Source organism: Tachysurus vachellii, chromosome 6, assembly GCF_030014155.1.
Source record: "Tachysurus vachellii isolate PV-2020 chromosome 6, HZAU_Pvac_v1, whole genome shotgun sequence".
Taxonomy (NCBI): domain Eukaryota; kingdom Metazoa; phylum Chordata; class Actinopteri; order Siluriformes; family Bagridae; genus Tachysurus; species Tachysurus vachellii.
The window spans coordinates 32,304,162-32,376,250 of NC_083465.1; the positions used below are offsets into that span (position 1 = coordinate 32,304,162).

At 41.2% G+C, this 72,089-nt stretch overlaps 1 protein-coding gene across 1 annotated transcript; it reads right to left on the reverse strand.

The window, feature by feature from the left end:
* Positions 1-9,550: 9,550 nt before the first annotated feature.
* LOC132847772 (uncharacterized) lies at positions 9,551-28,034 on the reverse strand. Its single transcript, XM_060873310.1, is given in 19 exon segments — positions 9,551-9,646; positions 9,887-10,166; positions 11,120-11,181; positions 11,282-11,403; positions 11,495-11,673; positions 13,944-14,106; positions 14,211-14,422; positions 14,548-14,655; positions 14,755-14,816; positions 15,507-15,628; positions 19,202-19,356; positions 22,260-22,315; positions 23,584-23,705; positions 23,810-24,021; positions 24,147-24,254; positions 24,355-24,416; positions 25,104-25,225; positions 25,330-25,484; positions 28,006-28,034. Coding segments are annotated over 19 exon segments (2,427 nt in total).
* Positions 28,035-72,089: the final 44,055 nt, after the last annotated feature.

Genomic DNA, 72,089 nt, shown 5'->3' on the forward strand with positions numbered 1-72,089 from the left:
TGAGAAAATCTGTTAAGTTTCTTGGCCACATAATTTGTTAAGATAGTCGACTTGGTGGGCTCTGATGGAATCACACCATGTCATAAGAAAATCAGATCATTCTATGGTGTTATACTACCAACATTTCATAGAGTGATGTTCTGTTAAAGCCAAGCCTTAGTTTGATCCAAAACCGTCATAAGAAACTCTAGAGGCACGAGGAAGAAACTCAACCCAAAAGCCATGTGCATCAAGCTTTCATCAACAGACTGGACAGACAAATGCCAGAAAGCATTTGACACTTTGAAAGAGGACCTTCTTACAAGCGTAACATTAGCACAACCAAACTTTGAATGTGACTTCATACTAGCTGTAGATGCATCTTTTTAATGGACTAGGTGCTGTTTTCTCCCAGATCCCAGAGAGTGGCACTTTGGCTAGGCCAGTAGCATTTGCTAGTAAGAGACTTTCACTGTCTCAGATGAAGGTGGCTCAACTGGTTAAGGCTCTGGGTTGTTGATCAGAGGATTGGGGTTCAAGAAACAGCACAGCCAAGCTGCCACTGTTGGGCCCTTGAGCAAGGCCCTCAACCCTCCCTGCTCCAGGGGCGCTGTATCATAGCTGCCCCTGCACTCTGACCCCATCCTCCTCAGTTGGGGTATGTGAAGAAAAGAATTCCACTGTGCAGTAATGTATATGTGGCGATAATAAAGGCTTCTCTGCCCGTTCTATTCTTCTATTCTATGAATTACCTGGCTCATAGTCTGTAATTTCTCACACTTAAATGGGCTTGGTTGAAGGGTCATCATTTTGTAGCTTGGATGGATAATAATCCTTTAACCAACATACTTACCAAGCCATGACTCGATGCTTTCAAGCAATGCTGGGTTGCTAAGTTAGCTTCCTTTATCTTCGACCTGAAATACATACCTGGTTCTAAGAACATAGTCGCGGACACATTGAACAGGGCCATTTGTTCAGTCCAGTGTAAGTCATCGACTTGTTACAGAACCTTACCAGTCTTTGCTCAATCAGGTTGATGGAGTTGTTAATCAAGGCATCCAGATTCTTTCCAACTTACCACTAACTGTCAAGTAGTGAGCACTCCTGACCATTCCTCTGGAATAACTAGAGTTGGTGATCAGGGTCAAGGTGCCTTTCTCAGCCTTTGTAAGAAGCTGTGGAATATTCTGCAGATCACTAATAGTGCTGTAACCATGGTAAGCATGGCAAACGGAAAATTGCAGACAAGTGGGAGTCCAACCTCTACAAAGTGATGTTAGTGAGGTTACCCATTAATTAATGTCTATCGCATAAGAGACACTGAAACAGGCAGAGAAAAGTGTGTGCACAGAAATCTCTCCCTACCCGTTAACCGTCTATTAAAAGATGATGGAGTTGATTTATCATCCATGTCTTATTCAAGTAGTTCGGATAAGCGGTAGAAAATGAGTGAGTGAGAGAGTGAGAGATGAGTCTTATTCAAGTGATGTAAGACTGTCATTAGACTGTCACGAGTGTCACAAATTGCTGCATTAGCACCATCTACCCCAGATATGGGTACAACTCGACTACAACTATTCGTATTCTACCACCCTCTGTGCGGCTTGAAAATACATTTGAAGCACTAGTGAGTTTGGGTGAAACATCCCAAAATGTAATGATAGTGGGTGACTCTACTATCAGAAACATTGGAAGAAAGGCTACCCGTACATACTGTTTCCTCAGGCAACGGTTTCTGATGTTAACAAGGAACCTTGCAACATTCTGATGAAACATAAGTCTGTCAGTCAGATTGTCATACATGAGGGAAAGAATGATATCTGGAAAGAGCAGTCTGAGCTCCTCAAGAGGGATTTCATTGAACTTTTTGAAACACTTGCAAGACTGAAAGTTCAAGCATTCAATCAGTGGACCTCTCCCAGCCAGAGGAACAAATATGTTTTCTCGGCTACTAAGTTTAAATTCATGGCTGCAAAAAACCTGCACCATGAGAGGACTGAATTACATTGACAATTTTAATATCTTCTGGAATCAAAGGCAACTTTTTAACACAGATGGTATCCACCCAAACAAACTAGGTGCTAGGTTGCTTAAAGACAATATCTTTTTCTCCCTTCATCATTCATCAGCTGAGTGTGCCAGTCCACTCCTGAACGGCCTAAATGACCACAGGATTTCACACCAACACCTGGATGGACATTCAGTTGACAAGGATAAAACTCCGCAGCCACAACAACTACTATTCGCAGACACAGCTCAGGCTGAGCCCTGCCCACAGACCTCACTACAGCTGGATGGTGAATCAACACCCAAGGACGTTTCTGTGGATAACAACCAGGAAAAACAAGATAACACTCCCAACACTCCCCTTCTCTCCAAAATCACCACTTCTGTGCTTTTCAGAGAAAATTGAGAAACTGGTATCTGCTGGAACAAAGCTTTCCCACTCTATTGCTGCGAGTCCCCAAATATCAACCAAGAAACGGCGGGCTCCACAGTCACCAAAGCCTCCGGGCCCAGCCTGCCCTCCCCCTCCATCTGAGAGAGCACTCCGACCTCTGCCTCAACATCAGGGATCACACCAGCCCTCATCTGCAAACAGTACTGGTAACTGATATGTGTTGGGTCCCTGCTATGACAGCAGTAACAATCAGAAATGTTTTCAGAACGTGCAGGAGCCCAATGTCCCTTTAGCTTTCCCTATCTCTGTCCTGATATGTGATAGACAGACGAAGGCCCTCTCCAGCCGCACGACAATTCTGTCTAATCTACTGCCTATTAGACGTCATTCCACACCAAAACCAGTTACACACCAAAACCAGTTACTGTTAAATTAGCACTTCTGAACATCCGTTCATTAAAGAACAAATCATTTTTAGTTAATGATCTTATCACCACTAACAACCTGGACTTCATGTTTCTAAATGAAACCTGGTTAGATGACAGCTGCAGTGCTACAGTCCTCAATGAATCAGCCCCACCCAACTTTACTTTTATAAGTGTCTGTTAGAAGAGGTGGAGGAATAGCTGCTTTATTCAAAGATGCCTTTCAATGCAAGTAAGTGTTACTTGGTGATTACCAGTCTTTTGAATATTTGTGTATTGATCTAAAAGGTACACCACGCATTCTGTTTACAATTATTTATAGGCCTCCCAAATACACCCCAACTTTTGTTGATGAATTCTCAGAACTTTTATCAAAAATCTCCTCTGAATTTGATTATTTTGTTATTGCTGGAGATTTCAACATTCATATAGACAATGCAGAAAACAATACTGCAATTGAACTGTTAAATGTTTTAAACACTTTTGTGAACTTTTGCATGAAAAGAACATGCAGAAAAGCTGAACATATTTGGCGGAAAAAAAACTTGAAGTACATTATAGCATCTATAAGGACAGTCTTCGTGCTTTCAATGTAGAACTAGGCACAGCTAGACAGATCTTCTTCTCAAACATTATAACCAACAACATAAACAACACTCGCACTCTTTTTGCTACTGTAGAGAGACTAACAAACCCCCCAAATCAAGTTCCTAGTGAAATGCTTTCTGACAACAAATGCAATGAGTTTGCAACCTTTTTCTCTGAGAAAATCAGTAATATCAGAATGGCAATAAATACGGCCTCATATGGTAATGTGGTCAGTCAGACCTCATTACAACAACCTCAAAAATTTGTCATTTTCTCAGAATTTGACATAATTTATATAAAAACCTTGGAAGAAACAGTACAACATCTTAAAGCATCAACTTGCAGCCTTGACACCCTCCCCAAATCCTTTCTCAAAAAGGTACTTAACTGCTTAGAAACTGAACTCTTAAAAATAGTAAATACCTCTCTGCTCTCAGGCACTTTTCCAGAGTCCCTAAAAATGGCAGTTGTTAAGCCTCTCCTAAAAAAGAGTAACCTAGACAAAACCATACTTAGCAACTACAGACCAATCTCAAATCTTCCTTTTATAGGCATGCTCATTGAAAAGGTTGTTTTCAATCAGCTGAACAAATTCTTAAACTCAAACGGCTATCTGGACAATTTTCAATCTGGTTTCCGCCAGCATCACAGCACAGAGACAGTGCTCATAAAGATAATAAATGATATTCGCTTAAACTCTGATTCAGGTAAAATATCAGTGCTGGTGCTACTAGAGCTAATGCTGCCTTTGACACAGTAGATCACACCATACTTTTACATAGACTGGAAAATTGGGTAGGGCTTTCTGGGATGGTCCTCAAATGGTTTAAATCATACCTAAAAGGGAGAGGTTACTATGTGAACATAGGTAACCATAAATCTGAGTGGACATACATGGCATGTGGAGTCCCACAGGGCTCAATTCTTGCACCGCTTCTCTTTAATTTGTACATGCTCCCAATTGGTCAAATAATGAAAAAGAACCAAATTGCTTACCACAGCTATGCAGATGACACCCAGTTATACTTAGCCCTGTCCCCTAATGACTACAGCCCCATTGACTCTCTATGTAAGTGCATTGATGAAATTAACAGTTGGATGTGTCAAAACTTCCTCCAGTTAAACAAAGACAAAACCGAAGTCATTGTATTCGGAAATAAAGATGAAACACTCAAGGTTAACACACACCTTGACTCTAGGGGTTGTGTTGTACCGGGGATGTGGTAGCTCAGTGGTTAAGGTGTTGGGCTACTGATCGGAAGGTCATGGGTTCGAACCCCAGGTCCACCAAGCTGCCACTGCTGGGCCCCTGAGCAAGGCCCTTAACCCTCAGTTGCTCAGTTGTAAGTCACTCTGGATAAGGGTGTCTGCTAAATGCCGTAAATGTAAATGTAAATGTAGGGGTCTAAAGACACAAAATAAAGTCAGAAATCTTGGTGTAACTTTAGAGTCTGACCTTAATTTCAGTAGTCATGTGAAAGTGATAAGCAAATCAGCTTACTACCATCTCAGAAATATAGCCAGAATTAGATGTTTTGTCTCAAGACAGGACTTAGAGAAACTTGTTCATGTTTTCATCACTAGCAGGGTGGATTATTGCAATGGAAGGAGTGGGATCCCCACAAAGACCATTAAACAGCTGCAGCTCATACAGAACGCTGCTGCCAGAATTCTGACCAGAACCAAAAAGTCTGAGCACATCACTCTAGTCCTCAGGTCCTTACACTGGCTTCCAGTTACATTTAGAATAGATTTTAAAGTATTGTTACTCGTTTGTAAAATCACTTCATGGCTTAGGACCGAAATACATTACAGATATGCTAACTGAACATAAACCAAGCAGACTACTCAGATCATTAGGATCAGGTCAGTTAGAGATACCAAGGGTTCACTCAAAACAAGGTGCATCAGCATTTAGTTATTACACCACCTATAGCTGGAATCAGCTTCCAGAAGAGATCTGTCATGGTGCAGGACAAAGGCGAGTGAGGATCCAAGTGCAGTTTTAAACGTTTTAATAAAGTCAGTCAAGAAACAGATAACAGACAGGAAAAACTAGGCAACACACAGAGCTAACGGGAAACAAGAACACAAACATATAGACAACGACTATCAACAGGGAAGTGAGCAAAGAGTATATATAACTGACAGGAACCAATGACAAAGCAGAGACAACCAGAGACAAAGACAACACACCTGAAGGAGAGATGGAGTTCAATTAATGTCCGTGCTAACCAATGAGTGGGTGGAGCAAACAATTAACAGGGAAAGACAGCAGACAGAAACAGGGCAGAAACACAGACAGACTCATTACAGAACCCCCCGCAACGAGCGGCTTCCAGATGCTCACAAGGCCACAGAAAACCAGTCCAGGAGGACGGAGCGAATGCGCAACAGGGTGGAAGGGCGGGTCGAGGTCGCGTAGTGGTGAGGCTGACCGGGCAGGTGGCCAGGGCGGAGCTGGCAGAGCAGGAGGCCAGGGCGGAGCTGAAGGCCAGGGCGGAGCCGGCAGAGCAGGAGGCCAGGGCGGAGCTGAAGGCCAGGGCGGAGCCGGCAGAGCAGGATGCCAGGGCGGAGCTGAAGGCCAGGGCGGAGCCGGCAGAGCAGGAGGCCAGGGCGGAGCCGGCAGAGCAGGAGACCAGGGCGGAGCTGAAGGCCAGGGCAGAGCTGGCAGAGCAGAAGGCCAAAGCAGGACAGAAGACCAGGGTGGTGCCGCAGGCCGAGCCAGAGACCACAGCGGAGTTGGCGGCCAGGGTGGTGCTGCAGGCCGAGCCAGAGACCATAACGGCGTTGGCGGCCAGGGTGGTGCTGCAGGTGGAGACAGAGACCTGAGCAGAGCTGGAAGCCAGGGTGGTCCTACAGGTCAAGCCAGAGACCATAGCAGAGTTGGCGGCCAAGGTGGTGCTGGAGGTGCTCTGAACCTATAAGTGGGGACAGGAGAGGGAGAGACAGAACTAGGGACTGACAGAGCAGATAGGCAGAGCAGTTTGGTACCAAGCCCTTCAGGCAGGACAGAGAGTCTACGGGGCTTGGGCGCAACCATACTCGCTGGTTCCGTCGACCCGGTCGGTTCCGTTGACCCGGTCGGTCCGGCTGGTTTCGTCGACCCGATAGGTTCGGCTGGCTCCGTTGACCCGATAGGTTCCGTCGACCCGGTCGGTTCGGCTCGTTCCGTCAACCTAGTCAGCCCGGCTGGTTCCGTTGACCTGGTCGGTTCCGTCGACCCGGTCGGTTCAGTTGGCTCCGTCAGCCCGGTCAGTCCGGCCGGTTCTGTCGACCCGGTCAGTCAGGTCGGTTCCGGTGTCTCAGCGGGTTCGGGTGCGTCGGCGGGTTCGGGTGGCCCACGGACCCCGATGCCTACCGCTACCCCCAAAAAAAATATTTAGGACCAGTGTCCGTCTCTGCCCTGCTCACGCTCAGAGAGGATCCGCCCAAGAGCAGCGCTAGGTTGACGAGGTCTGTAAAGGACTCCATCTCTCGGCCCAATGGCATTAGATGGCGCAGCCCATCCTCCAATCCATGCCGGAACATGTCCTTAAGGGCCCTCTCCCCATTGCACAGGTCCAGGAACACCTCCACATATTCCTCAAGTGGGGAATTCCCCTGACATAAACAGAGCAAAATTTCTGCTGGATCCATTTGGCTAGTCGTTCTGTCACGGTGCAGGACAAAGGCGAGTGAGGATCCAAGTGCAGTTTTAAACATTTTAATAAACTAAGTCAAGAAACAGATAACAGACTGGAAAAACTAGGCAACACACAGCGCTAACAGGAAACAGGAACACAAACATATAGACAACGACTAGCAACAGGGAAGTGAGCAAACAGAGTATATATAACTGACAGGAACCAATGACAAAGCAGAGACAATCAGAGACAAAGACAACACACCTGAAGGAGAGATGGAGTTCAATTAATGTCCGTGGTAACCAATGAGTGGGCGGAGCAAACAATTAACAACAGGGAAAGACAGCAGACAGAAACAGGGCAGAAACACAGACTCATTACAAGATCAGATGTGCTTCAACAGTAGACACTTTTAAATCAAGATTAAAAACACATCTGTTTAACTCTGCATTTACTAAATGAGCACTGTGCTGCTTCACATTGACTGCACTTTTTATCCAAAACACTTTTACTCCTGTTTTATTCTTTTTAACACATTTTAAACTGTTTTTATTAAAATCACATTTATTTTCTTTAATTGTTCTTTGTTTTTATTATGATTTTATCGTATGTCTCTTATTTTTACATATATTCTTTTTCTCTCTTATGAATTGTTTTCTAATTTCTATGTAAAGCACTTTCAATGACCTCTGTGTATGAAATGTGCTATACAAATAAACTTGCCTTGCCTTGCCTTGCCACATATTCAATACAGCACTGTAACCTAGGTTTTGTGTTTGTCTTGTATTCTATGTCTTTTATTTTGATATGTTTTATGTGTCCTCCTGCCTTGTGTACAGTATGTGTCATGTTGGTTATGCAGTCATGTGTAATTCTGCTCCCGTATTCATTGCTTGGCCTTAGTCATGTGTTCTTGTTTATTTTTATATTTTTATTTTAGAGTCACCCTTGAGTCTACACCCTTGATATTGTAGCTCCACTTAAAAGGAAAGTAATTAGAGAGAAAAAACTCGCACCCTGGTATAATGACAACACACAAACTTTAAAACAATCTGCTAGGAAATTAGAACGTAAATGGTGACTTTGATAACTAAATTATCAGTATTTCAATTAGCATGGAAGGAAAGCCTTCATAGCTACAAAAAATTCTTTTTTTTGTACACTGGTTAAAGTTGTACAGTAAATGACCTGTTACTGCCCTCTGATCAGGGTTGTGTCTCTTTGCTAGTGTTACTTGATCGTATTGCAGCTTTTGATACCATTGACCATGCTATACTACTTGATAGGCTAGAACATGTTGTTGGTGTTAAAGGGACAGCCCTCTCCTGGATCTTATTTGACAGATCGATATCAGTTTGTAGATCTAAATGACGACCACTCGCATGCAGTGGCCACTCTGGATTTTTATTTAAGTTTTTTAGCCCGACTATTTCCAGTACATGGACACCAGAGACAGCGGTGTTCATGTATACAAATTCAAGAAACTAATAAAATACAGAAATCATGCAACAACCATCTTGCACGATGATGTCTTGGAAAGGCTTCAGAGCCTCGGCTTGCTGCGGGGACCAGGCCTCCAGTCCTCAGTGTCACCTGATACTGCAGATCAGGATAAGGGACGGCGAAAGCGGTGCACAAGGAAGCGGAAGCACGGAAAGCGGGTGGGTGTCCGTGCTGGGCTAAAAACAAACACTGTAATGGTGGTTGAGGCAGTATCTGTTAAGCACATTATTGAGAAGAAAAAAGTGGAGATACCTGACATTGATTAACAAATCAATTCAATTCAATTTATTAGTATAGCACATTTAACAATCCAGTATAATAATTTCAGAAAATAAGTAAGTAAAAAAATATTTTAAGTTAAAGATTAAGTGATATTTATCTCTAACATCTATCCCTAATGAGCAAGTCAAAGCCTATGGTGGCAAGGAAAAACTCCCTAAGATGAAATGAGGAAGAAACCTGAAATGAGGAAGGAACCAGACTAAAAAGGGAACCTAATACTCATTTGGGTGAACTGTGCAGGAAATAAAGTAAATTTAAACAATATCCTTTCTACAACAGTTTGTAGTTGCGTGAACTATTTTCTTTATTTAAACAAGTGAGTCAATTTAGAACCAGTTCTCATTTACAATGATGAGATGACCAAGAGGAAGCATAAAAACTAATACAGTACACATAAACACAGCTATAAACTACTGGGTCAGCGCAAAATCTGAGTTCAAATGATAAAAATAAAAAAATTATTTTTCTTTACAAAAAAAAATTTACAGACATAATATGATCAGCTTTATTATACATATTAATATCAGGCAAAATAAACATACTTATGCACATGCAAGAATGAAATTTATATATATATATATATATATATATACATTCTGTCGATTATTTCCTTTATAGTATGCAGCCTACATGCAGCTTGAAATTCAATAAATAAATAAATTAATTAATTAATAAATATTTCAATAAATAATAGATTCCAATAAATTCCAATGATACAAGACATTATTTTACACATAATGTTTTTAAAAGAGTCCATTTCTTGTTGCATATTGGACGTTGTAGGACCGTCTTCTGCTGTAGCGCCTCCTTAAACCAGCACAGCAGCCACAGAGCAGACACTGAGAGATACAGGGAGGAAGTTAAAAAATAAGAGACAAGGTGGAGTAGAGGAGAGATTCTGATTAGATATTTATGCTTATTTTTATTGTTGTAAAATAACATCTTTAATCAAAATAAACAAATAATCTTAGTCAGGTTCTGCAACAAATTATTGACATATAAAAATAAGAATATTTATATTTCATGTCAAAGAGCATCCGAAATTTATATGGTTTACAAGCGATTTTGGTGACACATACACAGAGTAGAATCCAGCAGGGTATGAGAATAATGACTATACTGCAGGGGATAATGATGTCCAGGATCCATGCAGAATTTCCACCAGTGGTGGTGTTCTGTGCTTGGACTGTGGGCCTCAGGACTACGTGTACAGTGGGGTCTGTTTGAGCAGCAGGAGTAGTGAGGGTCGACAGACCGCTAATGTTGAGTACTGCATATAGAAATCCACTCGGTGTCCACATGGTGTCACCTTCCACAAATACATATTCTGAATTAGCCACAATTTCTGTACCATTAAATCTGGAGGAAAAGAGAGATGGAAAAAAATAAATTCAGTGTATTACCTACCCTTAAAGAACACATGACAGATAATCATTTCATTGTAGAGCCCAAGAATGTGTTTTTAAAGCAGGTCTTTGGAAATAATTGTCCTTCATTTTATGTTGGTCTCATATATATATATATATATATATATATATATATATATATATATATATATATATATATATATATATAATGTTGAAAATATATATATCAAATGACTGCATTGTCATTGGCAAATGGTGCCGCAACATGTCAAGTATTCACCTGGAAATAGACATGAACAATTTCAGATCTCAAGTACTACATTTTTTTCTGTTTGTATTGTGTAAGAACATTCTAAGTTATCGTGTTATTTTTATTTGTTTGTGAAGTAAAATATAAAAAGTGAATTCTTATGACCTCAGTCAAGACGTTTGCCTGTAATTTAACAATAAATCTACAGTTACATCCAACATGTCTGAATCTTTCTATAATATTAAGGCAGTTCATATTTTAAATGAATTATTTCTATTAACACTATCGTGGTGCTTGTAGCCTAAGAAGAAGCAGCTTTTATGTTTCATGTATATATGAACAGGGTCAGCCAGTATACAGCGTCCCTGGAACAGTCTGAGGTAACGGTTGCAGCTTGGTAGGACTCGGGCTTGAATCTACAATCTTCCATCAGGAACCCATTGCCTTACCAATTGCTCTAATCGGTGCCCATCTGCACATGATCTTGATTCATTTCACCATTCATCAACCAATGATAAAAAATTGGCTTATATTACTCAATCTTTCAAAACCTTCCAGTTTACTATAATGGCTCCAGCACAGACATATTTCTTCAAAATGACAACTTTTATTTTATTCCTTAAAGATAATGTTTGAATTTTGAATCAGTTTTGTGAAGCAGCTCTCAAGATGAGATGTAAAAAGAAGACACTTGCGTGTAGTTTGCTTGTGGGAAGACAAATACAGGAGCATTTTTGATATTCAGAATATTGTTCAACTAAAAAAAGAGAGAAAAAAGTGGTCTTAGTATTTTTTAAAAAATTTTTTATTTTAGAGTGTAAAATAATTTCGGACGAAGAGAAGTTGCTAACACATACCAAGCTGTTGATGGTGTTTTGGATTAAAGAATATGTTCCATTCCTCAGCTGAGTGTCCTTGGAGATTGTCACATTGCTGATTTGGAATCCAAAGCTTATAATGTATGAGTTGTTGTCAATTTCTGAAAGGTAGATAATGAACAGAATTATATTCAACACATTACAGTTAATATATTTTAATTCTAATTTAGGGAGATTAATAAATAGACTCACTCTGATAAGTGACGTCCTGTATGCTCACAGGATCACTCAGTTTTTGTGTTACAAGATCTCGTGCTCTTCTGATCTTTGCATCCAGCAGAGCATTAGCAGCATTGAGAACATCAGCCTCACTAGGTACTTTGGTCAAATTCTTAAAAACTAGACTAATATATATCAGAACATTCCCCAATCTGTAATCGGAAAGCAAATATAACTTGTAAAGTACATGAAGAAAAAGTAAAACATAAAGAACAGTTATACACTCATTAAGTAAATAAGAGCTGATGAAAACTGGAAGGTGTAGAGTAGAATAACAACGTGAGTAACTAATTATAATTGAATGAGGGGGCATTTAACACATTTTGTTAGAACAACTAACTTTTGAAATTATATTTCAGGGCACTTACACAGGTGAAATATCATTCAGGAAAGATGCTGGTGTTTTAGTGTCTCCAACTTGAAAGTTGTACAACATGTCTCCTATAACCTGGGTTCCTGAAATCCTGTTACCATTAGAAATATATTCAAACATCGCCATATAATTTGGTTTACATTTCAAAATACAGAAAGTATTTTCTGTACAGAACACCACTGTGAACTCACGTGAAGAAAGAACTCTGTGGGTTGAATGGTTCTGCACCAGCTTTATTTAGAAGTGTGTTCAACTGGATAAGGAAAGATAATTTATCAGTTTGTATATGTCATCAAAGATGATAGATCATGTCACTAATACGCAAAGTGGTAAATTATATTGTGTTAAAATTAAATTTCAACACAAGAATTTAACAGTTGATACATTTCTCTCTCTTACTGACAACAGGAGGTCAGCCTAATCCTATATCTATCCCAGCACAGCCGATGCTAATTGCCTTCATTTATGTCCCTAATAATACTTGACCTGGTGTAGTAGAAAACGGGGTCTTTCAGCACATAAGAAAGGTATGAAGCCTTGGCACGTAACTCTAACCCTAAACCTACCCCTCCCTGGTGCCCTGAAACAGCGCACTGGCAGGTGCTAATCCAGGGAATAGATCTGTCCAAGGAAGAGGAGCGGGCATGGAGCTTTTTTACCACGTTATCCATAACCCACTGTGACACACCCGGCAGAAGCTTCCATGCTGCCAGGTGGTCTGAGAGAGGTGTTAGCCACTTGCTGTGCTCACCTTGCCTACAGCCCTGAAACAGCAAGCTGGCAGGGCTAACCCAGGAGGCCACAACACGTAACAAGCATGGGTGGTCACGGCTGAACCGCAAATCACGGTTGGGTGGTGGGGTAGACAGCATTGGACCTTAAAGGGCATCCTTGGAAACCTTAGCCCTCGGTGTTTGGATTCCTTCTGACCACAGATGAGCCTTAGCATGTCAGCCTGGTACACCTGCAAATCTGCGATTGTGTGCAGCACCACACCAGCTTATCCTACTAGATTGTAGGCCTTCCCTAAAAGGCAGACTAGAATAAACAAGCAGCATATGGGTCTTTCCACAGCCTCAACACCACAGTGTGCAGGTTTGTAAAAATGGGAGATGCCTGCATAGAGGTGGAAGCGAAAGCAATTGTCAAGCTCAGAGTGGACAATGCTAACCATTCATAGGACCAATGGAAGCTAAGCTTAGTAACAGCATGTGTGCTCAGTTCCAGGAGCTAATCGAACACCAGAGCATGTGGTGGCAATTTCACTGCTTCTTTCTCCTCATTGCTTACATTGACCTCCTCAGAGTCTGATGCAGAAAATACTTATAATTCCATATTTGATTCAGGAGAAATCAACCAAGTGAGCTCTCGAAGCCGAAGCAAAAGAATTAAAGCCAGGTGCTTGGCTGGAGTACAGCCAAACAAGTGTGGATTGAGCATAGCAACAATGTGTGATAATAGTCCTTCGTTAAGGTTGGGAGAAATCGCAAAGTGAGCTCACGGTGTCAAAGCAAAGACATTAGAGTCTGTGGAGAGGACGATAAATAGGGCTCATCCATCTCCAATTCATTTTCCACTAAATTAACCTGCAACCTTAATGACTGCAGCCAACGCACTGCCTGGACAGACACAGAACTCCAGCCTGGAATGCAGCAAGTGCAAAAAGGGATCACTCATAATGCCATAATGCCTGATCCCTTTAGAGTCGATGGCTCATTTTGTGATGAGGAAAAAAAAAGACCCTTGTAATTTTATCTTCTTTTGCACTAGTTCGTATACAATTAGACAGATAATAGACACCAATATACACAGAGCACTTCCTAAAGACAAAGAAGCTGGAGAAATGTGACATAAATGCCCTTATATGGACTTGTGCTTAATCACTTAATCACATGTCCTTCTGATGCCATATAATTGCTATCTGTGAACACAGAGCTTCGGACACCACTTCCTCAAAGTAGTGTTACCATAGTGTCAGCCCTGCCAAAGCATCACGTTCACTCAAAAGGGAACTAATGATCAAGTGATGTTCCAAAAAAGATCAGGAACCTCTGTAGAATGTCATTAAGCACATAGGGATGTACACTCACAACAGTGTTGATGATGCTCTCCACTTGGTTGTAGGTATCATTCCTGACATCAGGGTTCTGTGACATGCTGATGTTACTGATATTGAATGTGAATTTTACCGCATAGCAGGTGTCTGAAATTTCTGTGGAACAAATCAGATGACTTAGAAAGGCAGATAATGAAGTCATAGAGATGAAAGAATAATTTGTGTAGTACATATTTGTGTTATCAGTATAACAATCATACTCTCAAAGGTGAGGTTCAGCACTTTTACAGAGTCAGTGAGGTTCGCGAGTTGAGCACTCAGAAGACTCTGGATTACACTGAGGACCAAACTCTCACTGGGAACAGGAGAGGAGGAATTGAAGACCATCGTGGTCTGAACCACAGCTGAACCAGATCTGATGAAATAAAGCATTATGGTGATTATTTTTTACAGTCAGACTGCTGATTAAATTCTCTGTTAAATTCAAATGTTCAAAAGAATATTATTAATTACAGATAAATGAACAGACATCACATACAGAGGGTAAGTACACACTGACTGAATGAAATCTTCTTAAATTAATATCAGGACACTTACATAGGTGTGCTTTGTGCTTTAAGCTCATTCAGGAAAGATGCTGGTGTTATAGTGTCTCCATCTTGGAAGTGGTATGTCATGTCACCATTAACCTGGTTTCCTGAACTCCTGTTAGCAGTAGAAGACAAAAGTCACAATACAATTGACTGCACAATACAATTAACGCACTGTTCTTTGAGAGTGGAAAGAACACTGCCGTGATCTTACGTGAAGAAAGAGCTCTGGGGTTCGAACGGTTTGGCAGCAGGTTCATTTAGAAGTGTGTTTAACTGTAGAAAGAGAAATAATTAATCAATTTTATGTTTGACAAAAGAACATTCCTTTGTATTGTTTCTGTAACTATTTAATGTTTTAGATGATTTTTTTCCTGTTTGTTTTCAACTGAATATACACACATGATCTATCCATCCCTTCATTCCCTAAACTGCTTGATTCAGCACCAGAGTGAGCAGAGAGGCCAACACCTCCCTGTCTCTCTCAACATCATACACTTTTAACACAGAAAGGTTAGAGTCACTACCTGTACTTCTCCCACTGACCACAGGAGTCACTGTCACCTGAGTTCCGAACTGCTTTGCACCGATGAGGGAAATCACATCATTTATGTCCCTACTTATGGAATATGATTGATGTCTGCCATTGCAAAGTCTTTCTACTATTTCTGTGAGACATATCTGATGCTTTTAAATTCCCCCATTGCAATCCTCTATGCGATTATAGTTTATGATCCTGTTACAGATTTCTGCGTAGTTTTAACTATTGTATCTATGTTTTGTTGTGTTTTGACCTTTCCCTGATTTACCCCACTGTGAGTCTGTAATTCCTCAGATAACCATGGGTTGATCTGTTGACTTTTAGACTAACTTTTAAACTGTTTTTATTAATCTGTGCAACTGGATCCAATGTCATCTCCAGATATTTGTGAGAATATCATTAAGCACATAGTGATGTACACTCACAGCATTGTTGATGATGCTCTCCACTGGATTGTAGGTATCATTCCATAATTCAGGGTTCTGTGACATGCTGATGTTACTGATCTGGAATGTGAATTTTACCCCATAGCAGGTGTCTGAAGTTTCTGTGGAACAAATCAGTTGATTGTCCATGGTTTAGTGTGCTTTAACTCTCTTCATTTGAATATATTGTCTTCTGGTAAAGTAGGTTCCTGACTTTTGTATACTATCTGCTTAACTCACTTTGTTCTAGAGTAGTGTGATTTGAATTGTTATATTCTATACCATTGTTGATTTTTATAGTGTTGGTCCTTGTTGTTCTCTCAGCTGATTAATCAGGAGTAGTTTCAGTCTACCTTAAGGTGTGAATTGGGGGCAGGGCTTACCTATTTAAATCTGAAGGTTTGTAAGTATCTCTCTCTCTCTCTCTCTCTCTCATTGTAAACTTTGTGTCTAATACTGTTTTGCTATATTCTACCATACCTTAATTCTCACTCTTGACTGCAAATATGTGCCTTAAACCCATCTCTGTACTCAATTCCTACACTCGCAGACACTCTCGTCCACAGAGCAGAGGTCACAATCCCAGTAACCTCATCTACCCTCCTCTGTTGTGTAAGTCTCAAACAGTGGTGGTAGGTGGGCTCTGGAATTGCCAGTCTGCTGTGAAAAAAGCTGATTTTATCTCTGCTTTAACTTCCCATTACTCCTTTGATTTTCTTGCGCTAACAGAGACCTGGATATCCCCACAGAACACTGCTACACCAGCTGCTTTATCCTCTGCCTATGCTTTCTCTCACTCACCACGAGAAACAGGCAGTGGTGGTGGTACAGGATTATTGCTGTCAAAGAAATGGTGCTTTACACCTCTCCTCTTGTCTCATTTAACCATCTCCTCTTTTGAATTCCATGCCATTTCAGTTACCTCTCCAATTAAGCTTGTTATCATTGTTGTTTACCGCCCTCCTGGTCCCCTAGGTGACTTCCTGGAAGAAATGGACACACTGCTTAGTGCTTTCCCTTCTGATAGCTCCCCCTTGACAGTGCTTGGTGACTTCAACCTCCCCTCTGACAAGCTACATTCTTCTTCCCTCCTGTCTCTTCTTGACTCATTCACACTCACACTCAACAGCTACATCCCCACACACAAAGGAGGCAATGTGCTGGACCTGGTTTTCACCCGTCCTTCTCCAGCTACAGACGTGACTGCTACCCCACTACACGTCTCTGATCATCACCTGGTATCCTTTACCATCACTCTCCCTACCCTACCCAAAACTACCTCTCACCCCCTCGCTCTTACCCGCCGCAACCTTTACTCTGTCTCCCCTTCTTCTGTAGCTTCTGGCACTCTTTCTTCCCTTCCTGATCCTGAGTCTTTTTCCTCACTGCCCTTGGACACGGCCACAGATACTTTCCTCTCATCTCTTTCCTCAACTATGGACTTCCTCTGCCCTATGTCCACTAAACCCAAGAAAACTTCTTGTTCTGCTCCTTGGCTTTCAGATGTGCTGTGCAACAATCGAAGAGAGCTAAGATCATCAGCGAGAAAGTGGAAGAAATCACAACTTGATGCAGATCTTGATTCTTACCGAACACTCATGGCCAAGTTCTCCTCAGATGTGACTTCTGCCAAGACTTCCTTCTACAAGGAAAAGCTTGAAGCTTCCTCACATGACCCTCGGAAATTCCACAACATCATCTCTTCTCTGCTCAACCCCCCGGCTCCACCTTCTTCATCCTCCCTGACTGCAGAAGACTTTGCTTCTTTCTACCAGGAGAAGATTGAGGAAATCTGCCGGACCTTCACTTCAGCCCCGACTGCATTTACATCTCAGAGTATGGACTCCCCTACACCTTTGTTGTCACATTTCTCAACTGTAACAGCAGAAGAGATTCTAAAACTCATCCAGTCTTGCAATCCTACCACCTGCCCATTGGATCCACTCCCTTCCACTTTGCTCCAGACCATCTCGCAAGACCTTCTGCCCTTCATTACAACTATCACCAATAGATCCATAGCATCTGGTCAGGTACCAACTACCTTCAAGAGAGCAAGGGTTATTCCCATCCTGAAGAAACCTGCTCTGGATCCATCAGACATCAGTAACTACAGACCGGTATCACTTCTCTCGTTTCTTTCAAAAATTCTTGAACGCATTGTCTCTAATCAACTGTCTGTCTATCTCTCACAGAACAACCTCCAAGACACCAACCAGTCTGGCTATAAAGCAGCTCATTCCACAGAGACAGCCCTTTTAGATGTCTCTGAGAAACTACATGCTGCTAGATCAGACAATCTCTCATCCGTCCTTATCCTCCTTGACCTTTCAGCAGCGTTTGATACGGTCAACCATAAGACTCTCTTAGCCACCCTCAGGAGTCTTGGGATTTGCGGATCAGCTTGGGAATGGTTCGCTTCCTACCTGGAAGGACGCTCATATCAGGTAACATGGAGGGGAGTGACATCTGCTCCACGCAGACTCTCCACTGGCGTCCCACGAGGCTCAGTACTTGGTCCTCTTCTTTTCTCCCTGTATACTCACTCTCTTGGTGAAGTTATTTCCTCACATGGGTTCTCTTACCACTGCTATGCTGATGATACACAACTTATCTTCTCTTTCCCACCCGCAGATGCCACAGCTTCTGACCGGATCTCTGCATGTCTGGCAGAAATTTCATCATGGATGACTGCTCATCAGTTAAAGCTTAATCCTAGCAAAACTGAGCTGCTCTTCATCCCAGGTGATTCATCCTCAGGTCATGATCTTGCTATATCCTTGCACAACGATCTGATCTCCCCTTCAGCCACAGCTCGCAACCTTGGGGTAACCATGGACAATCAACTGTCTTTTTCCTCTCATGTTGCTAATGTGACTCGCTCATGTCGGTTTCTTCTCTACAACATTAGAAGGATTCGACCATTTCTGTCCACACAGGCTGCTTAGGTACTTGTTCAGTCTCTTGTCATTTCTAGACTGGATTACTGCAATGCACTGCTGGCAGGTCTACCTATGAACGCAATCCGTCCTCTGCAAATGATCCAAAATGCAGCTGCCCGGCTTGTTTTCAACCTGCCAAAGTTCTCGCATACCACCCCGCTGCTGCGATCCCTCCACTGGCTTCCGGTAGCTGCACGCATCAGATTCAAAACACTGATGCTGGCCTACAAAGCCAAAAATGGACCAGCTCCCTCTTACCTCAAAGCCCTCATCACTCCTCGCACTGCACCCCGCACCCTCCGATCTACCAGCACTGCTCGACTGGTTCCACCATCTCTCAGGGTAAGAGGCAAGTATACTACAAGACTCTTCTCTGTACTGGCACCAAGGTGGTGGAACGAACTTCCCCTAGAGGTCCGGACAGCTGAGTCACTGGCTATTTTCAAGCGGCGGTTGAAGACCTACTTATTCAGGAAACACTTCAACTAGCACTTCTTTCATTATCTTTTGCAACTGTAATTGTAACTTTGAACAAATGTTTTAAACTCATGGTATCTTAAGTATGTAACTTAGTGAGCCAGCATTAATGTATTCAATGTTAGAGATTTAAGCACTTATGTACGTCGCTCTGGATAAGGGCGTTTGCCAAATGCTGTAAATGTAAATCAGATGACCTTGACATGCTGATAAAGAAGTCATAGAGATGAAAGAATAATTTGTGTAATACGTATTTGTGCTTTAGTATAACAATCATACTCTCAAAGGTGAAGTTCAGCACTTTTACAGAGTCAGTGAGGTTCGCGAGTTGAGCACTCAGAAGAGTCTGGATTACACTGAGGACCAAACTCTCACTGGGAACAGGAGAGGAGGAATTGAAGAACATTGTGGTCTGAACCACAGCTGAACCAGATCTGAGGAAATAAAGCATTATGGTGATTATTTTTTTACAGTTAGACTGCTGATTTAATTCTCTGTTAAATTCAAATGTTTGTAAGAATATTTTTAATTATATATAAATGAACAGACGTCACAGACAGAGGGTAAGAACACACTGACTGAATGCAAACTTCTTAAATTAACATCAGGACACTTACATAGGTGTGCTTTGTGCTTTAAGCTCATTCAGGAAAGATGCTCGTGTTTTAGTGTCTCCATATTGGAAGTGGTATGTCATGTCACCATTAACCTGGTTTCCTGAACTCCTGCTAGCAGTAGAAGACAAAAGTCACAATACAATTGACTGTACAATACGAATTAACACACTGTTCTTTGAGAGTGGAAAGAACACTGCTGTGATCTTACGTGAAGAAAGAGCTCTGGGGTTCGAACAGTTCAGCAGCAGATTCATTTAGAAATGTGTTTAACTGTAGAAAGATAAATAATTAATTAGTTTTATGTTTGACGAAAGAACATTCCTTTGTATTGTGTGTGTAACCAGTTATTGTTTTAGATGAAAATTTTCCCTTTTTGATTTCAAATGAATATACAGACATGATCTATCCATCCCTTCATTCCCTAAACTGCTTGATCCAGCACCAGAGTGAGCAGAGAGGCCAACACCTCCCTGTCTCTTTCAACATCATACATTTTAAACACAGAAAGGTTAGAGTCACTACCTGTACTTCTCTCACTGTCCACAGGAGTCACTGTCACCTAAGATCTGAACTGCTTTTCATCCTTGAGGGAATTAACTTCATTTATGTCCCTACTTATGGAATATGTTTGATGTCTGCCATTGCAAAGTCTTTCGACTATTTCTGTGAGACATATCTGATGCTTTTAAATTCCCCCATTGCAGTCCTCTATTCGATTATTGTTTATGATCCTGTTGCAGATTTCTGCGCAGATTTAACTATTGTATCTATGTTTTGCTGTATTTTGACCTTTCCCTGATTTACCCCACTGTGATTCTGTACTTCCTCAGATAACCCTGGGTTGATCTGTTGACTTTTAGATTATTGCCTGCGTGAGCAAGATGGCGCTAGGTGGTGTTTTGGCGTGCCGTCGCTCCGAGTATAGACTGCTTACATTAAGTTTTTTGGTTTTATTATGCTTTTTAAATCATATGGACTGTCTATGGCTGATGTACGATCAGGTTACTCTGCTAAACCTTCTACTTATGGTATCAGATACCAACACTTGCGATTTCCTTATAAAACTGTTCGCTGAGCAAAGACGAATACCACACTCGCCTTTTAAATTGTGTGGTTCACCAGGCTGCGCATACTGGTTCACTAGACGTCAGAGGAAATGGGGGACGCGTGCGGGAATTATGGTAAAGCTTAAGAAACTTTGGGCGGGTTGTGGAGATATGGCCTTCTTTCTCTGTACCTGTGGTCCCTCCTGCATCTCGGCCACCTTTGATCCGGACTACGTGGATGAGGCGGTGGGAAAGCAGAGGGGTGGATTGTGCAAATCTGCGCCACTTGAAATGAGTCGGTTCTGGTGAGCTAAGTGCTCACTCCACAGGCACATGTCTTGATTCTATTACTGTGAACATGGGTTTAATAAATGCCCGTTCTATTGTAAACAAGACTTTTATTTTAAATGACTTTTATATAAGTCATTGCCTGGACTTTCTCTTCATTACTGAGACTTGGCTAAACAATAATGACATGAGTCCTGTAGCTGAGCTTTTACTGCCGGACTGGCAGTTTTTACATACCCCACGGATAAATCGTCGTGGGGAGGTCTAGCTGCTATTTTTAGTAATTTGTTTAAATGTAAGCAGCTCCCCACGGAGAATTTTAAATCCTTTGAAGTTCAAGTTATGAAGGTTGACATGTCTATGCCAGTGTATTGCGCATTAGTTTATAGGCCACCTGGTTACTGTGAGGATGTGCTGACAAGATTCTGATTATGGGGGATTTTAATATTCATGTCTGTTGCCCAGAAAAACCCATGTCTAAGGATTTTCTAATTTTGATTGACTTTTTTTTAATTTTTTTTTAATTTTTGATCTGATGTTATCTTTGGGTATAAGCATTGAGAGTATTTGCATTGGTGATATTCCTATTTCGGCTCATAAGCCTGTTAGGTTTAATTTGAACATGCCTCCTGTTGTACAGGATGCTTCTCGTCCTCCAAAAATGTCCAGAGTCATTACAGATCATACACTTGATGCTTTTGCTGCTGCTTTTATGGCTGCAGAGCTACCTTTTGTAAATGGTTCCTCTGAAGTGCCTGAAACAGCATCAGATGAAATGATACACTCTTTGTCTATGTAGTAAGATTCTTGATACTGTTGCACCTTTTAAGGTGAAGAGGCAAAAAGTGAATAAGCGACCATGGCTAAATGAGGTAACACAGGGTTTTAGGTGGGTCTGCAGGCAGGCTGAGCGTACGTGGGTTAAAAATAAATTACAAATTTCATATGACATTTTTAGAAATTTTATGACATCTTCAGAAATGGATGTAGTAGATTTTAAATGCAAGACAATGCCCTCCAACTGTTCCAAGGAAATCAACTTAAACCAACTCAAAACTGGGAGAGAAGGTCTCTCTATTATATTAAACACTGTGTGCCCTACTCCCGATATACTCGACCTGATCAGATCCACTTTGTCCACAAAAGATTTTTGTCACTTTGTCCTTTGTTCTCTTTATGAGTAAGATTTTAGAAAAAGTTGTCCACACTCAACTTATAGATTTTTTTTAACTGATAATAATATAATGGACATTTTCCAATCAGGTTTCAGGAGAAGAGTCGTAAATGACATTTTAATGGGAAAAGATTCTGGAAAATGTGTTTCTTTGATGATGCTGGATTTGAGCGCAGCTTTTGACACTGTTGATCACAGCATTTTATTAGCACGTCTTAGAGATGATGTTGGTATTAATGATGTGGCCTTGAAGTGGTTTGTTTCCTACCTAAGGGACAGAAAATGTTCAGTTAAGATTGGAGATTGTCTTTCTGACACTGTGGATGTTTTGTGGGGGGTCCCTCAGGGATCTATTCTTGGACCAACCCTGTTTTCTCTGTATTTGTTGCCTCTGGGGTCTATTTTCAGATGCCACAATATTAATTACCACATTTATGCAGATGATTTGCAATTAGATTTTTTTGTGGACAAGCGTGCTGCATGGGACAGTTTCAACATATGCTTAAATGAAGTGAAGGTATGGCTTGCAAGCAATTTTCTGCAATTAAATGAAAATAAAACAGATTTTGCTTTTTGGAAACAGTCTATGGGAAATCTGTTTGTGAGTGAGGATTTTGCTCCCACCGTAAATGGTTATGTTAGGAACCTGGGTGTCATTATTGACAAAGAACTTTGTTTTGACCGACAAGTAAATGCTGTCTTGAAATCATCCTTTTATCATTTAAAGAAGTTGTCCAAGCTGAAATCTATTCTTTCCAGAAAAGATTTGGAATCTTTTGTTCATGCTTTTATTTATACGAGGTTGGACTATTGTAATGCCCTATACCTGGGTTTGAATGAATCTCTTATAGCTCACCTTCAGTATGTTCAAAATGCTGCTGCTAGGCTTTTAACTGGCACTAAGAAGAGGGATCACATAACACCTGTGTTAATTTCTTTACATTGGCTTCCAGTGTTATATAGGATAGAATATAAGGTCCTGATCACTGTGTATAAGGCCTTACATCGACAGGCTCCTGACTACATCAAATAGTCCATATGAAACTTCTCGCTCTTTGAGATCTGATGAGCAAATGTTGTTGACTGTTACGCGAATACGGTTGAGGAGGAGTGGAGATCATGCATTCTCCGTGGCAGCTCCTGTGTTATGGAATGGGCTACCGCTGTCTTTGAAATTGGCTCCCGCTTTGGGTAGTTTTAAAGGACAATTAAAGACTTTCCTTTTTTTCTAAGGCTTTTGCTGTATGATTGGTATGTTTTCCCGAGATACTGTGTATGGCTATTTTTGTACCTTTATTTTATTGTTAGTTTGATGTGTTTTATGATTATACTTTTTATGTCTTATATAATGATTTTTACCATGTAAAGCACTTTGGTCCATTGTTATGGTGTTGAAAGTGCTATACAAATAAATTTTGATTGATTGATTGATTGATTTGATTTTGAAACTATTTTTATTCATTTTTGCAACTGGATCCAACGTCATCTCTGGATATTTGTGAGAATATCATTAAGCACATAGTGATATACACTCACAACATTGTTGATGATGCTCTTCACTTGGTTGTAGGTATCATTCCTGACATCAGAGTTCTGTGGCATGCTGATGTTACTGATCTGAAATGTGAATTTTACCACATAGCAGGTGTCTGAAATTTCTGTGGAACAAATCAGATGACATTGAAATACTTATAAAGAAGTCAAAGAGATGAAAGAATAATTTTTGTAGTATGTATTTGTTTTATCAGTAAAACAAACATACTCTCATAGGTGAAATTCAGCACTTTTACAGAGTCAGTGAGGTTTGTGAGTCGAGCACTCAAAAGAGTCTGGATTACACTGAGGACCAAACTCTCACTGGGTACAGGAGAGGAGGAATTGAAGACCATCGTGGTCTGAACCACAGCTGAACCAGATCTGATGAAATAAAACATTATGGTGATTATTTTTTACAGTCAGACTGCTGATTAAATTCTCTGTAAAATTCAAATGTTCGAAAGAATATTATTAATTATATATAAATAAACAGACATCACAAACAGAGGGTAAGAACACACTGACTGAATGAAATCTTCTGAAATTAATATCAGGACACTTACATAGGTGTGCTTTGTTCTTTAAGCTCATTCAGGAAAGATGCTGGTGTTTTAGTGTCCCCATCTTGGAACTGGTATGTCATGTCACCATTAAACTGGTTTCCTGAACTCCTGTTAGCAGTAGAAAACAAAAGTCACAATACAATTGACTGTACAATAAGAATTAACACACTGTTCTTTGTGAGTGGAAAGAACACTGCTGTGATCTTACGTGAAGAAAGAGCTCTGGGGTTCGAAAGGTTTGGCAGCAGGTTCATTTAGAAATGTGTTTAACTGTAGAAAGAGAAATAATTAATCAGTTTTTATGTTTGACGAAAGAACATTCCTTTGTATTGTTTCTGTAACCAGTTATTGTTTTAGATGAAAATTTTCCCTTTTTGATTTCAAATGAATATACACACATGATCTATCCATCCCTTCATTCCCTACACTGCTTGATCCAGCACCAGAGTGAGCAGAGAGGCCAACACCGCCCTGTCTCTTTCAACATCATACATTTTAAACACAGAAAGGTTAGAGTCACTACCTGTACTTCTCCCACTGACCACAGGTGTCACTGTCATCTGAACTGCTTTGCATCCCTGAGGGAATTCACTTCATTTATGTCCCTACTTATGGAATGTGTTTGATGTCTGCCATCGCAAAGTCTTTCTACTATTTCTGTGAGACATATCTGACCATCTTCAATTCCCACATTGCAGTCCTCTATTCGATTATTGTTTATGATCCTGTTTCAGATTTCTGCGCAGTTTTAACTATTGTACTGTATCTAAATTTTGCTGTATTTTGACCTTTCCCTGATTTATCCCACTGTGAGTCTGTACTTCCTCAGATAACCCTGGGTTGATCTGTTGACTTTTAGACTATTTGATTTTTAAACTATTTTTATTAATTATCGCAACTGGATCCATCATCATCTCTGGATATTTGTGAGAATATCATTAAGTGATGTACACTCACAACAATGTTGATGATGCTCTCCACTTGGTTGTAGGTATCATTCCTGACATCAGGGTTCTGTGGCATGCTGATGTTACTGATATTGAATGTGAATTTTACCGCATAGCAGGTGTCTGAAATTTCTGTGGAACAAATCAGATAACTTTGAAATGCTAATAAAGAAGACATAGAGATGAAATCATAATTTGTGTAGTACGTATTTGTGTTATTAGTAAAACAATCATACTCTCATAGGTGAAGTTCAGCACTTTTACAGAGTCAGTGAGGTTTGTGAGTCGAGCACTCAGAAGAGTCTGGATTACACTGAGGACCAAACTCTCACTGGGAACAGGAGAGGAGGAATTGAAGAACATCATGGTCTGAACCACAGCTGAACCAGATCTGAAGAAATAAAACATTATGGTGATTATTTTTTACAGTCAGACTGCTGATTAAATTCTCTGTAAAATTCAAATGTTTGAAAGAATATTATTAATTATATATAAATGAACAGATGTACGGTGGCCGAGAAGTGCAAAACACATTAACAAATCCGAAAACAAATTAACAAATCCCAAAACAAATTAACAAATCCCAAAACACATTAACAAATCCTAAAACACATTAACAAATCAGAAAACACTAACAAATCTGAAAACACATTAACAAATCCCAAAACAAATTAACAAATCCCAAAACAAATTACCAAATCCCAAAACACATTAACAAATCTGAAAACAAATTACCAAATCCTAAAACACATTAACAAATCTGAAAACACATTAACAAATCAGAAAACAAATTAACAAATCTGAAAACACTAACAAATCTGAAAACACATTAACAAATCCCAAAACAAATTAACAAATCCCAAAACAAATTAACAAATCCCAAACACATTAACAAATCAGAAAACAAATTAACAAATCCTAAAACAAATTAACAAATCCCAAAACAAATTAACAAATCCCAAAACAAATTAACAAATCCCAAACACATTACCATATCAGAAAATAAATTAACAAATCCAAAAACACATTAACAAATCCGAAAACATATTAACAAATCCGAAAACACATTAACAAATCAGAATACAAATTAACAAATCCGAAAACACATTAACAAGTCAGACAACCCAGAAACGGTAGTGTATCGTTTTTGAATGGAAACTTACCGATCATTGGACAAGACACCTGTCACTCAAGATATACAGGTATGGAATCTTATGTGTAATGTGTAAAGTTCTCCATTTAAATATAAGAAAATAACAGAATTAATCCACAGTAATCCATTCCATCCATTCCAACATTTCCCTGCGGCAGACTGTTGAACTTCATGTATACCTTGAGTGACAGGTGTCTTGTCCAATCACAAACTATACCAACCGCTTCCGGGTTGTCTGAAATGTCGTTGTGTTTTCTGATTTGTTAATGTGTTTTCTGATTTGTTAATGTGTTTCGTGCACCGATTCAGACAACCCGGAAGCGGTAGGTATACTTTGTGAATGGAAAATTTCCGATCATTGGACAAGATGACTGTCATTAAAGATATACAGGTGAATGAAAGGTGTCTCGTCCGATGATGGTAAGTTTCCATTCACAAACTATACCAACTGCTTCCGGGTTGTCTGATTTGTTAATGTGTTTTCGGATTTGTTAATGTGTTTTCGGATTTGTTAATGTGTTTTCGGATTTGTTAATTTGTTTTGGGATTTGTTTATTTGTTTTCAGATTTGTTAATTTGTTTTCGGATTTGTTAACGTGTTTTCGGATTTGTTAATTTGTTTTCGGATTTGTTAATTTGTTTTGCACTTCCTGGCCACCGTAGACATGACATACAGAGGGTAAGAACACACTGACTGAATGCAAACTTCTTAAATTAACATCAGGACACTTACATAGGTGTACTTTGTGCTTTAAGCTCATTCAGGAAAAATGCTGGTGTTTTAGTGTCTCCTTCTTGGAAGTGATATGTCATGTCACCATTAACCTGGTTTCCTGAACTCCTGTTAGCAGTAGAAGACAAAAGTCACAATACAATTGACTGTACAATAAGAATTAACACACTGTTCTTTGAGAGTGGAAAGAACACTGCTGTGATCTTACGTGAAGAAAGAGCTCTGGGGTTCGAACAGTTCAGCAGCAGATTCATTTAGAAATGTGTTTAACTGTAGAAAGAGAAATAATTAATTAGTTTTAATATTTGACAAAAGAACATTCCTTTGTATTGTTTCTGTAACCAGTTATTGTTTTAGATGCATTTTTTTATTCCTGTTTGTTCTCAACTGAATATACACACATGATCTATCTATCCCTTCATTCCCTAAACTGCTTGATCCAGCACCAGAATGAGCAGAGAGGCCAACACCTCCCTGTCTCTTTCAACATCATACATTTTAAACACAGAAAGGTTAGAGTCACTACCTGTACTTCTCCCACCAACCACAGGGGTCACTGTCACCTGAGATCTGAACTGCTTTGCATCGATGAGGGAATTCACTTCATTTATGTCCCTACTTATGGAATATGTTTGATGTCTGCAATTGCAAAGTCTCTCTACTATTTCCGTGAGACATCCCACTGTGAGTCCATACTTACTCAGATAATACTGGGATGATCTGTTGACTTTTAGACTATTTGATTTTTAAAATATTTTTATTAATTTTTGCAACTGGATCCAACATCATCTACAGTTCAGCGGACTACAGTTCAGCGTTTAACACCATAATTCCCTCCATGCTCACCTCTAAGTTGGAGGTCCTTGGACTCAGCCTGCTGCTGTGTCAGTGGATCTCCAACTTCCTGACAGACAGACCACAAGCCGTACGGGTGGGCAAACACACATCATCCACCCTCACCCTCAGCACTGGAACCCCCAGGGTTGGGTTCTGAGCGCCCTGCTGTACTCACTGTACACTTATGACTGTGTTGCCACTTCCATCTCCACCACCATCGTCAAGTTTGCTGACGACACTGTTGTGGTGGGCCTGATGTCCAACAAGGACGAGACGGCCTACCTACAGGAAACTAGATCACCTGGAGAGATGGTGCCAGGAGAACAATCTTCTCCTGAACATCAGCAAGACTAAAGAGTTGATAGTGGACTTCAGCACAAAGCAGGAGCAGTCATACCATCCTCTAAACATCAACGGGACTCCAATAGAAAGAGTGGACACATTCCGGTACCTAGGTGTTCACATCACACAGGACCTGTCTTGGTCCTGTCACATTAACACCCTGGTGAAGAAGGCCCAGCAGCGTCTGTACTATCTAAAAGGCTTGAGGGACTTCAGACTACCCTATCAGGTGCTAAAGACCTTCTACACCTGCGCCATTGAGAGCGTCCTGATGGGTAGCATCACTTCCTGGTTCGGGAACAGCACCATGCAGGACAGGCGAGCCCTCCAGAGCCCACCAGGTTTTGCGGTCAGCTGAACGTACCATCTACACTGAGCTCCCTGACCTGCAGGACATCTACAGCATGCGGTGCCGGACCAGAGCCAGGAAGATTGTAAAGGATCTCAGCATCCCAACAATGGACTCTTTTCTTTCTTGCGTTCAGGGAAATGCTTTCGCTCCCTGAAAGCAAACACAGAGAGGATGAGGAGGAGCTTCTTCCCGCAGGTCATTCGGATCTTAAACCAGAAGACACCCAGGATCTAGCACTGGACTTCTCTCTCCATCCCCATTGCTCTATGCACCCCCCCCCCCCCCACCCCCTTTTTTTTTTGCAATGACACTTTCATTCTGGACTGTCACTGTCACTTTAACTCTGGACTTGCACAGCACAGTGCCACTTTATACACTCCACATACTATTTACACACCATACTTCACCTGAACATTCTAAGGACACTCTAACTCTGGACTTGAACAGCACAGTGCCACTTTATACACTATTTACACGCCATACTGCACCTGGACACTTTAAGGACAATCTTTAAATACCATACACATTTATGTATATGTATATTTATGCATATGTATATACATTATTTCATCATCTATATTTTCATATTTTTATATAGTTTTCTTATATAGTTTTCTTATATAGTTTATACTTTTTTATTATTTTATTCTTATTTTATTTCTTGCTTTTTTTATACTTTTTATATATTTTTTATTCTTATACCGGTCAGTTGAATAAAGCATTTCACTGCACATCGTTCCCTGTATGTATATCCATCCATCTTCTACCGCTTATCCGGGGCCGGGTCGCGGGGGCAGCAGTCTGAGCAGGGACACCCAGACTTCCCTCTCCCCAGACACTTCCTCCAGCTCCTCCGGGGGAATACCGAGGCGTTCCCAGGCCAGCCGAGAGACATAGTCCCTCCAGCGTGTCCTAGGTCTTCCCTGGGGCCTCCTCCCGGTTGGACATGCCCGGAACACCTCCCCAGGGAGGCGTCCAGGAGGCATCCGGAACAGATGCCCGAGCCACCTCAGCTGACTCCTCTCGATGTGGAGGAGCAGCGGCTCTACTCTGAGCTCCTCCCGAGTGACCGAGCTCCTCACCCTATCTCTAAGGGAGCGCCCAGCCACCCTGCGGAGGAAACTCATTTCGGCCGCCTGTATCCGGGATCTTGTCCTTTCGGTCATGACCCAAAGCTCATGACCATAGGTAAGGGTAGGAACGTAGATCGACTGGTAAATAGAGAGCTTCGCCTTGCGGCTCAGCTCTTTCTTCACCACAACAGACCGGTATATCGACCGCATCACTGCAGAAGACACACCGATCCGCCTGTCGATCTCCCGCTCCATCCTTCCCTCACTCGTGAACAAGACCCCAAGATACTTAAACTCCTCCACTTGAGGCAGGAGCTTTCCACCAACCCGAAGGGGACAAGCCACCCTTTTCCGGCTGAGAACCATGGCCTCGGACTTGGAGGTGCTGATTCTCATCCCTGCCGCTTCACACTCGGCTGCAAACCGTCCCAGTGCACGCTGAAGGTCCTGATTTGAAGAAGCCAACAGGACAACATCATCTGCAAAAAGCAGAGACGAAATCCCGTGGTCCCCAAACCGGACTCCCTCCGGCCCCTGACTGCGCCTAGAAATCCTGTCCATATAAATAATGAACAGGACCGGTGACAAAGGGCAGCCCTGCCGGAGTCCAACATGCACCGGGAACAAGTCTGACTTACTGCCGGCAATGCGAACCAAACTCCTGCTCCGGTCATATAGGGACCGAACAGCCCTTAGCAGAGGGCCCCGGACCCCATACTCCCAGAGCACCCCCCACAGATCACCACGAGGGACACAGTCGAATGCCTTCTCCAGATCCACAAAGCACATGTGGACTGGTTGGGCAAACTCCCATGAACCCTCCAGCAACCTGGTGAGGGTATAGAGATGGTCCAGTGTTCCACGACCGGGACGAAACCCACATTGTTCCTCCTGAATCCGAGGTTCGACTATCGGCCGAATTCTCCTCTTCAGTACCCTGGCATAGACTTTTCCGGGGAGGCTGAGGAGTGTGATCCCCCTGTAGTTGGAACACACCCTCCGGTCCCCCTTCTTAAACAGAGGGACCACCACCCCAGTCTGCCAGTCCAGAGGCACTGTCCCCAGCCGCCACGCGATGTTGCAGAGGCGTGTCAACCAAGACAGCCCCACAACATCCAGAGACTTGAGGTACTCAGGGCGGATCTCATCCACCCCCGGTGCCTTGCCACTGAGGAGCTTCTCAACCACCTCAGTGACCTCACCTTGGGGATCGATGAGTCCTCAACTGAGCCCTCTGCCTCTGCTTCCTCAGTGGAAGACATGTCGGTGGGGTTGAGGAGATCCTCGAAGTACTCCTTCCACCGTCCGCACAGTCAGCAGATTCCCACTCTCACTGTAAACAGTGTGAGCAGGGCACTGCTTCCCCTTCCTGAGGCGCCGGACGGTTTGCCAGAATTTCTTCGAGGCCAACCTATAGTCCTTCTCCATGGCCTCACCGAACTCTTCCCAGACCCGAGTTTTTGCCTCTGCAACCACCCGGGCTGAAGCTCGCTTGGCCCTCCGGTACCTATCAGCTGCCTCCGGAGTCCCCCGAGCCAACCAGGCTTGATAGGACTCCTTCTTCAGCTTGACGGCATCCCTTACTTCCGGTGTCCACCACCGGGTTCGGGGATTGCCGCCACGACAGGCACCAGAGACCTTACGGCCACAGCTCCGCGCGGCCGCGTCGACAATGGAGGTGGAGAACATGGTCCACTCAGACTCAACGTCTCCAACCTCCCTCGGGATCTGGTTGAAGCTCTGCCGGAGGTGGGAGTTGAAGATCTCTCTGACCGGAGACTCTGCCAAACGTTCCCAGCGGACCCTCACAGTACGTTTGGGTCTGCCAAGTCTGTCCAACTTCCTCCCCGGCCATCGGATCCAACTCACCACCAGGTGGTGATCAGTTGACAGCTCCGCCCCTCTCTTTACCCGAGTGTCCAAGACATACGGCCGGAGGTCAGATGAAACAACCACAAAGTCGATCATCGACCTCCGACCTAGGGTGTCCTGATGCCATGTGTACTGATGGACACCCTTATGCTTGAACATGGTGTTCATTATGGACAAACTGTGACTAGCACAGAAGTCCAATAACAGAACACCACTCGGGTTCAGTTCGGGGGGGCCGTTCCTCCCAATCACGCCCCTCCAGGTGTCACTGTCGCTGCCCACGTGAGCGTTGAAGTCCCCCAGTAGAATGACGGAGTCCCCGGTCGGAGCACTTTCCAGCACCCCTCCCAGAGACTCCAAGAAGGTCGGGTACTCTACACTGCCATTTGGCCCGTAAGCACAAATAACAGTGAGAGACCTCTCCCCGACCCGAAGGCGTAGGGAAACGACCCTCTCGTTCACCGGGGTGAACTCCAACACATGGCTGCTGAGCTGGGGGGCTATGAGCAAGCCCACACCAGCCCGCCGCCTCTCACCGCGGGCAACTCCAGAGTAGTAGAGAGCCCAGCCTCTCTCAAGGAGTTGGGTTCCAGAGCCCAAGCCGTGCGTGGAGGTGAGCCCAACTATATCTAGTCGGTATCTCTCGACCTCCCGCACCAGCTCAGGCTCCTTCCCCCCCAGCGAGGTGACATTCCATGTCCCTAGAGCCAGATTCCGTGTCCGGGGATTGGGTCGCCGAGGCTCCCGCCTTCGACTGCCACCCAATCCACATTGCACCAGCCCCTTACGGTTTCTCCTGCAGGTGGTGGGCCCACAGGAGATCGGCCCCACGTCACTCTTTCGGGCTGTGCCCGGCCAGGCCCCATGGGGTAAGACCCGGCCACCAGGCGCTCGCATGCGAGCCCCAACCCCGGGCCTGGCTCCAGGGTGGGGCCCCGGTTGCGCCATACCGGGCGACGTCACGGACCTTGTTTTATTGTTCTTCATAAAGGGCTCTTGAACCGCTCTTTGTCTGGCCTGTCACCCAGGACCTGTTTGCCTTGGGAGACCCTACCAGGGGCAAAAAAGCCCCAGACAACATAGCTCCTAGGATCATTCAGGCACGCAAACCCCTCCACCACAATAAGGTGGCGGTTCAAGGAGGGGCGGTACAAGGATGTATGTATATGTATGTGACAAATAAAATTTGATTTGATCTCTGGATATTTGTGAGAATATCATTAAGCACATAGTGATGTACACTCACAACAACGTTGGTGATGCTCTCCACTTGGTTGTAGGTATCATTCCTGACATCAGGGTTCTGTGGCATGCTGATGTTACTGATATTGAATGTGAATTTTATCACATAGCAGGTGTCTGAAATTTCTGTGGGACAAATCAAGTGACTTAGAAAGGCAGATAAAGAAGTCATAGAGATGAAAGAATAATTTGTGTAGTACGTATTTGTCTTATCAATAAAACAAACATACTCTCATAGGTGAAGTTCAGCACTTTTACAGAGTCAGTGAGGTTTGCGAGTTGAGCACTCAGAAGAGTCTGGATTACACTGAGGACCAAAATCTCACTGGGAACAGGAGAGGAGGAATTGAAGAACATCGTGGTCTGAACCACAGCTGAACCAGATCTGAAGAAATAAAACATTATGGTGATTATTTTTTACAGTCAGACTGCTAATTTATTTCTTTGTTAAATTCAAATGTCATATTAATAAAAAAAAAGTAATATTCATTTATAACATTTAATTTACATAATAAATAAAAATATAGATAAAAATATATATTAAATACTATGTGGCAGAAATTTCAAGGTCAAATTAGAGTTTACGATTTCAATCAATGGAAACACATCAAATATATACTAATGGAGTTTCTATTGATTGAAAACAAACTCTAATTTGACCTTTAAATTAAATAGTAACCCTACTTCATATACTTTTGCCATTCAAATAGATCTAATATTGGAACAATTTACTGTATAAAACATTACCACACTATTTTTCTGATTATAATATTATTTTTACTGATTTGTTTGATTGGGTTAATTCAAACAAATTTGATTTGATTGGGTTACACAAGCTTTTAGAACTTGTGTAACATTCTGGTGATGTTTTGTAAAATTTACTGTATAGAAACATTACCACAAATTTGTTTGATTTGGTTAATTTTGTCTGCTTTTAGAACTTGTGTTGATGTTAGAACTGGTGATATATTTATGCAGAAATATAGAAATTTCCAAAAGGGTTCAAATTTTCGAGTAACATTGTATATAATACATAGCATATATACCTATTGAAAGTACATCAACATACATTACTGTGGGAGCTGCTTGTGTAGTTGGTTCTTTGATGGTTGTAGCATTTGTATTGGATAAAATGACAGTGGTTTCTTCTTTAGCTGTTGTGGGTAGTTTTGTAGTTGTTTTCTCATTTGTAGGTTCTGTAGTTATTATAGATTGTATTGTGTATTCAATCCCAGAATTCAGCTCTGTTGCATGTGTTGTAGTTAATGGTACAGCTGTAGTAGTGGTTGTTTCCTTTGTTGTTGTTCTTTCTTGAATTGCACTTATTTGATCAGTAGTCAGTGTAGATTTAGTGATTTTTGCTGTGGTTGCTTTACCATTTTGTATTGTGAATATTGTGGCTTTGGCAAATTCTGTTGTTATTGTAGTGTATTGTACAGTTGTAGCTTTTGTTCTTTTTTCCGTAATTGTTCTATTTTCAACTGCATTAACTGTAAAAGGAATACTTGTATAGTTTTCTGCAGATGCTTCTGCGGTTATTATAGCCAGTCTTGTAGATAAATTATTAGTTGTCAGTTTTGATGTTGCAGCTGATGATACATTCGAGGCTTTGGTGATTTCCTCTAATTTTGGCCCCTGAAATGTTGTTGGTTCTGTGGTTGATGTTGCTTGTGTTGTGCACTCTCTAGTGGTAAATTCTTTTTTGGGGTCTGTGGTCGATTGTACAGTCGTATGTATGTTAATTTCCTCTGTTGGTGTTGTTCCTTTAATTATTCTTGTTGTATTAGTGGTAGTTTCCACTGTTAATGTGGGCTTTAGAATGTTACTTGATTGAGTGGTAGTAGTTGTCACTGTAGTTGATTTTGCTGTTATTGGTGTTATGCTAGTTGTAGCTTGTGTAGTGTATACATTTGTACTGGTATATGATGCTGTTCTCGGTAAAGTTGTTGATGTCAATGTTGTAACAGTGCTTGTTTGTGAAATTGCACTTGTTGGAGTGCTAGTAGATGTCAATCCAGTTGATTCTGATGTTGTTGGTGGTTTGGTTTGTGTAGCTTGTGTTGTGTATAAGGTTGTGGTCAAAAATTCTTTTATTGGTGTTGTAGAAGCAGATGTTTCTGAAATTGTACTTTCTTGTGTGTTAATAGATGTCAGTGGAGTTGTTTCTGTTATTCTTGGTGCTGTGGCTGTTGTAACATGTGTTGTGTATATATGTGTACTGGTATATCTTGCTGGGAATGTTGTTGATGGCATAGTTATAACGGTTGTTGCTTCTTTTGTAGTAGTTGTTTCAGGATTTGTACTTGTCAGGGTAGTAGTTGTTAATGCAGTGGGTGGTGCTGTAGTTGTTGAAACTTGTTTTGTGTACAAAGTTGTGGTGGTAAATACTGTTGGTGGTGTTATAGTGGATGGCACAGTGGTAGCAGTTGTTGTTTCAGAAATTGTACTTGTTGTAGTGTTAGTCAAAGTCACTCTAGTGGTTTCTGCTGTTGTTGTTGCTGTGGTTGTTGTAGATTGTGCTGTGTATAATGTGGTGTCAAAACTTGTTCTTGGTGTTGTATGAAATAATACAGTTAAAGCAGTGATTGTAGTTTTTGGGGTGCTAGTAGATGTCACTCTGGTTGTTTCTGGTGTTGTTGGTCTTGTCGATGTTATAGCTTGTGTTGTGTATAAAATTCTCATGTAATATTCTGTTGTTAGTGTTGTAGTGGATGGCACAGTTGTAGCAGTTGGTGTTCCTGAAATTGTAATTTTTGGGGTGGTAGTAGTTGTCATTCCAGTTGTTACTGCTGTTGTTGTTGCTGGGGTTGTTGTAGATTGTGTTGTGTATAACGTGGTGTCAAAATCTGTTCTTTGTGTTGTATTGGATGGTACAGTTCTAGGAGTGGTTGTTCCTGAAATTGTAATTGTTGGGGTGGTTGTAGGTGTCATTTCAGTTGTTTCTGCTGTGGTTGTTGCTGTAGTCCTTGTATCTTGTGTTGTGTGCAAAGCTGTGGTGATAAATTCTGTTGTTCGTTTTGTATTGTATGGCACAGTTGTAGCAGTGGTTGTTTCATAAATTGTAATTGTTGGGGATTTAGTCGATGTCAATCCATTCGTTTCCGCTGTTGTTGGTTTTGTGGTTGTATAAGCTTGTGTTGTGTACAAAGATGTGTTAAATTCTTTTGTTGAATTACTGATTTGTACAGTTTTAGCAGTTGTTGTTTCAGAAATTGTACTTGTAGGAGTGCTAGTAGTTGCCATTCCAGTTTTTGATATTGTTGTTGCTGTGTTTGTTGTAGATTGTGTTGTGTACAAAGTTGTTGTGTTAAATATTGTTGTTGATCTACTGGGTGGTAGAGTGGTAGCAGTGGTTGTTTCTGTTATCATACTGGTTGGGATGTTAGTCGAAGTCACTCCAGTTGTTTCTGCTCTTGTTGGTGTTGTGGTTGTTGAAGCTTGTGTTTTGTACAATGATGTGTTGTTAAATCCTGTTGTTGATCTACTGTATGATGGTACAGTTGTAGAAATGATGGTTTCATAATTTTTACTTGTCTGGGTGTTATTCATTGTTACTCCAGTGGTTTCTGCTGATGTTGTTCTTGTGATTGTTGTTGAGTGTGTTCTGTACAAAGATGTGGTGGTAAATTCTGTTGTTGGTGTTGTAGTGAATGGCACAGTTGTAGCAGCAGTTGTTTGATAAATTGTTCTTGTTGGGGTGTTAGTACTTGTGACTCCAGTTGTTTCTGGTTTTGTTGGTGTTGTTATAGCTTCTGGTGTGTACAAAGTTGTGGTGGTAAATACTGTTGTTGGTGTTGTATTGGATGGCACATTTGTATCAGTGGTTGTTTCAACAATTTGACTTGTTGGGGTGGTATTAGTTCTAACTCTAGTTGTTTCTGGTGTTGTTGTTGCTGTGGATGTTGTAGCTTGTCTTGTGTACAACGATGTGGTGTTAAATCCTGCTGTTGAAGTACTGGATGGGACAGATGTAGCAGTGTTTTTTTCAGAAATTGTACTTGTGGTGTTGGTTGATGTCACTCCAGTTGTTTCTGCAGTTGTTGTTGCTGTGGTTGTTGTACCTTTTGTTGTGTACAAAGATATGTTTGAAAATTCTGTTGGTTGTGTTTTAGTGGATGTTAAATTTGTAGTATTGGTTGTCCCATAAATTGTACTTGTTGGGGTGATGGTTGTTGTCACTCCAGTTGTTTCTGCTGTTGTTGTTGGTGCCATTCTAGACTGTGTTGTGTACAAAGATGTGGTGGTAGTCGTGATGTTAGTCGATGTCACTCTAGTTGTTTCTGCTGTAGTTGTTGCTGTGGATGTTGTAGCTTGTCTTGTGGAAAAAGATGTTGTGTTAAATTCTGTTTTTGGTGTTGTAGTGAATGGCACAGTTGTAACAGAGGTTGTTTCAGAAATTGTACTTGGTAGGGTGCTAGTAATTGTCACTCCAGTTGTTTCTGATGTTGTTGATGGTGTGGTTGTTGTAGCTTGTGTTGTGTACAATGTTGGGGTGGTGTATTCTTTTGTTGGTGTTGTAGTGAATGGCACAGTTGCAGCAGAGTTTTTTTCAGAAATAGTACTTGTGGTGTTAGTTGACGTCACTCCAGGTGTTTCTGCACTTGTTGCTATCGTTGTTGAAGCTTGTGTTGTGTAAACAGATATTGTTGAAAATTTTGTTGTTGGTCTTGTAGTCGATGTTAAATTTGTAATATTGATTGTATCATAAATTGTACTTGTTCGGTTGGTGGCAGTTGTCACTACAGTTGTTTCTGGTGTTGTTGTTGCTGTGGATGTTGTAGCTTGTCTTGTGTACCACGAGGTGGTGGTAAATCCTGCTGTTGAAGTACTGGATGGGACAGATGTAGCAGTGTTTTTTTCAGAAATTGTACTTGTGGTGCTAGTTGATGTCACTCCAGTTGTTTCTGCAGTTGTTGTTGCTGTGGTTGTTGTAGCTTTTGTTGTGTACAAAGATATGTTTGAAAATTCTGTTGGTTGTGTTTTAGTGGATGTTAAATTTGTAGTATTGGTTGTCCCATAAATTGTACTTGTTGGGGTGATGGTAGTTGTCACTCCAGTTGTTTCTGCTGTTGTTGGTGGTGTCGTTCTAGATTGTGTTGTGTACAAAGATGTGGTGGTAGTCGTGATGTTAGTCGATGTCACTCTAGTTGTTTCTGCTGTAATTGTTGCTGTGGATGTTGTAGCTTGTCTTGTGGAAAAAAATGTTGTGTTAAATACTGTTTTTGGTTTTGTAGTGAATGGCACAGTTGTAACAGAGGTTGTTTCAGAAATTGTACTTGGTAGGGTGCTAGTAATTGTCACTCTAGTTGTTTCTGGTGTTGTTGATGGTGTGGTTGTTGTAGCTTGTGTTGTGTACAATGTTGGGGTGGTGTATTCTTTTGTTGGTGTTGTAGTGAATGGTACAGTTGTAGCAGAGGTTTTTTCAGAAATTGTACTTGTGGTTATAGTTGACATCACTCCAGTTGTTTCTGCAGTTGTTGTTGCTGTGGTTGTTGTACCTTTTGTTGTGTACAAAGATATGTTTGAAAATTCTGTTGGTTGTGTTTTAGTGGATGTTAAATTTGTAGTATTGGTTGTCCCATAAATTGTACTTGTTGGGGTGATGGTAGTTGTCACTCCAGTTGTTTCTGCTGTTGTTGGTGGTGTCATTCTAGATTGTATTGTGTACAAAGATGTGGTGGTAGTCGTGATGTTAGTCGATGTCACTCTAGTTGTTTCTGCTGTAGTTGTTGCTGTGGATGTTGTAGCTTGTCTTGTGGAAAAAGATGTTGTGTTAAATTCTGTTTTTGGTGTTGTAGTGAATGGCACAGTTGTAACAGAGGTTGTTTCAGAAATTGTACTTGGTAGGGTGCTAGTAATTGTCACTCTAGTTGTTTCTGATGTTGTTGATGGTGTGGTTGTTGTAGCTTGTGTTGTGTACAATGTTGGGGTGGTGTATTCTTTTGTTGGTGTTGTAGTGAATGGCACAGTTGTAGCAGAGTTTTTTTCAGAAATTGTACTTGTGGTTATAATTGACGTCACTCCAGTTGTTTCTGCACTTGTTGCTGTCATTGTTGAAGCTTGTGCTGTGTACACAGATATAGTTGAAAATGTTGTTGTTGGTGTTGTATTGGATGTTAAATTTGTAATATTGATTGTATCATAAATTGTACTTGTTCGGTTGGTGGCAGTTGTCACTACAGTTGTTTCTGGTGTTGTTGCTGTGGATGTTGTAGCTTGTCTTGTGTAAAAAAGTGTGGTGTTAAATTCTGTTGTTGGTGTTGTAGTGAATGGCACAGTTGTAGCAGAGGTTTTTTCAGAATTAGTACTTGTGGTGTTAGGTGATGTCACTCCAGTTGTTTCTGCACTTGTTGAAACTTGTGTTGTGTACACAGATCTAGTTGAAAATTCTGTTGTTGGTGTTGTAGTGGATGTTAAATTTGAAGTATTTGTTGTATCATAAATTGTACTTCTTGGTGTGGTGGTAGTTGTCACTCCAGTTGTTCCTGCTGTTGTTGTTGGTGTCGTTATAGATTGTGCTGTGTACAAAGATGTGGTGGTAAACCCTGTTGTCGATGTTGTGGATGGGACAGTTTTAGCAGTGGTGGTTTCAGAAATTGTACTTGGTAGGGTGCTAGTAATTGTTATGCCAGTTGTTCCTGGTGTTGTTGATGGTGTGGTTGTTGTAGCTTGTGTTGTGTACAATGTTGAGTTGGTGTATTCTTTTGTTGGTGTTGTAGTGAATGGCACAGTTGTAACAGAGGTTGTTTCAGAAATTGTACTTGGTAGGGTGCTAGTAATTGTCCTGCCAGTTGTTTCTGTTGTTGTTGTAGCTTGTGTTGTGTAAAATGTTGGGGTGGTGTATTCTTTTGTTGGTGTTGTAGTGAATGGCACAGTTGTAGCAGTATTTGTTTCAGAAACTGAACTTGTAGTGGTGTTAGTCAATGTCACTCCAGTTGTTTCTGCTGTTGTTGTTGCTGTGGATGTTGAAGCTTGTGTTGTGTACAAAGATGTGGTGGTAAATCCTATTGTTGATATACTGGATGGGACAGATGTAACAGAGGTTGTTTCAGAAATTGTACTTGGTAGGTTGTTAGTAATTGTCACTCCAGTTGTTTCTGGTGTTGTTGATGGTGTGGTTGTTGTAGCTTGTGTTGTGTACAATGTTGGGGTGGTGTATTCTTTTTTTGGTGTTGTAGTGAATGGCACAGTTGTAGCAGAGGTTTTTTCAGGAATAGTACTTGTGGGGTTAGTTGACTTCACTCCAGTTGTTTCTGCACTTCTTGTTGCTGTCATTGTTGAAGCTTGTGTTGTGTACACAGATATAGTTGAAAATTCTGTTGGTGTTGTAGTGGATGCTAAATTTGTATTAGTATTGGTTGTCTCATAAATTGTACTTGTTGGGGTGATGGTAGTTGTCACTCTAGTTGTTTCTCTTGTTGTTGCTGTGGATGTTGTAGCTTGTGTTGTGTTCATAGATATGGTGCTTGGTGTTGTACTGGATGGTACAGTTGTGGCAATTTTTGTTTCAGAATTTGTTCCTGGGGTGGTAGTCAACGTCACTCCAGTTGATTCCAGTGTTGTTCTTGCTGTGGTTCTTGTTGCCAGTGTTGTGTACAAAGTTGTGGTGGTAAACTCTGTTGTTGGGGTTGTAGCGAATGGCACAGTTGTTGCAGTGGTTGTTTCAGAAATTGTACTTCTTGTGGTGTTAGTCGATGTCACCCCAGTTGTGTCTGCAGTTGTTGTTGCTGTCGTTGTTGAAGCTTGTTTTGTGTACAAATATGTGGTGGTAAATCCTGTTGCTGATGTATTGGATGGGGCAGTTGTAGCAGTGAATGTTTGAGAAATTGTACTTGGTATGGTGCTATTAATTGTCGCTCCAGTTGTTTCTTGTGTTGTTGTTGGTGTGGTTGTTGTAGATTGTGTTGTGTACAAAGTTGTGATGTCAGATTCTGTTGTTGGTGTTGTAGTGGATGGCACAGTTGTAGTATTTGTTGTTTCCAAAATAGCACTTGTTGGGGTGGTTATAGTTGTCACTGCAGTTGTTTCTGCTGTTGTTGTTGCTGTGGATGTTGAAGCTTGTGTTGTGTACAAAAATGTGGTGGTAAATCGTCTTGTTGATGTACTGAATGGCACAGTTGTAGCAGTGGTGGTTTCAGAAATTGTACTTGGTAGGGTGCTAGTAATTGTCACTCCAGTTGTTTCGGGTGTTGTTGATGGTGTGGTTGTTGTAGATTGTGTTGTGTAAAATGTTGGGGTGGTGTATTCTTTTGTTGGTGTTGTAGTGAATGGCACAGTTGTAGCAGAGGTTTTTTCAGAAACAGTACTTGTGGTGTTAGTTGACTTCACTTTTGTTGTTTCTGCACTTGTTGCTGTCGTTGTTGAAGCTAGTGTTGTTGGTGTTGTAGTGGATGTTAAATTTGTAGTATTGGTTGTATCATAAATTAAACTTCTTGGTGTGGTGGTAGTTGTAATTCCAGTTGTTCCTGCTGTTGTTGTTGGTGTCCTTGTAAATTGTGTTGTGTATAAAAATGTGGTGTTAAATTCTGTTTTTGGTGTTGTGTTGAATGGCACAGTTGTTGCAGAGGTTGTTTCAGAAATAGTACTTGTGTTGTTAGTTGATGTCAGTCCAGTTGTTTCTGCAGTTGTTGTTGCTGTCGTTGTTGAAACTTGTGTTGTGTACACAGATATTGTTGAAAATTCTGTTGTTGGTGTTGTAGTGGATGTTAAATTCATAATATTGGTTGTATCATAAATTGTACTTGTTGGGGTGATGGTAGTTGTCACTCTAGTTGTTTCTGTTGTTGTTGCTGTGGATGTTGTACCTTGTGTTGTGTTCATAGATATGGTGGTTGGTGTTGTACTGGATGGTACAGTTGTAACAATTGTTTCAGAATTTGTACTTGGGGTGGTAGTCAATGACACTCCAGTTGTTTCCTGTGTTGTTCTTGCTGTGGTTCTTGTTGCCTGTGTTGTGTACAATGTTGTGGTGGTAAACTCTGTTGTTGGTGTTGTAGCGAATGTCACAGTTGTTGCAGTGGTTGTTTCAGAAATTGTACTTGTTGGAGTGTTAGTCAATGTCACTCCAGTTGTTTCTGTAGTTGTTGTTGCTGTCGTTGTTGAAGCTTGTTTTGTGTACAAATATGTGGTGGTAAATCCTGTTGTTGATATATTGGATGGGGCAGTTGTAGCAGTGAATGTTTGAGAAATTGTACTTGGTATGGTGCTATTAATTGTTGCTCCAGTTGTTTCTTGTGTTGTTGTTGGTGTGGTTGTTGTAGCTTGTGTTGTGTATAAAGTTGTGGAGTCAAATTCTGTTTTCTGTGTTGTAGTGGATGGCATAGTTGTAGTTTTTTTTGTTTCCAAAATAGTACTTGTTGGGGTGGTTATAGTTGTCGATTCAATTGTTTCTGCTGTTGTTATTGGTGTGGTTGTTGTAGCTTGTGTTGTGTACAATTTTGTGCTGGTAAATTCTGTGTTTGGCGGTGTAGTGAATGGAACAGTTGTTGCAGTGGTTGTTTCAAAAATTGTACTTGTTGCGGTGGTAGTCAATGTCACTCCTTGTGTTGTGTATAAAGTTGTGGTGTTGAATTCTGTTGTTGGTGTTGTACTGTATAGCACAATTGTAGCGGTGTTTGTTTTAGAATTTGTACTTGGCATGTTAGTTGTTACTGTGGTTGTTGTAGCTTGTGTTGTGTACACAGATATGGTTGAAAGTTCTGTTGTTGGTGTTGTAGTGAATGGCACACTTGTAGCATTGTTTGTTTCAGAAATTGAACTTGTGGTGGTAGTAGTTGTCACTCCAGTTGTTTCTGGTGTTGTTGCTGTGGTGGTTGTAGCTTGGGGTGTGTACACAGATATGATTGAAAGTTCTGTTGTTGGTGTTGTAGTGGATGTTAAAGTTGTAGTATTGATTGTTTCTGAAATTGTACTTGGTGGAGTGGTAGTTGATGTCACTCCAGTTGTTTCTGGTGTTGTTATTGATGAGGTTATTGTAAATTCTGTTGTTGGTATTGTAGTGGATGGCACAGTTGTAGCAGTGGTTGTTTCAGAAATTGTACTTGTTGGGGTGGTAGTCATTGTCAATCCAGTTGTTTTTGGTGATTTTGTAGCTTGTTTTGTGTACAACGTTGTCATTGCAATTTCTGTTGTTGGTGTTGTAGTGGATAATATAGTTGTTTCTTCTGTAGTAGCTGTTTCCTGAATTGTACTTGTTGGAGTGTTAGTAGTTGTCATGCTAGTTGTTTCTGCTATGCTTGTTGCAGCTTTTGTTATATACAAAGTTGTGGGGGTAAATTCTGTTGTTGGTGTTATAGTAGAGTTCAATGTTGTAGCAGTGGTCATTTCTTCTGTAGTTGTTGTTTCCTGAACTGTACTTTTTGGGGTAACAGTAGATGTTGTTGCTGTGCTTGTTGTAGCTAGTGTCATGTATAACGTTGTGGTTTCAAAATCGATTGTTGGTGTTGTAGTGAATGGTGCAGTTGTAGTAGTGGTTGTTTCTTCTGTAGTTGTTCTTTCAGGATTTGTACTTTTTGGGATGTTAATAGTAGAAGCAGTTATAATTGTTTCTTCTTTTATTGGTTTCATGATCGTAGTCTGTGTTGTGTATTCAGTGGTCAGTCTTTTTTCTGTTGTCATTTCTTCTGTAATTCTTGTTTCCTCATATTTTGTTGTTGGATATATATTACTTGAAGGCAGAATTGTTTTTGTAATTGTTGTTTCCTTGTTTGTTGTATCTTGCATTGTCATATTTGAATTTGTAAATCCTGTTGATGTAGTGGACGGTACATTTGTAGGGCTTGTTGTATCCACTATAGTTGTTGAATCCTGAATTGTACTTGTTGGATCATTATTTAACATAGATGTAGTTGTTTCTGCTGTTGTTTGTGCTTGTGCTGTATATGCACTGAGCCCCAGCCATAGACATACTGTTACAAGTGTAGAATATAATTATTTAATCTACTGAAATAGTTTCAGTCACTTAATTTTGCTTAATTATAAACTTAATTGATTAATCTCTTACATTCTGGCATTCAATGGATCATGTGACAGTTAATGCATGAAGTAAATTTGAGACATAGTTTTCAATTTAATTACTGTTTTATGTCCTACACATATGTTCTACCATTACATGTATTATTTTTATGACAAATATGATTTATTGTAAAAAATATATATCTATTATATTATAATAATACCTTCAGGCACGTTTTGTATTTATTTTGTAAATATTTAATAGACATTCAATTTTAAAATATCAGGTCTACTTACGTATAGTGAGATGAGCATAACTGATCTTGTTATATTTAGACAAATCAAACCTGTTGATATTGAATGAGACAAAATCAGAGTTTTTGTTGTATTATATGTGTCAAATAGTATTTAGCAACTAAAATATTAACAATTAATAATAATTAAATCATGAACTGTAGTACAATAAAAATATTAATTATAAATCAATTCGTCCATTTTTGTTTACATTTACTGTTACAAGTCTGTTTCCATGAACCAAATAAAATGAATGAAATAATAAAAAAGAGCTATATTACCTTGTTTTATTCTTGAAACTCATGGCTGTCAAATTTCAACACTGAAAATTTGTCCTTGTAACTCTGTCAGTAATAGCCTTAATGACAACAGGGTCTGTCATGAAAAATGGTTCACCCAATGTGTAAGCAGGCTTTATTAGGAGTGGTTAGAGGTGTAGCTCAGCAGGCTCTTCACCTTTTCATGACAAAAGTCTATTTTCATGCATGGGTGTGTTTCATAATGCAGAGATTATTATCAGAAATAAAACTGAGTAAATCTGTTAATCACATAAATCAGGAAATTTACTACAGTATCAGTGACCTTAAGACAATCAAATTTATGCATTATAATTGTTGTCCTTTGGTAGCTGTTCAGAGCCACAGCACTGGATCATGCGATCTGCATATCTGATGTGAAACAGCTTTTTTCTGGATTCCCTTCCTCCCATTTCATCCGGCTTTGGGACCAGCATTAGATGCACTTTTAAAGTACAATTTTCTGCTAGAAAAGCTGTTAGAAATGTGCATATTGGACTACCTACTGTATTATTTATTCTGTCAAGATCTGATTGTATATATATTTTTTTAAAATAAAGATTACATTGTATATTTATGAAATACATTCGGGTTTATTCATGTCTTGTTTCTGTTGTGTTGTTAATGGTTAATCCACTATGATCTACACTTCATTCATAAACACTTGTTCACAATTAGGGATCTGATTATTACAAGCTAATACAATGACAATAACATAAATCATTAAAAGCAATAATTATGCAAATTACACAATTCTTTTTTAAATATTTTGAAAGATTTCTGATTTTATTGTGTTTGATTTGATTAAATTAGAAAATTCTACAAGAAATGTAGAAAACAAACAAAGACACTGCAGCCTCTTGATGTACAGTAAAACCCTTTGTTACACCCAAGCGTATTTCTCCTTGTGCTGCGTCAAATTTTACATTATAATACTCACAATACAAAGGTCAAACAATTGCATTTTATTTGAAAAAAGAGTCACTGGTAGTGGAATTTTGTTAGAGTGTTCCATGACCCAATGTTTTGTTTGTAGATTCAGTTGAAGTTACACCTTTTTTCTGTGGTTTAGGCAAAAACACTAAAGTGAAAAAAATCATAGACACAAACACACAAATATATATTTGAGGGTAGGCCTATAGGGTAGGCCTCAAACCAGCTTCAATCATTTTTGTCATTGAGAAGATATTTGTGGAAATACCTTGGAACCTTGGAAATTGGGGTTGGCTGGATATATCCTGTTGTGGTGTCACCAGTGCTATATGGCAACTAAAAAAGGTAATCTTTATATGAATACATTTTATTTTTTATATAAAACTATCATTGTTAAGTCATATTTTATCAGTGCAGGAGTATCAGATGCAATTGCAGTTTAACATTTATTTAGAGATGCAGGCAGACAAATTTAATACATGAGTCAAACATGTAAAACAAGAAGCAGACAGATGATCAACAAATGGTGCAGCTAACTAAGACAAACAAGGGAGACAATATGAGAGGACATGGGTGGAGACAAGACATGAATCAAAACAAAATATATGTGGTAAACAGTGAATGACAACAATGAAAGCACATGCAGTAGCACTACAGGCTGCTCTGTGCACTGAGCTGCTTTTGCTTTATCTCCAAGATCATCATTTTAATATTCAGTTTGATAACCTTAACGATATTCTGATAACAGCAGTTTTGTCCATCCTAGATTCAGTTGGGTTTAATCAGAATATAACAGGAGGCACTTTGGTGATCACTTTGGAATCTAAATCTCATTCTAACATATTGATTAAATGCAGAAAATTTACAAAGCTGTCTCAAATGTTACCTCATCTCATTTAAAATATGTCTGAGACATCACATATACACTTTGCTACATTACTCTGAGAAACATGCGCAGTCCACAGCAGTCCCATCTATCCCCAGGTAGTCCATGTGAGGCCATCTTCAGCAGTGAAATTTTCCAAGCAATGAGCAAGCATAGAAGTAGGGAATCAGGATGGATCAGGCAATTCCAGTGAGAATAAGCAGTCTTGGACACTGGGAGCTCGGGAGTAGCATGTGTAGCTTAGCAAATAGAAAGGGAATATTATGTATTATTTTGATCATATAATGGTTAATGGCAATGAACATGCAGGAAATCCAGCAAGACGAAAAGGGAGAGACAGAAGGTGACACAATGAGGGCTTTCTGTGACTTCTTGTGTTAGAATTGTTTGCCACATGCAGGTCGCATTTGTTTGCTTGGCTGAGTATTTTAATTAAATTTTGAGTTATCTTGAGTTTATACTTTAACTCCTTACTTTTTACAAAGGGTGAACACATTGGCAATAGCATCTTAAAAGTAGAGTAATCGCTCAAAATACTTCTTGATATCACTAACATTTTATTTGTTTTCCTAGCGTCCACTTCTAGCTGGTTAGCATCACTAGCCTGTTAGCCCAGTTACCGCTAGTACACCTTCTCACACCAATTATCTCTGTTGTACTTGCCCTACAACACCATGTCGCTTGTGTCTCTGCCTTTGAGTGCAGGTGAGGACAAGTTCGAGCTGCACCCAGTGGAACTGGAGCTGGAGGCCATGGAGAAGCAGATCCGTGACCTACAGGTGAAGCAGGCCGAGCTGCAGGAGCGGAAAGCCACGCTGGAAACTTCCCGGTTGGTCGCTCACCTGTCTCAGGTAAATTCCAGGCGTAAAATTACTACTCCCTCCACCTCTACTCCATGTGTTTCTCTGTCCAGGCCCAGCACACCCAGGAAGTGGCCTGCCCAATGGCTGTTCACTCCGGCACCAGGGTACCGCAGACCATGGATGCAGCAATGAAAGACACGAGCCAGGCCCCGGTCGAGGACCTCTCCCTCTCCGCCGCCACCAGTCTTCGAGATCCCCACCCAGAACCGCTTCACCCCCCTTCGCGAGACGGACCACGAGGCTGTGGTCATCGGAGACTCCATTGTCCGCCACGTCCGTGCTACTGTAGCTAAAGGTATGGCTCGCACTCACTGCTTACCTGGTGCTCGTGTTCTTTATGTCGCTGCACAGGTACCTGGGGTCATAAGCAGGAACACCGGGTCTGTGGTTCTTAATGCCAGCATGACCGACACTAGCCTGAGGCAGTCAGAGATCCTGAAGAGGGAATTCAACATCCTGGTGGAGACGGTTCGCAGTACAGCACCCATGTCGAGGATCATCGTGTCTGGACTGCTTCCCATGTACCAGCGATTAATCGAAAGGTTCAGTAGACTTTTTGCTTCAAATGAATGGTTACAGCCATGGTGTCAGGCTCAGAATTTACTCTTTATTGATAACTGGAATGTGTTCTGGGAGCATCCTAGGCTGTTCCGTGCTGATGGCCTGCACCCCAGCAGAGTTGGAGCAGAGATCCTCTCAGACCACATCTCCAGGGCGCTGCACACCTACTGACTGGTAAACTACAATTTAAACCTAAATTTCAATAGCCATCCTTCACCTCATCACATTGACACAAATGGACACATCGCTCATCCTATAGAAACTGTGTCTTCCTGTGCCTGTGCGAGCCATGCACCCCTACCTGCTATCTTAATCATTTTAATTGCGTCATCAACGGTTGCGTAAAACAGAGAAAATGGAGCCAGAGGAATAAGACTGTTAATACTCTGAGCAGCATCATTATGGGGTGCAGACAAGTCAAAAATTAAGCGCTTCTTCCCCGAATATTTGTGAGTAGCTTCCCAATAGGATTAATCCGACAAATTGAGAAAGGAGATTTTTTAAAAGGCCCAATAAGAAATCCTTTCGTTGAAATTATAGCACAATGGAGTAGTAAGTGGTGTCACCTTAGAGTCAACAGTTTGAAAACCAGGCTTAAATGGAGGAGATGCAGATTTTGGGCATAGATTGGGAGTGTGAGAAGAGTTTATGACCAGTGAAATGTCTTCTTATGAGGGTTAAGTCCACTACAGACCATTTCAATCTTTGATTAAAACATTGAATGAACAGCTTTTGCAGAGAATGATTTGTGATATTCGTAGAAGAGAGTTCCTCCATAAAGCCAGGTCAGAAATGATTGCTAGATACGTGTCCAGCTCGGTTCTATGAAACAGATAAATTTCGCAGATGATGTCTCTGTAAACCCCAAATGCCACATTAAATTTAGCTAGTGTTAACATTTCTGAAAGTCGGGGGTCGCTCTCTTTAAGCATAACAGACACATCGCCGCAATCAACAACGCACTTTTCACTCATTTCTGAGCACAGCAATATTTTTACCAGGTTTACATCATTACCTGCTATGATTTGGCTTCTTAAGTGATGAGAAATCGCAGCAGTGGCGGAAAGAATGGAGAGCCTGTAGTCACGGGAACTGCACTTCCCATAGTTCTTCGTGGTATAATCACTGAATTGCTGACATCATCATTCTGCATTGGAGTAAACACGGGCAGCCGCGCCATGGCCGGTGAGGAGTTATCGTGAGACGGGCCAGGGATGGGAAAGTTTGCCGAGGACCTAGATGTTGGACCGGACTCAAGAGCTTGAATTCTGGAGTTCATGTCGGAAAGCGAAAACTGAATACAGGACAGGGCTGACAACACGGGGTCGTCGTGTAGCAGACTTCAAATGTCACCTCTCAGACACCCAGATACACACCGACACACCAGATGCAGATTTATCTTGAACTAAATTTATTTCTCCTTTAACAGAGTAGAATAGGGCATAATTAGTCACACACCCAGAAACACACTCTCTCATCCCGCTTCCTTGCTCACTCGCGGTGCCTCTAAGCACAAGCTAAACACGAGCTGCATACTCTTAGTATAATTACAGGTCAGTAGTGCAGAATAAACTATCTGTAATTTAAATTGTGTTAATGTTAATAATAAATGTATATAAAGTATAATAATATGTTAATACTTAAATGTAATAACCTCAAAATTACATACAATACATAACATATTCAAATAAGACTATTAAAACTTGTGCATAATGCTGTATCAAATGCATCAACTTATTTGTTTCCAACGTCCTATATACTATAAAAATGTATATTTTACACAAACAAATCATGTACTGGAGCTGGCTTTACACAGATATACACACTGTGTACAATAAAGTTTCATACACGTGACCACAACACATGAGAAAACGCCACACAGGCATTAACATTCTCAATACGCTCAAAATGAACACAGGTGGCACATTTAAACAATTAAACAGAAAATAAACAAGATAACAACGTACCTTTAACAGAGTAGAATAGGGCATAATTAGGCACACACCCGGAAACACACTCTCTCATCCCTATATTGGGAAACACGTGCGAACCAAACACACATTAACTCACCCAAAACAAATGCCATCTTCAAATAAAACATTACTACATTGATAAATATTTTAGAAATAAACCTTGAGACAGTGTTTTCATCAGAAACACAAAGGGTTTATCACAAATGACGTTTAAATAAATAAAAAATACGAGAGAGCGAAATGACCTACCACTTCCTTGCTCACTCGCGGTGCCTCTGAACACGTGCTAAACACAAGCGGCATACTTCCTCCCAATGTGTCACACTAAAAATGGCCCCACCTACAACAATGGTAGGAACCCCAAATAATGTGACTAAAATGTAACACAGCAAGTTTTGCTGAAGTTAACACAAAAATGAATAAGTCTTAATACTATAACAGAACTTTGTTGACATTTTAAAATTAACTTGCTACATACTCCCCTCTTAACTTCACAAAACTTGTGCTCATACACCTTTGGTGCAATTAACAGAGTAATTAAGGCATGACACTTGTCATGACCACATTGATACATCACGCAACATTCATGTTACCCACACATCATGGGAAAAAGAACAGAGGAGAGTTGATCAGGCTCTCGGATATTCTTTTGCATAAAGGGTGCCTTATACACCTCTCGATATGATACAAATGCCTATTTACCCGTTACCTCAAAATTCTATAATTAGACCATATGTCTTTAAACTTCCTAAAGGGGAAGGGGCATGGTGATATCTCTGACTGTTCCATGGGCAGTTTTCTGAGACATATTGTGAATCAGTCTATTCACTGGTTTGATTAACCTGCCGACGGGGGTTCGCATCTGAGTCACTAATTCGGGCACTCTAGGGGGCATACCGGAGATGGACAACATACTAGTTGACCTTGACCGCCCTCTCGCACTGAACACGGTATCATCTTCATGCCTTTTGTACTGAGCATCTGCTGATTTGGAGGAAACAACACTGGATTCAACCCGAGCGTTATCACTATCTGGCCCTAGGCTTGGATTGTTCACAGTACTGTCAGGTTGTAACAGGTCTAGCCTGCTACTAGTTGTTCCATTCCTTACCTATAGGGGGCAACCTTCAGGGTGTTGAAGGTATATAAGGTAGTAGACTTGTAGAAGAAAAGAAAAATGGCTTCCACCTGAGATTGTGGTTTACCAGGGTTTGTGCTGGATTCAAAGAAAGGCCTCTTGATGGGAAACTGTTGTTTCTATTGCCATTGTGAGTATTTCTACTGTAATGCTTTGACCTTATATGAAAGACTGTTATATTTCTGGCACTGTTTGTTGTGTACTATTAACGAATGCAAACTTGTAATTGAGTTCATTTTGTATTTATAGAAGGGCCTTTTGTGTCAGTCCCATTGCATGCTTAAAGCGTAATACGGACAATGGATTAAAACAGTGATTGGATGAATGCAGTTACCTTATTTGAGGAGATGGCGATGGAGATGCTGTAAAGCACTCTGAAGACTCAACACAATATGCATAAACTCATCAATTCCTTGCAAGAACATTTTTGCTTTTGCCATCAGTGTTGCTGGCCTTCTTAAAACTGGACATCTACCCAGATAAGACTATTTCTGTTTCACAGTTGGAATTCCCTAAACTATGTTGTTCAATGACTTGTCACATTGTAATGCTGAATATCACTGTGGTATCATAGGTAATGAGGGTAAAAGTAGGTGAGAGTCTCATATAAATAACTCTAAGCAAAGAGATTTTCTGGCTGCCTTATTTTACTGAGTGGTCTGGATCATCACTTATGTGGAATTGCACTGGCATTCACTTGGGCTAGGTTAAGAGCCTCCTTGAGATCATCTCTCATCTTTGCAACATAGCTGCTATAATCTGTGATGTCATCCTCTCTCCCAACCGTGTGAAACATTACATCTATGGGCAGACGGGGAATCCTTCCATACATTAGGTAGAATGGTGCGTAACCAGTAGATTCGTGAGCAGTGCAGTTGTAGGTGAATGTTAGTCTGTAACATCTGGGGCCACTTTTGCTTATCTCTCGGGGGTAGGGCTCGTAACATGCTACCCAACTTGCAGTTAAACCGCTTGGTATGACCATTCCCCATTGGATATAAGCCATGGTCCTCGACTTCTTGACTCCCGCAATCTGCAACAGCTCCTGAATGAAAGTTCGCACCTTGATCCGAATGGATCCTCTCTGGAAACCCATAAATCCAAAAGTACCTGTCCCACAACTGGCGAGCTACCTGCTTGGCTGATTGGTCAAAAGGCGTGGGCCATCTTGGTGAAGTGATCTGTTATTACCAATACGTCAACACTTCCACCCTTCTTGTTCTCTGCTCACCAAAAATCCAGACAGACGAGCTCCAAAGGTCTTGTTGACTTCACGCTTTCAAGGGGTGCCCTTGCTTCTGGCTCTGGTGTCTTGCTTACCACACAGTGTCTACAGCACTTTACATATCTCCTGACGTCCCGCTCCATGCCTACCCAGAAGAATCTTTCCCTTGCCAAGTAGAGTGTTCTGGCTTGGCCCTGATGACCGGCGTCATCATGTACTCCCTGCAAGATCTGTTCAGTCAGCGATGCAGGTACAACATACTGACAACGTTTCTTTCCTGTAAGCTGATCTCTGGACATACGATACAGAATCCAATCTAGCGTTTTTAACTTTTCCCACTGTCTTCAGGGTCTTCAGTGTCTCTTTTGTCCTCTCTCGTCTTGATGGCCTTGTGCCACAAGCGACATATGAAAGAACTCGAGCTAAGACGGTGTCTTCCAACTGTTTTTTTTTAAATTTATTTAACCTTTTATTTGACCAGATTAGTCTCATTGAGATATAATATCTCTTTTTCAAGAGAGACCTGGCCAGAATAGCAGAACAAATTAAATCACACAATCACAAAACAAACAAAAAGGCAAAAGACAACTCAAGTGCATTTCAATTTAAATAAAAGTGCCATTAATTAAAACATTTGCAAGTGTGAATGGACTCATGTTCTATAGATTTAACATAATGTTTAAAATCATTTAAGGAAATTAGACACTGTAGCGTTAGTGATTTCTGTAGGTCATTCCAAGTTGAAGGTGCAAAAAACATAAAAGAATTTTTGAACAACTCTGTCCTAGCTTGAGGAACATTTAGTGAAATAATTTTCTGGGACCGTATCCTGAAGCTCTCCCAGTGTAAATACTGGCAGCACACTTTGACCAGCTGGGACCAGCTGGTCTTTGGCCCTGCATTCCACTTTAGCTGGTTCATCAAAATGGCTGACACATTGTCTGATGAAAGGGAGAACTCACTCGGCTCTTGTCCCAGGGATGGTGACTGGGCATTCTGACACTTAGCACTTCGTCAAAAAGCATGCTGTACTGTGTCTCCCTGGAAATGTTTGGCCTCTTTCAGCTGACTCTCGTAGGGTTCAGTCACTAACCTCTGACTTGCACGTCCCTGGACAAAGGGCTGTCTGCTCATTGCGTCCGCTACTATGTTCTTGTTCCTGGGGATGTATTGAATATTAAAGTTGTATGGTGCAAGCTTGGCGACCCACCTCTGCTCACACGCATCAAGCTTTGGCTTTGTTAAGATGTAAGTCAGGGGGTTGTTATCTGTCCAGACAGTAAATGGATACCCCTTCAGCCAATGGCTGAACTTATCACAGACGGACCACTTCAATGGCAGAAATTCTAAATGGTGAGCAGGGTAGTTTCTTTGAGCTCGTGTGAGGGCCTTACTTGCAAAAGCGTCAGGGCGAGCTCTGGTTTCACCTTCAGGGACTTGCGATAATACCGCGCCCAATACATCCAATGACGCCTCGGTCGACAGAACGAATGGACGGTTGAAATCTGGCTGCGCAAGCACTACGGACTTCAAGAGAGCAGACTTCAGCTGGTTGAAGGAGTCACGGTGTTCTCTTCCCCAGTCACTTGGACTCAACTTCCTAAAGGTGGGTGACTTTGTCTCTTTATTTCGCTGACATTTTGGTGCAGCAGTCAGTGTAAATAGTGGCTTTGCTAGGATTTTAACTTTTTTTGAGAAGGCGTAACCCCATCTTCCATCATAAGATCTTGCTCAGTTATTGCTGTGATGGCTCGGACCTTGTCAGGATCTGCTGTTACTCCATTCTCATCAATCACGTGACCGAGGAAATGAACGCTCCGCCATAACAGATGACACTTTTTGGGGTTTTGGGTTTTAAACCATGATCTTTCAGACGGCCGAATACCATCTCAAGCCTTTCCAATGCCAAACTTTCTTTTGACGCAAAGACCAAGAGGTCATCTAGGTAACAGAGTATGGTCAGAAAGTTCTCAAACAATCCTTGAGGGAGCCTGTTGAACTCATATAGCCCCATGGGCGTTGTAAATGCAGTAAGTTTCTTATCTTCCTCGGCCATTGCTATGTTATAGAATCCCGAGGTGAGATCCATTGTATTAAATATGCCATTGCCTCCGAGCGCAGCTAGACAGTCTGTTTTTTGTGGCAAGGGGTGCGAGTCCTTACTGATGCGGGCATTCAGCCACCGATAGTCGACACATATGCGTAGATCCCCGCTTTTCTTCGGTGAGGCCCACTCACTAGAGGATTTCTTCGGTGAGGCCCACTCACTAGAGGATTTCTTCGGTGAGGCCCACCCACTAGAGGATTTGCGGATAATCTCACGCTCTTCCATTTTTGAAAGGACCTGTCTGAGCTTGTGATAGTGCGCTGGTGGTACGCGTCTGTAGGGAACCCTGAAGGGGCAACTATCTGCCATAGGTATCTTGTGGATGAAATCCTTCGCTTTGCCACAGTCTAGTTTATTCCTTCAGAACACATCCTCGTATTTGCATACTAGCTTGATAAGCTGCTCCTTCCAGTGTTGTGACACCTCACAAGATTCGACATCGAGATTGCTTAGTCCCAAGTCAGCCAATTTACTGCAGAGACTTGTATCGTGGGGCGTATTTCCTGAGCTTTCGGGATAACTCAAGACACACCAATATCCCTGTGTATTCTTCATTTGACTGATGACGTACTTAACATTTGTGCCTAGAATCATTTCATCCCATTGACCAGGAACGACTAGAGTTGGGACACTAACTCCATCTCAAGCTGGTGGATATTCTTGGGCTGAATACTGACACCACCACAACCAATGAGAACAATATCTGGGTGCATTTTGCTGGGTGTGAGCGTGACTCCCGCGCTCTCCAGTTTGCGTTCAGCCTCCTCGTTTATGGTACAGGCCATGGACCTGCAAGTAGTGCATGAAGAGTGACTGAGCCCCAGCAATGACAACGTCAGTATAAAACAAACTGTCAGCTCTTCCTAGCTTCATCGCATTTTGATATAGAATGTCTTTATAAAGGATTGCCTTGCAACTTTCTTCATATAACAGAAGATCATCTTCGAAGATCATATAACAGAAGATCATGCTGAGGGTTTCACTTCTCCAGCTCACACCGTCCCCTCCCCGATGCAAGCAAGCTAGTTTTCCTGAGAATCTGATGCAACATTTGGCTGGGAAGGAGAACTGACAACATTCGGACATTCTTTTCGCTGATGTCCTATTCTCATGCAGGTAAGGCACCGTTTTTCTCACATGCATTGTGAATGAGTGGAGTGGGTAGCATCTCCGCAGACACGACAAGACAGATTATGGGCTCCATGTGTTTGAAAAGGCCCTGTGGGGTTTGGTGTTGCCTGACTGGTTCGTTCTAGCACTCTCTCTAACATGCTAAGGACACGCTCCAATACATCAGAATTGGCCGAGTTAAAGCAGATGTCTTTGGGTGGTTAACTGGAACGCATGCAGCAACATTGACAGCAGAGGTCTCACTTTCTGTGACTGCAACATTTGAAGCTGTGGTAGCTGTTGATACTTGTGAGGTACGGGGTCTAACTATACTGGACAGCCTAATAATATATTTATATTATTATATTATATTATTATTATTATATTATATATTATTAACCAGAAGTCAGAGGGTGAATAAAAGAGGCACTCTTTATTATAGTAACTCAGCAGACAGGAGAAGAAAGAGTGTAAACAGGGCCATAGAATAGAACTGTTCCAGACACGTAATGAGCTCATGAAGTAGCTGGAAGCGGCGATAGCTCACCATGACATCAGCGGGCACTGGCCTTGGGTAGGGAGAAGGACGAGGATGGTGAGGTAAGGACCTGATGGGGCGACTAGGATGAGCTGGCTGACCTCGAGGCGAAGGATCTGAGGAGAGATAAGGGGAGATAGGGGAACGGGAGCTTGAGATAAGTGTAAACAAGCCCAGCCTGAGCAAGGACAGGCTGAGATCATAACATGAGATCATATCAAAATTCAAGCAGTTAGCAGATTAGGGGAGTCATCAAAGAACTCCATTGGTTTTTTTGTACACAAGTAACATTATAGCAGCAATAGCTTAACAATAATGACAACAGTATAGCAGCAAGAGTTTAGCAATAGTGACAATATAAGATGACAAATAGATAAGAGCTTTCTTTTAACATATCTTTTGACATAAATCAGACTCATAGAGTGACTTATAATTATTAAAAATCATGTATAGAAGAAAATAGCAAAGGAGAAACTTACCCATTGTAGTTGAATGAAGGATTAATCTTCAGGACGTCTGGCATGGAAAAACTGAGAGGCAAATGTAACTTTGACCAGGGAGTGAAGCTCTTTTTTGAGCACACTTTTTAATAACAAAAATTGTTGTTTAGACATAATTATGTCGAACGAAGAAGATCCAGGGTCACAGGCCTGGGCTCCCGGACCTGGGCCCCAGGGAACTAAGGGGAGGAAAATCCATAAATGGGCATATGGGCAAAAGGTGAAGGAAAAACAAGGGGATTGTAAGGAACAGGACATTACAAAACCATATGAGATGATTCCGGTAAATAAGGTGACATAATGATAAGGTGATATGAAAACGGGTCTGTGAGCAGGGGAACCGATAAGGAGGCGCTTGGAAGCGTATATATAGAGGAGAATTTTTGGGGCCAAAGGTGTATGTGTAAAAAAAAAAAAAAAAACCCGTTACTTTGCAGGACCGTCCTGAGGGTTTTTTGTTTTTGCATGCCGATGCTCTTCGTGAAGATGCTCTTTTTGGGTTTTTGGGATTTCTTTTGTTACTTTCAAATTGGCAATTTCTCTTAGAGAATTGTTGGCTGATTGACCACAATAAAGAAGTTTGCTCATTCTCATCCAGGTCTGAGGAGCTTTCCCATTGTTTTAATTCGTATTAATGTTAGTGCTATCAGTAAATTAAGTTTAAGTAACAATTATATAGTATAAAAGTATTATAAAGTATATCAGTATAATTCACCCTGATATGTGCCGACTTGGAGACGGGCTCTAAGTTCCCACAACTTTCTACACTCATGTTCTCCATGCTACCCCCACTACGTCCTAAGTGGTTATTAGCTCGTTCAGCTGCAGAGTTCAGTCTTGCCCAATAATCTGCAGGGCTTTCTTTAGGTTTAGGCTGCATTGTGTAGAAATCTGCCAAAGGCAGAAGAGACAATGGGTGATCGTTAAAGTAGCGCCTCAACATATCATAAATCTTTTTAACATTAGCGTTACCAGAAGAGGCCATGCTCTTTAGACCCACTTTAATTATACTTTTAGCTCTGCCCAGGAGATGACTCATGACGGTGTCAGCTTTTTCCACTTCAGGGCAACGGCTTTTCTGTAAATACAGTTCCATAACATCTATTCATTCCTTGACTGTTTATTTGTATCTGTGTATTCTCATCTCCCTTGAACAGAGGTGGTTCTTTTGATATCAGACCTCACTATGACGTTTACTTTGGAGGATTCAGATGGGAAATCAGTCTTTGTGAATTCTGGGGGGCTGGCGGGTGACAGGTTTGTTACATTTTAGCTAGCTAACAGATGGCTGGCTATTGACTCGCCAATCTGACTGCTCAGTATGACTAATTCTTGTAACTGTTGTGTAGCAGCAGGAGAGTCACCAGAAGGAGTGGAACTTGCTGGATGTACTAACTTTTGTTGAATGTTCATTCAGTGGTTTCTTCTCGATTCCTTGTGGGGTATGTTGTTCTTTGACCTCATTTGGAGTGGGGAATTTTGTGCTTAGATTCAGCAAAGGGGGTCTGAACAAAGGGAAGCGACATTTCGCTGTGGTCTAACTTTTGCAGTGGTGGCTCCACGACAGGAAGGATATGTTTCCGGTTTCTTCTGTATACTCATCCTTCAACTTCCACAAGATATGATCGTGGTTCATCACAGAGCTGTTTGACAAGTCCGATTCAGTCATGGCCTTTGGACGTTGCGAGTCTCACTACCTCTCCTTGTAAGAGTGGTCGGAGATGTCTGCTGGACTTGTCATAGTATATCTTTTGACAATGTCTCTTTTTTGAGATTTGATTCTTGACAGCAACGTTATTCTTTGAAGCTGGCACCAGAATGGACTTGCTGATTGGCAGAGATGTGCGCTTCTGTCTCGACATTAATCTCTCTGCTGGTGAACCCAGCGTGTGGTCACGTGGAATATTACTGAGGTTGAGCAAGTTTTGAAACACATCAGAGCCATCCCTCCTGGATTTCTCCATTAGATGTTTTGCACACCGCACTGCCCCCTCAGCTAGCCCGTTAGCTTGTGGATATCCAGGGCTACTAGTGGTATGTGTAAAATCCCAAGCAGCAGCAAAGTCTTTGAACTGTTGGCTTATAAACTGGGTACCGTTGTCTGAAAAGACATGGGACTCCCATGAACAGAGAAGTGCCTTTTGAGTTTTGTGATTACTGTACTGGAGGACAGGTCACGAAGCAGATCAATTTCGAACCATCCCGAATACGAGTCAACTAGTGCGAGGTAGTGTTGACCATTCCACTCAAAGATATCCGTAGCCACACTTGACCATGGGAGATCTGGGATGTGATGTAAGTGTAGAGGCTCGTTTTGTTGATGGGGTTTCATACTGTTACAGATAGAGCATGATAGTACCTCCTTTTCAATGTCCTTGGTTAAAGAAGGCCAGAATACAATGCCCCGTGCCCTGCGTTTGGTTGCATCAAGGCCTGGATGACCTCTGTGAATAATGGTGATATACTCCCTGCGTAGTGATTCTGGAACAACCAATCTCTGTCCCTTCATGAGTACATCTTCATTAACTGTGAAAATACTCACGAATTTCTGCTGGCAGCTTTGATTGGCTAGAGGGCCATCCTGACTTGATAATACTGCAGAGATGTTGAAGGATTGGATCCTGTGCAGTATGAGTTTGCAACTCTTTCAGTCTGGAAGACGAGATGTGTTGAACTGACGTAACTTCAAAGTCAGCTCCATCATCAGTGTGTTCGTCTGGTGAGTCTCTGGGGGAACATGACAACGTGTCGGCAAGGAACATATGTTTCCCTTTCTTGTATGTGATTGATTGTGAAGTTGTACTTCTGCAATCTCAGCATCATGCGTTGCAGCCTAGCTGGAGCTGTGTAGATAGGCTTGTTAAGGATGGTAACCAGTGGCTGGTGGTCTGTTTCGATGTGAATTTGTTTACCATATATGTAATCATTAAATTTGGTGCACGCAAATACAACAGCCAAAAGTTCTTTTTCTATCTGCTCGTAACGTACTTCTGTTTGCGTCAGAGTACGTGAAGCGTACGTGACCGGAGCACCTTCTTGGAGACACGCAGCTCCGAGTCCAAACTGGGAGGCATCACAGGTTAGTGTGACAGGTTTCAGGACGTCATAGTATTTCAAGGTAGGTGAACTAGAAATCCTGTTCTTCAGAACTTCAAAAGCAAAAGCTTTACACTGACCTGGTGGACTGCGTTATTGAGAGAAATGAGGCCCATCCGAAGACAGTCTGACAGTCCGAGCAATGGCTGTACGTTTTTTCGACTACATAAAACCGTAGAGAGTAGGTCTGGTCACTCAGATTGCAAGATAACATGGTTGAACCAGCAGTTTGGATGTCCTCTCCACCATACGCAACTAGCTTCACATGGCTTGATACCTGGAGGTTTTCGTCTTGCTTCACCTGTGTAAATGTCTGCAGAGACATAATGTTACATGAGGCTCCTGTGCCAATCTTTAATTCAAGAGGCTTTCCATTAGTTTGCACTGTGCAAGATATTGCAGTTTTCTTTAACTGTTTCGAGTCAATTTGATGATTTACAGCAACTCCATCTATAAAGAACGAGTTTTCGCTGCTATTTGAAGCTTTGGTAACATCAATTTGATTTACAGACTTTTGTAAATTTCCTGTGTGCTGAATTTTCACTGATTTGCAGCATTTTTGGAAGTGGTTCCATTTGTTGCACCTGTGACATTGCTGGCCATATGCAGGACATTTCTCCCGTTTTGCCTCGTGGTTGCTCCCACAATTGCTACAATTATGAACTTGTTGCTGGGCAAACTTATCTAATCTGTGTTTGGGAGTACAAAACGGTTTTCTTTTTACCGTTTGTTGAACACTGTCCACATTTGTCAAGTTGTGTTTTGGTCCAGCAAGCATTTTAGTGTGCTGGTCAGTTAGTTCATGTATTTGGCATATTTCAATGGCTTTTGTCAACGTTAGCTCATTGTCGCGCAACAGGAGTTTTCTCATCCCATCGTTAACCACACATGAGTCGGTCTCTTATCAATTCTTCCTGTAAATCTTCAAACCTGCAACTTTGTGCTTTGTTTCGTAAGTCACTCACATATGCCTCGATTATTTCTCCTGGCTTTTGGTCTCTTGAATTAAATTTGTGTCTTTCCATTGTTATGTTTGTTTGTGGGCTACAAAGTTCGCGAAACTTGCGTTTTAGACATTCTGGGTCCTCGCGTGATTCAGCCCGAGTAATTATTCGTCAGTTTTCTCCCTCGCCTGCATACGCAGCGGGTGCATAGACGCACGTTCGCTCGCGCTCGATGGCTTCCGAACCAGCCAGATTGAGCAGTATGAATGCTTTCGTGCGAGGCTCTTTCTCAGAGTGTGCAGCAGCAATGAATGTCGAATTCTTGCTCAAACACACGCCAATTTTCGGCGACATTCGACTCCAGAGGGTTAGACAATTAAACTGAAAATAAACAAGATAACAATGTACCTTTAACAGAGTAGAATAGGGCATAATTAGGCACACACCCGGAAACACATTCTCTCATCCCTATATTGGGAAACGCGTGCGAACCAAACGCACATTAAGTTAAGTTAGAAGTTGAGAACACTCGTTTAAACAGTGCATACACTCGAACTTGACTGCACATCACATTTTTTACTTTATTGATACTGCTATTAATCGTAATGCAAAGATCGCTCATCGGGACATAAGCTGTCATGTACAATAAAAGAGCCTGCGCGGCGACACGAAATATAATTGAACACAAAAAGCCTGCCTTGACGGTGGACTTGCACTCAGGATTTTTTATTTATTTATTTATATTTTTTTGAGTGGCGTGTGGACGAATTCTTTCTACGCACACACTATTTTATTTCTTGATAACAGACCGCTGCGAACTATAACACACCTTTGCCATGAAAAACAGAGCGTTGCCATGGACACACAGGATTCTAACCGTAGAGACGGAGCGCACTATTTTCTTTAGAGGAAGCAATACAATCGTTTTTAAATCAATAAACTCCTTTTTAAGTCATCATTTTGTGTCAAATTATTGATTTATTTGGTAGGTAGCAATGTAATAAGCGGGATCCGCTTCGCGGACCTGTAACTTGAGCAACAGCGCGAAGCCGCTAACTCGTTCTGAATATTTTAAAGGCGTAACAGCTGATGTAGACGAAAATGAAGAGAGATTTTATCTTAGTTCTTATTTTATACAAAACATTTTCGTCTCGTCTTTTTTCGTCAACAATAATGCATGTCAATTTAGTCTTAGTCAGCGTTTTTGGGCAGTGGTGCGGTCTTGTCATCGTCTCGTCTTAGTCATGGAAAAAAAAAAGGTTGTATTTCGTCTCGTCTGACGAAATTAACACTGTCACACACAGAGGTTTGGCCTGCCTTGGATCTGAGCTACTCTGAGTGAACAAATGCAAATGTGCCAGGCCTCATACTGTAGGTGATGGGTGTGTTTGCACAACAAAAGCAGGAGAACAATGGAGCTGTAGGGGTGCTAGTAGGTGTGAGGTCCAGGGAATTTATGCAAATTTGGGCAGGCTTAGTTAATGTCACTTATGTTATGTTATGCCTAACTTGAACTGTGATTTCCTTTATATTTTACATTGCTATTATTTGAGTAAATGTAGGCAACATATAATAATAATAAGAAGAAGAACAAATGTTAATTTAAAAAATCCCATAGCCAACGATGTTTCATACATCTTTATAATATTTTATTGTGGATGTTTTCTCACAATTCTGATGTAATGTGAAGTAAAATAAAAAAATCTAGTTTTTTAAAAATGTAAATTAATAATATAAACATATTATACAATCTTAAAAAAACCTTTGAGTGTTTTAGAGAAAAAGTGTTCTTATGGGCCACCTGGTGGATATTCTGTGAAGCGAAACACATTAACACAAAACACATGTTTTCTCTTGCTCTAGCGACCGTGTATAGACCCCCAGGGACCTACACTGATTTTCTTAGAGAATTTCCAGATTTTTCAGACCTATTGGTTAACTTTGATAAAGTTTTAATTGTAGGAGATTTTAACATTTCATGTTGACCTCCTTGAATCCTTCACACTCCCTGAGATCACAAAACACAGGACTCGTTGTAGTTTTCAGAATATCTAAGTCTACTAAAGGGGGTAGAGCGTTTTTGTATTTAGCTCCCAAACTTTGGAATAGTCTTCCTGATAGTGTTCAGGGCTCAGACACACTTTCCCAGTTTAAATGTAGATTAAAATCTCATCTGTTTAGTCAGGCATACACATAATACATCCCATAATATTGTGCTTCATTACATGACTTGCACATTTTATAAACAGCAGATATGTTAATCTCTCTCCACTGCTTCTATCTTTCTACCCATCTCGAGGCATCCAGAAAATGTACCAGCTCCGATCGTCTTCCGTGCAATGAAGATTTTTGACCTCCACTGAAATGAGGCCGACTCTGTGAGTCCTGAGGCATCTAGAGGCAGCTAGAGACCTACCAGCTCCAGTTGGTCTCTGCGATACTAAAGAGGAGCTGTGAACTCCATGTGATCTTTTGCATCAATACAACATTTGTTTGACTGTATATTGACTGTATATACTGTATATGAGGATGAGGTTCCCCTTTGAGTGGTTCCTCTCAAGGTTTCTTTCTTTTCCATCTAAGGGAGTTTTTTCCTACCCACAGTCACCTAAGTCACCTCAGACTTGCTCATTGGGGATAAATACATACACATTGTGAACTAAATATATCTAATATTAATCATTATATTATTCTTGGGGCATGGTGGCTTAGTGGTTAGCACGTTTGCCTCACACCTCCAGGGTTGGGGGTTCGATTCCCGCCTCCGCCTTGTGTGTGTGGAGTTTGCATGTTGCATGTGCATGTTTGCAAAGTGCTAACCAAATAAACTTGAATTGAATTGAACATAAATGCTCCAGACATTCCACAGTCAGCAAAACTGAGTGAACACGTGGGATGTGACAACATTCATACCTCCCAGTTCACCAAACACTCTATGATCATTAACCCTCTGTTAAAGATCTGCTCCTTTACCTAATACTCACAAAATGTTTGACAAAACAAATGTGTTATTAGCCTGGATTTAAACCCTGAGACAGGTCATTTGTTATTTAATTCACTTTGATTTTATTTGTATAACAAATACAATTTGGACATTATCTTAAAGTAGCTTTACAGAATATAAGAAATCTAGGACAAAAAGTACAAGATTTAATATTAAACTCCTTTATTTGTGTTTTCCCCTAATGAGCAAGCCTGAGGTGACAGTGACAAGGAAAAACTCCCTGAGATGTTATGAGGAAGAAACCTTTCATGTGATATATAACTGGGAATCATCAGCATAACAATGGAAAGTAATCCCATGCCAAAGGGAAGCATGTATATACTGAGAAAAGCAGAGGTGTCAGCCGGCCAACGCACACTTTTAGCTTTGCCTGACCCATGGAGTTCATTCCATGGCATATCTTGCCCAGTTACATGGAGCAGCTAATGGACTGTTTTTATATTGCAGGGAGATGAGTCATATGCCTTTCTCCTGTCCATCAAAATGTCAGGCTTCCCATTGTTCAAGGGGGATTGTATCCAGACCATTCCACATCCCTCCTCAAGCTTTGAATCACTCTTGGCGACCAGACAGACAATTATGTGGTCTTTCTGGTCTCGGGAGTGGAGACTCAAATCCTGGACTGAGCTGGTACGTCAGCTGAATCAAGCATCTGTCATTCCTGGTTATCTCATGCTTGGGTTTCCCCAATCCAACACATTCCTCACCTGGACTAGAACAGCAACTACATTCTTGGGTGGGGAACCAACTGTCTATCCCACTGCCAGCTCCCTCCTGCTCCCACTCCTACCCCAGTTGACAATGAAACCTTGTATGACCTCTTTAATTAACTCAGAATGGACTTCAGTAAAGCACCTTCCTATCTCCTCACTGACTATAATATTCTTCTATTGATCTCCTTAAACAAGTTATTAATTACTTAAAAATCATACAATGTTATTTTCTGGATTTTTGTTTTAGATTCTGTCACTCACAGTTGAAGAGTACCTATGTACCCACGAGTACCTAAAAATTACAGACTTCTACATGATTTGAAAGTGGGAAAACCTGCAAAATCGGCACTTATCGGAGAACAATACTTGTTCTCCCCACTGTACAACCTAATCAGCGATGATCCATGTGAATAGACAATTGAATGAATCTCTCCAATCTCATTTGATCATCATAGGAGGTGAGAGGTTTATGTAATGAAGGATTCAATCCGTTATGATAGGCTGCATACAACGCCGCTTCATTCCACCCACTCACATCATCTAGGGTGTGAAACATCAAGGCACAAATGCTGTAAATGCATAGTCAGTTACTTTCATGTTCCCTTGTTGTAAGTGATCAACAGCATCATCATCAGAATCAGCATCAGAAATATGAAAAACTTCCTTGAAATGAGAATATCCCTTCCTCGATGGGATATTGTTGCGGTTGCATCTTGAACACGAGTGAACATTGAAGCAAAAAACTGGTGCAATTCTCCGCTGAACCAGAGTAGGGCACCGTGCTGGCCATGGGGGATGACTACAGTGGCAGAGGAAGACGATGCTGTGACTGGTGTAGCTGGATTGTAGCAATGAGCAAAGAAGATCCACTAGTTCATGAATGGGATCTGATGCTGGAACGTTTATCATGCTTCCAGTATTGGGTCTGGTCTTCTGTAATGATACACACGCTACAGACCAGGTTAAGCAAAACAGAGTGAGGATTATTGAAGTCTGTGAACACATATATATCGTAAATGAAGGGTACGAAGCACCACAACATTGCAGTACACACAAACACACACACACAGGGGATATCACAGGAATGAGAGTCAATTAATCCTTAACTTGAGGAAGTAGATATAGGAGCGAATCCTGTCACTCCGAAAGCGAGGACGAAGGAAGGGAAGCCGATTGCTGTGAGACAAACGGGAGTCTGGAGCTTGAATGACTGCTGAGAATATCACGTTAGTACATACGAGACCAGACAAAGAGTAAATGACTGAGAGTGGCTTATATAGGTTGTGTGTTTATTGGCGAATGCGGAACAGGTGGTGTTGATTAGTACTCAGGTGAATGTGAATGCTGGTGAGTGAGGGAAAGAGTCGGGTCGCGGGGGCAGCAGTCTAAGCAGGGACGCCCAGACTTCTCTCTCCCCAGACACTTCCTCAAGCTCTTCCGGGGGAATACCGAGGTGTTCCCAGGCCAGCCGAGAGACATAGTCCCTCCAGCATGTCCTAGGTCTTCCCTGGGGCCTCCTCCCGGTTGGACATGCCCGGAACACCTCCCTAGTGAGGCATCCAGGAGGCATCTGGAACAGATGTCTGAGTCACCTTAGCTGACTCCTCTCGATGTGGAGGAGCAGCGGCTCTACTCTGAGCTCCTCCCGAGTGACTGAGCTCCTCACCCTATCTCTAAGGGAGCGCCCAGCCACCCTACGGAGGAAACTCATTTCGGCCGCCTGTATCCGGGATCTTGTCCTTTCGGTCATCATCCAAAGCTCATGACCATAGGTGAGGGTAGGAACGTAGATCGACTGGTAAATAGAGAGCTTCGCCTTGCGGCTCAGCTCTTTCTTCACCACAACAGACCGGCATATCGACCGCATCACTGCAGAAGATACACCGATCCGCCTGTCGATCTCCCGCTCCATCCTTCCCTCACTCGTGAACAAGACCCCAAGATACTTAAACTCCTCCACTTGAGGCAGGAGCTTTCCACCAACCTGAAGGGGGCAAGCCACTCTTTTCCGGTTGAGAACCATGGCCTCGGACTTGGAGGTGCTGATTCTCATCCCCGCCGCTTCACACTCGGCTGCAAACCGTCCCAGTGCACACTGAAGGTCCTGATTTGAGGAAGCCAACAGGACAACATCATCTGCAAAAAGCAGATGCTATAGTTCTAACTTATTTTTTTAATGGTCTGTCATGCCTACTTGGATCAAAATGTGGAGGATTTTTGTTAGTACCTCAAATAATAAAGGCTCCAGCAAGTGGGAGAGCTTTTCCTTACAGAACCCCACAGCTATGGAACAGTCTTCTAATTAGTGTTCGGGACTCAGACACAGTTTAAGTCTAGTTTAAGTCCAGGCTGAAAACACATTTGTATAGCCTAGGGTTAGTCTAAGGAGCAGATCTGGAGGGTTCATGGTCATAGGGTGTTTGGTGAAAGGGGATGTCTGGATGCTGATGCCTTACCGCCCTCGTAAGTCACTCAGGTTTGCAGACTGTAGAGTGGAGGGAGGCTTTACCTCTCAGCAAGCCCTCATGTTTGTGTCACCTTCTGGCTCTTCTGGTTATGCTGTCATAGCTAGTCTTGCCTTAGTCCCTGTCTGCACATAATTTATCCATCATTAACATTATCCATCACATGATTATAATAACAATACCTAATATTTTAATACAATACCCAGACAAGCCCCCAATTCCGGGAGGCCCAGGCCCAGTCTAGGGTTGGGAGGCACAGTATGAGAAATGGCACAGGCAGGGGACAGAAAATAAATAGTTGCAGAGCTACAAAGCTCTAATAGCTAATATTTGCAGAGTTAAAAAGAAATTACACATAAAAACACATCAGTAAAATCAAGTTTAAGTATTGTGATTATGGTATACACAGCAAAGCAAACCAGTGAAGACTTTAGACCAAGGTCGAAATAAGAAACAGTAGCACTCTGATTAGAGTTTAACTAATGTCTCTTAACATAAACAGAGACAAAAAAGCCCACTCCCCAACAATGTTGCAGTCACACCCCTACTACAGGTGACATATACAGTATCAATATTTACAGCACAATGCTATATATGCATATTACACATATTTGTACTATATACTGCTTTATACACATAGCAGAAGAGATTTTACAAATATCAGTCTTGCAATCCTACCACCTGCCCATCGGATCTGCTCCCTTCCACTATGCTCCAGACCATCTCACAAGACTTTGTGCCCTTCATTTATTCATTCATTCATCTTCTACCGCTTATCCAAACTACCTCGGGTCACGGGGAGCCTGTGCCTACCTCAGGCGTCATCAGGCATCAAGGCAGGATACACCCTGGACGGAGTGCCAATCCATCACAGGGCAACTTTGTGCCCTTGTTTACCACTATCATCAATAGATCCATAGCATCTAGTCATGTACTAACTACCTTCAAGGGAGTAAAGGTTATTCCCATTCAAAAGAAACCTGCTCTGGATCCATCAGACATCAGTAACTACAGACTGGTATCAATTCTCTCGTTTCTTTCAAAAACTCTTGAATGTATTGTCTATAATCAACTTTCTGTCTATCTCTCCCAGAACAACCTCCAAGATCCCAACCAGTCTGGCTTTAAAGCAGCTCATTCGACAGAGACAGCCCTTTTGGATGTCTCTGAGAAAGTACATGCTGCTAGATCAGCCAAACTACATCTGTCCTCATCCTCCTTGACCTTTCAGCAGCGTTTGATATGGTCAACCACAAGAATATCTTGTGCTCAACCTGCCTAAGTTCACTGTTTTCAACCTGCATGCAACCTATTCATACTCGCATGCTGCTGCAATCCCACTGGCTTCTGGTAGCTGCACACATCACTGCACACTCTTACCTCAAAGCCCTTATCACTCCTCGCACTGCACCACACACCCTCAGATCTACCAGCACTGCTTGACTGGTCCCACCATATCTCAGGGTAAAAGGTAAGTATACTGAAAGACTCTTTTCTGTTCCGGCACCAAGGTGGAGGAATGAATTTCCCCTAGGGGTCCGGACAGTTGAGTCACTGGATATTTTTAAACGACGAATTAAGACCTACTTATTCATGAAACACTTCACCTAGCACTTTCTTACTTATTTGTTGTGTGTGTGTGTATTTAAAAAAAAAAAAAGGGAAGAACAGCAGAAAGAACACATAACAACCCTCACCACATGGGTTGTAACACTAGAAATCACATACCTGTTAATCAAGGGATGATGTTCAGCTGAATTCCTCCAGTGGACTGCCATGCTTTATGCATGCTTCTCCACACAGTTCACACCTTTCTCCTGCAACTACCTTTTCACCCCAAAAAACTTAACTAAACATTTAGCTGTTGTTTAGTTGCCACAATCCTCCTATGGTGTTCTGCATGCCAGGTATTTAACCCTAACAACACATTTTACAGTCAAGCCAACCCATTGTGCCATATTTTTTGACTCCTGGCTATGTTCCTAGCTCAGTGGCGGCATATCCTGCTTCAAACGCACAACAGACCTTTTCTTTGCCCTAACCTCAAATTGTTCAAGATTCAAGATTTTTTATTTGTCCCATACACAATTATATAGGGCATATATAACCAGCAGTGAAATGTGAGTAAAATTGTGACACCACATGTAGCTGATAGGAAAGCTGCAAACATCCATGGCGCTACACATGCCACAAACCAGCTTTACACAGACATACTAACTAAGAAATGTACAACTATTCAGTGGTGGGCCAGAATGTATGGCTCTTTTGATGACTGGATCAGGGATATGCAGTTTCTCCTTAATGCAAGAGGGATTCCCAAATCTGAGCTTTCCTACAGTTGTGTGACAATTGAGAGGTGAAGCTAAGAAACTGGCATGATCTCCTCATGAGCAGAAACAGGCAGGAGTGGTGGTACTGGTTTACTGTTTTCAAGGAGATGGTTTCTACATTCAGATAGTCTCTGTGCAGCTCCATCAACAACAATCCCTTGAGTCACTGACTGACCATGTAGACCAAGGTTCTTGCAATATTCCTACACATTTCTTTGATAACCCCTGTGGCCCTTTGTACACTGCTTAACTATTGGGTTCCTTGAATATTGCTAATGGACTTATGTCAGTTTCTACAGCATCAGAAGGATTTTGCCTATTTTATTCACACAGGCTGTTCAGGTATTTGTTCAGACTCTTGTCATTTTCATACCGGACTACTGCATCTCTCTCCTGGCAGGGCTACCTCTGAACACAATTCATCCTCTGCAAACAATCTAAAATGACATATGTGTCCCTTAGTGGACATAAGTGTTTAGCACAAAACTATGGATAAGTGAAAACATTTTTATAATCCACTAACTGATATTTTTCCTTGCCACACTCATCCTTGATTGGACTCTACATTTACTTTTCTGTGAAAATGCTTTGTGATGATGCCAATTCTTGACATAAATAAAATTTAACTTAACTGAATAATTTAAATAGGGCACAGTTAAGGGGAATCTAAATATTTTCTATGATTAAATATTACTATACATTTTAACATATCTCTACAAATCTAGCCTATTTGACTGCACATTCTGTCTGCATTTTTTTGGTTTAGAAAATAACCTAAAAGTCAGGTGATGTAAAAAAGCTGCAGGGTGAGAAATCAAAGCAATGTACATCATAAAACCTTTGCTGAATACAGAAACTCATTCACCACAGGCCACTTTGTTGTCGTTGTTTTACAAAGGTAGCATAGTACACAAAAGTTGAACAATTGGTGCAGCCAGAACCTGTAAAAGACAAAACCCAACCCAGCTTCACAAAGTTGCTGATAACCTACAAGACTAATTTTCTATAGTACTCTTTGACATTGTAAATCATCTCAAAATAACTCATTTTCTATTCAGAGTTTATACCTGCCAGGTGACTATTGATCACCTGTGGTAGCAAAAGAAGAACGAATAAACAATGAAATGACATTTGTGATCCAACAATCAAAAAATATTTTGGTACATGTACTCAAGACCACACAGTCTCATGCACCATCACCAATACTCACACACACACAATGAAATTAACACTAATAATCATTAATATCCGTTAATATTTGCAAACCCATTACTATTTATAATATACTGAAACATTGAATAATAAAATGGCACTGATTGTATACTATAGCAAAACATTCACTAATCTTTTTTTTTAATTTTCACATTGAAAATAAAAATAGGAAAAAGAAGCCATACTGTATCCATGTGCAGAGAGTGTAGCTTAGAACTTTGGGGAGTGCTCCCTATGGTGGCTAAGGGGTGGTTGTGCAGGTTGAGATGTTACACAAACCCTGCCCAAAAGACTCATATTTTGGTCTAACAAATCCCAAAATATTTAGTGAGTGATTTAGATAATTCTGGATAATCTCACTAAGAGTATTCTGCTTAAGTACTGCCAAGTTACTGCATACTTATGAATTCTGCCCTAAAGACTTCATTATTCTGGTATATTAGCACATTCTGGTTAAATACTATGCACTATTTTTAATCTCCCTTTCTGGTTTCATGCTAGCACATTCTAAATACCCTGGTTTATTCTTGCTCAATACTGACTTTGAGGATTGTGACACTTAGTGTTAATTCAATTCAATTTATTTAAATAAAATTCTTACAGGGGTAAATACTGTTTTTCATTCATAACTATTTAGCATTTATTATAATTTAGCATTAGCCTCTTGAAGAATGTATGTTGAAATTACAGCAATGGTGGAAAATTCTCTCCATTGACCAGGCTATTTTACTTGATAGGCTAGAACATGTGGTTGGTAGTAAAGGGCAGCCCTCTCCTGGCTCAGATCTTATTTGACAGATCACTATCTATTCATATATCAAAATGGTGACTATGCTAACAAACTAAAGGTAATGTTTGGTGTTCCACCAGCTTAATAAGATTGAAGACTGTGTGAAGGACATCAAACAATGGATGCTTACTAACGTCCTCCTACTTAACTCTTTTGCTTTTACTAGGACCACAGGCAGCCAGAAATAGGCTATGTTGTAGAAAGGACATTATTTACATTTACATTATATGTTGTCCAGTGTCACTCAAATGAGTATGGGTTCCCTTATGAGTCTGGTTTCTCTAAAGCACTTCATGCTTCCTGCTGCTGACCAACTTTATAGAGATACAGATTTCATTTTCCAACAGGACTTGGCACCTGCACACAGTGCCAAAGCTACCAGTACCTGGTTTAAGGACCATGGGATCCTTCTTAATTGGCCAGCAAACTCACCTGACCTTAACCCCATAGAAAAGATGCGATATGCCAGACCCAACAATGCAGAAGAGCTGAAGGCCACTATCAGAGCAACCTGGGCTCTCATAACACCTGAGCAGTGCCACAGACTGATTGCCACGCTGCATTGCTAACCCAGATTTCAAAAAATCCTTTCTTTGTATTGGTCTTAAGTAATATTCCAATTTTCTGAGATACTGAATTTGGGATTTTAATTAGTTGTCAGTTATAATCACAAAATTAAAAGAAATAAACATTTGAAATATATCAGTCTGTGTGTAATGAATGAATATGATATACAAGTTTCACTTTTTAAATGGAATTAGTGAAATAAATCAACTTTTTTGATGATATGCTAATTATATGACCAGCACCGGTATGACTTATTGAACCAGTATCAGAATATATTTATTGTTTACAGAAACTTCAAAGCACATATATAAATCATTCTTTACTTATTAAAAGAATGCATTGATGCCTCAGGCCTCTACAAAACAGAACAAAATGCACAGAGTTTGTGGTTGAAAGAATACAGTACATTGTGGACATTCAATAGCATTTCTGTCTCTGGGAGTGTCTGGGGGAAGTATTGTATCATCTCTCTTCTATGCAAGTGTTAACTATATAAAACCTGTTTTGCCTGCCACTGAACGTCTGCTGCCACGCCTATGCTGCATTCTGATGACGAATCTTTTGTTTTTGACGCATGTACAGTTTCTTAGGAAATGAATTTATCTCAAAACAATTTACTAAGTGATGAACATTTACAAGACCATTCTTAAAGGAAAACTCCTGACATTTTCGATTGTTTTCACAACTGCTTTCACAAATTTCACAACTGTTTTTAGATGCAAATGTAAAAACAAGAAGCAGGATAAAGTGTAATATACACACATAGTAGCGTCCCCTCTGAATGTACTGAAATAAAAAAGGCAAATACTTTTGCTTTTTCTGTATATGGAAAACATTTGTCATTTTGATCAAACGATGAATATGAGATGATGGATCCAAATTTCTGATATATCT